The 61,659-nt window shown below is 43.2% G+C and overlaps 2 protein-coding genes across 5 annotated transcripts in view; one reads left to right on the top strand and one right to left on the bottom strand.

Moving 5' to 3' along the window:
- Positions 1–1,178: 1,178 nt before the first annotated feature.
- Positions 1,179–37,267, bottom strand: cerk (ceramide kinase). 2 transcript variants are annotated; one of them, XM_072673267.1, is made up of 13 exons: positions 36,885–37,267; positions 25,085–25,219; positions 24,721–24,843; positions 23,434–23,559; positions 18,929–18,995; positions 17,448–17,593; positions 14,161–14,235; positions 13,529–13,681; positions 13,307–13,412; positions 12,009–12,079; positions 10,104–10,309; positions 7,057–7,280; positions 1,179–4,522 (listed from the first exon to the last, which is right to left on the bottom strand). In XM_072673267.1, exons 1-13 carry the CDS (start codon positions 37,048–37,050, stop codon positions 4,432–4,434), a joined length of 1,689 nt encoding a protein of 562 aa, XP_072529368.1. In that variant the 5' UTR covers positions 37,051–37,267; the 3' UTR covers positions 1,179–4,431. The 2 variants fall into 2 exon arrangements, with proteins under 2 accessions (XP_072529368.1, XP_072529369.1); XM_072673268.1 differs by having other exon boundaries at positions 25,085–25,216.
- A 3,456-nt stretch (positions 37,268–40,723) lies between these two features.
- Positions 40,724–61,659, top strand: part of tbc1d22a (TBC1 domain family, member 22a) — a 189,697-nt gene continuing 168,761 nt past the window's right edge. For all 3 annotated transcript variants that reach the window (XR_011979058.1, XM_072674024.1, XM_072674025.1), the window contains exons 1-4: positions 40,724–40,919; positions 42,142–42,198; positions 45,370–45,791; positions 51,042–51,221. Coding sequence is in view for 2 of the 3 variants with exons in the window: in XM_072674024.1 (XP_072530125.1) it covers positions 40,858–40,919; positions 42,142–42,198; positions 45,370–45,791; positions 51,042–51,221 (721 nt within the window). In the remaining variant the exon portion in view is untranslated. The remainder of the gene's footprint in view (positions 40,920–42,141; positions 42,199–45,369; positions 45,792–51,041; positions 51,222–61,659) is intronic.

Here is a 61,659-nt window from a genome sequence, read left to right as displayed (position 1 = left end):
ACAGACGAGTAATTGTATATATAGATAGATAGATAGATAGACAGACAAGTAATTGGATATATAGATATATAGATAGACAGACAGACAGACGAGTAATTGGATATATAGATATATAGATAGATACATAGACAGACAAGTAATTGGATATATAGATAGATAGACAGACAGACAGACGAGTAATTGTATATATATATATATATATATATATATATATATAGATAGATAGACAGACAGACAGACAGACAAGTAATTGGATGGAGACAGACAGACAGAAGAGTAATTGGATATATAGATAGATAGATAGACAGACAGACAAACAGACAGATAGACAGACGGTAGGTAGATTGATGGACAGATAGACAGACGGTAGGTAGATTGATGGACAGATAGATTCACAGACAAATAAATATAAGATAAATAGATAAATAAACAGAGAGATAAATAGACAGACAGACAGACAGATAGATAGATAGATAAAAAGACAGACAGAGATAAATAGATAAATACACAGACAGACAGGTAAATAGGTACTTTATTGATTTGTATGGAAATTGTAGTGAAATCAGTGAACTGTCTTTAACACGCTTCAAGTGTCTGCATAAACTGAAGGGGTTTGTTTAGCATTAGAAACCCCCCAGACCCGCTAGCAGTGTAGCTCCACCTCTCGTTTACTTTTACAGGACGAACTGAAGGCCAAGCTCGAGCAGTCAGCCGGTCACCACTGAATCCTGAAAAAGCAAAAGTCCGACCTCACGGATGCCTCGGTTTATTTAGCCGACTGATTTTCTTACCAGACTATCAAGACGTTCCTCTACTGACCAGTCCAGTTTGTTTTCCAGGGCTGGAGTCTGGAGTAGAGCAGAAGTGTGCTGGTGCTCTGGACCAACTTGGGCTTAAATGCCAACCAACAGACAAGCTGCTCACTGCTGCTCCTTTTAGATGAAGGGCCTTGAACACACACGGAAGCCGTAATCAATCAATCCTGAAACTGTAAGAAAGACTTATAAACTTAAAAAATCTTCAGAATGTTCCTCTCAGAGAAGCCTGACCTCTCTCTGCAGCCATCAATCTTGCAACATCCCTAGGAGACACTGGTCATTAGGTAAGACCGACCGGTAAGACTGCTCTGAAGAAAAATAAATAAATAAATAAATAATCACATACAGCACACTGAAAACTGGTTTCATGAACTTTATTAAGGATTTTATTCTTTTTTTTCCTCTCTCTTTCTCTCAACACTCATCATCGGGTCATTCATCAGTTCAGGTCATCTCGAAGCCTGCAAGATGATCGCTTTCCTGAGCCGTTTTCAGTCAAGGCTGTGGCTTCACTAACAAGCAGCATATCTGAGGGAAGGTTGGTGGTGGTGGTGGTGGTGCTTACAATAATCACTACTGGGGTGGTGACTGCACTCGGCAGCTGCTGCGGTACCACATCATCCAGTGCTGTGCAAAAAAGTCTTGGGCCAACCAGGATTTTTAAAGTGCTTGTTGAATTATCGTCCAAATATCAGCTAACAGACACACTAGGAGTGACGTGGGGAGGTTGTGCCATCAACCCACCACTAAAAGAGAGCGAGGTCACGGTCCTGGTAACCTTATTAACTCTAATTTAATAATGTATTGTTATTAATGCTGTGATTACTGCATAACCTCCTCTGAATTATTTAGCATATCTCAGGAAGTCCCACAGGGTTCTATTGTAGGGCCTATAAAACTGCTGTCAATTATGAGGGCGAAGACCTGTAGAAGTGTAGGCCCATGTACAGGTTACATGCAGTTTTCCTTCTTGGCATTTTTGAGATATGAGGTTTTCAAAAACGTCATTATCATCATCCCTGATAGCCCAAGACTTTTCGCAGTGCTGGACAGCGAGCGGCCTTGTCAATCACCCGGCCTGGGCCGTAAGTTAGCAGCAACGGTGGCAGCAGCAGCAGCAGCCACTGCCGCCGCTGTGCTGGGAGCTGAAGAGCAGGCCTGGCAGTGATATTTACGAGGGGCTGAAGAGGATTTTGAATTACGCCCTGGTTCAGATGGAGTCGGCTGAGGGCTCTGCGTGCTGGAGCTGGAGGTTTGTTGTCACAGCGGTTGATGCATATGGGCATGTAAGTGTCTGATTGGCCCTGAACCAGGCTGCCAAACACAGCAGCTGTCAGATGGCGGGGATGAGGGCAATTCTATGCACACACACACAAGCCCACAAGATTTGCAGCCCATGACTGACTGCCCACATTAGTGACCACTACACCAGCTCCTTTTCACTTCAACTGCATGAGGCGTAGACTCCGGGATAATGATTTACCAGACCTACGTGTGGGATTAGGACAGCGAAAGTGCACCTCCAGTCCGTGTCTATGAACTCGATTGCCACTCCACCTCGGCTTCGCGAAAATCCACAAACGCCAGCAGATGTGCTACGGACAAGAGGCAATTTCACTAAATCACAGACTGCTCAAAGTCCCCTGACGCTGAACCAACAACACAAGCTTAGATTACACACATAAAACCTCCAGCAGAAGCCCTGGAAACAAGAAGCACCCCCCAGTCATTACAGAAATACAACAGAGAGAAATAAAACATTCAAGGTACAAAAGCAATAAAGGACAGCGGTCCTAAGAGGCTGAAGGAGACGGAGGCATAGTAGATTATCTACTACAGAGACTCGGGAGGGGGGTGGGGGGGTTCTGCAGTGTCATGCCCCAACATACTGGACTTTTATTAATGAACGCTCTGCACGCTAACAAAGCTAAAAACATCTCAAACATCTCCTGGTGCTACCTGATCTTCAGAATGAAGTTCGCCACAGTTCCCAAAGCATGATAGAACTCATGGTGGAGAGGAATGTCCAGGACATGATGCTTTAGGACATAAGGAATAGTTATAGGCTACATTGTGTCCCAGTGTTGGATTGGATTGCTACTCACTTCATGCTAACATATTAACAGCAATAAAAAATAAAAACAAACACAAACTTCAGCAGATAATAATGTAAGTATCTAAATATACTGCGGTAATATAGTAGAACTGTATGACTGGGGTAACCTTGAGTCCTGCACTTCTAACAAAGTCGAATAAAAACTGTAAAGAGCTGCATTTTCAAACGCTGGAATAGAACTAATGCTACGGTCAAAGACATCAAGACCAGCTTGACTCAAGAGAGAGACTGCTGAGCGCTGCTGGATGCAGCAGGAACAATGACTAGCAACTTGGTCACCCTCATAAATAAGAAATCCCTTAAGAACCCTCTTAAGAAGACCACAGAACAGCAATACTGATGCCTACGCTCTTCAAAATAAAGGTGCAGTAAATGCTTCCTATTTAATTCTTCATTTCTGATTTTAGCGCATTTTTCAACCCGATTTGGAAGGCCAATTACCCGATCCCCATTCAGGTCAAAACCCAGCCACCGCCTCTTTTCCAGCTGCTGCTGATGCAGCATCGCTCGGAGGAAAGCACGGCTCCTCCCCAACTCCCCGATGCGAACAGCTAACAGGCGCCGGTGCTGACATCACGCTAGGAGTGGCGGAAGTGCCATCAACCCACCCCTGAGAGAGCAAGGCCAGTTGTGCTCTCTCTGATTCCGGCTGCTGATGGCAGGCAGCATGACCCCGGATTCCAGCGTCTAGCGATCCTCAGAGCACTTTGAGTGAGGCCATAGCAGAGCCACGTTTGGTTCCTTAAACATATATTTGAGGTGTGAAGAACCTTTACATTAGCCTAGTTAGCAATTTGAAGGTTCTCGAATACAGACAATGGGTCTCATCAGAACCTTTTTTTTTATAGTGATGGATCCCACAGTCTTCCTAAACTGGACAAATCCTGTATATACACACCAAATCCAAATCTTAAAACTGAAAACTGCATGAAAGAGTTTTAGGTGGGTTTTAAGAAGAAATTTCTTCTTCCTGCGAATGGTTGGTAAAGGAGGTCCATACTTCCTTAAGGAACCATATTGGTTCTACTATGGAATCACTCTGGAAGCACCTTCATTGTCAAGACCGTAGCCCTCAGGTGCGTCTCATTCCGGCCACCTGTCTACTGCCTATCAGCATCAGCATCCGCAGTTCAATTGAGGAACCCTCAAGGAACCCTAGTGGTTCCACCATAGAATCACTCTGGAAGCACCTTTATTTTCAAGGCTGTAGGTGAAATCGTGTACGGTGTACGAGTGAAAGTGAAATGCACAGCAATCAGACACAGTAAATCAAGAGCTCTACGATAACGGCCTGAGCTGCTAGCAACTCCACTGTGGTGCAGATCAAGACCTAAAGAGGTTCCCTCCAGTCCTACACACACTACAAATGGACCCGACAGCATATGGAACAGCATCTTGTTAACTCCAACCCAGACCCGACCTCTTTTCAAAGGGTTGGGCGTCTCCACGGTCCAGTGAGAGCGGGTTTTTCTCTTCCAGTGATTTTGACAGGCAGATCTATATCGCACAGAGAGCGTAAGAAGGGTCCTCAAAGACGGACTGCTCTTCGATTCCTCTCGCAAACAGCTTGATCAACTGGCAGTGCACTCTGGAGAAAGAGAGAGAGAGAACAGGACTGTCAGTCAAGCCGAGCACTCAGCAACAGAGCATTTCATTTAAACACTGATTAAGTGAATAAATGAACAGATTAAGCTGAATCGAATGCCAGACACGGCTCTGAGTAGACCTCGTCTCAGTCCCTGCCACTTCTTCTAGGAGACCCTAATTTCCCCTTCTCCACTGAAGGAGGTGCATCTAGTGCTCAGGTGCGACTTATTCCGGCCACCCCTCCCTCTCTACTGGCTATCTTTTTAGCATCAGCGTGTGCACCAGCATCAGCCTCAGTATCAGTCTCAGCATCAGCCTCAGTGTGTGCATCAGCCTCAGCATCAGCCTCAGTGTGTGCATCAGCATTAGCGTGTGCATCAGCCTCAGCATCAGCCTCAGTGTGTGCATCAGCCTCAGCCTCAGTGTGTGCATCAGCCTCAGCATCAGCCTCAGTGTGTGCATCAGCCTCAGCCTCAGTGTGTGCATCAGCCTCAGCGTGTGCATCAGCATCAGCATCAGCGTGTGCATCAGCCTCAGTGTGTGCATCAGCCTCAGCCTCAGCATCAGCCTCAGTGTGTGCATCAGCCTCAGCGTGTGCATCAGCCTCAGCCTCAGCGTGTGCATCAGCCTCAGCCTCAGCATCAGCCTCAGCGTGTGCATCAGCCTCAGCCTCAGCATCAGCCTCAGTGTGTGCATCAGCCTCAGCATCAGCCTCAGTGTGTGCATCAGCCTCAGCATCAGCCTCAGTGTGTGCATCAGCCTCAGCCTCAGCCTCAGCATCAGCCTCAGCATCAGCCTCAGTGTGTGCATCAGCCTCAGTGTGTGCATCAGCCTCAGCCTCAGCATCAGCCTCAATCTCAGTCTCAGCATCAGCGTGTGCATCAGCCTCAGCCTCAGCATCAGCGTGTGCATCAGCCTCAGCGTGTGCATCAGCCTCAGCCTCAGCCTCCGTCTCTACGCTTCATTTGCTGACTCGCTGCAAGAGCAGCTACTGGGGAGGAAAATGCAGTAAATGAATGGACTTCTATTTTAATTAAAAGGGAGTAAGCTTTTAACAGAGGAAAGGCCATTAAATTAGAGGACATTAGGCAGCTATGCATCATTGACACTGGGAAGAATGGAGTGTGAAATAAACGATGCGTTCAGGAGAGCCGCCGTGCTACATAAAGATCTCCCCGCGATAAGGGAGGACACTGCTCCTCCTTGGCTCCTCGAACAGGAAGGGATTTTCCACACTGCTGCGGCCAAGCGTGCTATCTCTCAGCAGACAATCCCCTTTTTAATATTCTGGTGAAAGTGGTGAGCTCAGCTTAGAGAGAGAGTTACTTAACGAGCTACAGCCACGCGCTCGCTCAGGTAATTGGTATTTATTGTTACATTAAAATAAAAAAAATCAGAAGGAGGAAAAAAAATTGAAAATTAAAAATATTAAAAATCACTGCAGAAAAATACAAAACACTTCAACTGGGAGAACAATCTGTGAAATATGTATGAGGCAGATTAAAAATAATAAATAATTAATCACACTTTTTAAATCATGTCTTGCTTTTTGAAGTTCTGGAATTTTACAGATAATATGGTCACAGTCAAACAAAAATCTTGTATCTCCATTTTTTTATTTTTTACATTTTTCCCTTTTTTCCCCCATAAATGTGAATCTGGCAGTGGTTCTTTACATTATATTTAATGATGAATTGACCAATAGAAATGCAGAAGGTTTTTTCTGCCCCCTGTTTTAGGTTTTAAACAATTTTAAGATTTTTTGCGCGACAGTGAAGATTTGTATGTAATTATGGACAGGACACTGATATACAAAAAAAATAAAGAAATACTGTACGTCCTTTTTATATATTTAAATTAGTCTGGCAGTACCAAACTGGGAGAAAGAGTGAGGGGTAAGGACTTCACCCCTGCATTAGCCACTGCCTCTTTTCTACCAGCTGCTGATGTAGCATCACCGACCGGGCAGCCGACACACTCCCGAGGAAAGTGCCGGGTCTGCAGCTCCACCACACCAGCTCACAGATGTCTGTGCCAGCCAACATCGCTTAAGAGTGGTGTGGGGAGAGAGTGTGGCCAATTGTACTCTCTCAGACACTGCCTGCTGATGGTAAAATGGCATGGTCGGGGTTCGAACCCACAACCCCTGTGCAATATGTACATTTCTGCAGCTATGGTAAATGTGAGTGATTTTTATAATAGTTATAAAATGCAGTAATGAGGACTAAATATACCTGGATATCTACCTAGTAGTTCATGTATACTCATCTACAGTGCTGTCTGTCAAGGGTCCGGAGCTACATATTAGGCAGCGAGTGAACAGTGACCACTCAGTCACGGGCACCCAAGGCCCCACCTCACAACTTACAGGACAGCAGGGTGCCTTCAGAGGTCTTGTGGAGTCCAGACCTTGAATGGTCAGAGCCCTACTCAATATTACACTGCAGATGAAGATATTACCCATTTTCTCTTCACCTGTCAGTGGTGCTAATATTATGGCAGATCAGTGCCGGTCGGTGTCGGTGAGTTGGTTACCTGACTTGAATGGCTGCGTGTGGTAGGATTTCCCCATCGCAGTTCCAGCTGCTCTGTGTTGGGGTGCAACCACACGCTGGGTGCTCCCTGCATATCTGTGTGAAGAAGTGTTTACTGCTGCTGGCCCCCACCTCCCTCAGCTCCAGCTCAGAGTCGGCCTCCTGGTACCGGGGCGTGAAGCGGAACTGTCGCACCCGATACACCTCCACAAAGGGGTGGTCAAACTGCAACACACACACACACAATGTCATCAGGGTACATCAGTGATTTGGCACCACCCCTCTGCCCTGTGACGGCTCTTCATACAGAAGTAACCTAGTCTTCCCCTTTAACCCAAAGGTAGTTGATCATTACTGGGTCTACGAGCAGTGAGCTTTGGAAGCTTGTTAACAGACTTGCTTAAGTGAATTCTGACACCATGTGACCCAAAAACGTGAATTTTCACAATTGTCTCTAACTAGAAATTAAAACTTAAAATTAAAAGGGACCTAAATCATCAGTCTTGTAGTAGCTTTCTTGAAGAGCCTCTTAACCCTCTCGCTTAAGCTCAGGCCTGCTGGGATAGCAGTGAGGACTCCACAGCAGGTCCCACCTCCAGCCTCATCTCCTTATTTCAAACAGCTTTTGCCAATCAGCTCTTAAATTGAGGTTCACTTACTTTTTCTAGCCTGCACTTTTTGCTGACTACTTTTAACCTTCCTTGCTCATGCTCTTGGAGTTACAGCAGGTCACACTTACAGGTGTTATCTCCTTAAGTGCAGAGTCATTTACTTACTTTTTCTAGCCTGCACTTTGGACATGTACTCAATTCCCTCATTTAAAAGACATGAGCGGTACAATGGTGTGTGATATTAGCTTGGACAGTATTATTAGACCATGTTTGTCTATAATTATGGCTTTGATATTGATCAGACCACATTTTATTAGTAATCAATTGATATTGATACAAAAAAAATCATTCGACTTTTATTTAATGGAGCTAGATGTGTATGGACAAAAACTGTCAGAACACACTGAAATAAAGGTGTTTCCACACTTTGATAATTGAAAAGGTTAAACGAAGACATGCTATGCAAGTGTTTTTGCATCAAAATCTGATTACTCCTCAGTTTTGCTTCCTTTGCCATTTAGCTCCGAGAAGTTATTTACATAGAGGTTCACTTACTTTTTCTAGCCTGCACTTTGGATGTGTACTCAACTCCCTCAATTAAGGTGTCAATCAATGAGCGGTACAATGGTGTGTGATATTAGCTTGGACAGTTATTAGATTGTGTTCGTTTATAATTGTGGTTTTGATATTGATCAGACCACATTATATTAGTAATCAATTGATATTGATACAACAGTATCATCTTTTCAACTTTTCAACTAATCAACTATAATGGAGCTAGATGTGTATGGACAAAATGACCAAAACACCCTGAAATTAAGGTGTTTCCACACTTTTATAATTAAAGGTTAAAAGAAGACATGCTATGCAAGTGTTTTTGTATCAAAGTTTTGCTTCCTTTGCCATTTAGCTCTGAGAAGTTATTTACATAGAAGTTCACTTACTTTTTCTAGCCTGCACTTTGGACGTGTACTCAACTCCCTCAATTAAGGACATGAGTGGTACAATGGTGCGGGTCCTTAGGTTTTGGGTTTGGTTAGATTGAAATTGTCTGTAATTGTGACTTTAATAATCCACATTTAGATTAATCCACATAATAGACCACATTTTATCAGAAACGAATACAAAGAAAGCCTGGTACTTCAAAAGGGTTCAATGACTTTCATGGAGCTTTAAACGACAGGACATCAGATTTTTCAGAGTTTTCAGATTTCTATGATTGGAGGTTAAGAGAAGACCTGTTATGGATGCATTTTTGCTTGTCTTTCACCCTTTCCTGCTCTGATCTCAGTTTGTTTGAAGTGACACAGTGATCACACTGCCAGACCCACCTGAGCCAAACCGTCCCAACAATGACGTCCATCAAATAAAGCAGGGCCAGTAAGACTGACTGCATCACTTTCCAGACTCTGAGGGATACAATCTTCCATATCAAGCGGCACTCACACGCCCAGATTTGATTAGGCACTGTAATGATTAGCCCCGGTGATTAGCCTGTAGCTCAACAAACTGAACTAAAAGGATAAAGGCAGTGAGCCGTTCGTACCTCAGAGCCTACGGAGGCTGGGAGCTTCTCCCTAATGCAGATGGGAGCTTTGAGGAGCGTGGGAATGAATGCCACCACCATGAACTGGTATGAACTTGGCCAACAACTAGCTGTATCCAGCTACTGAGATCAGGTTTCTCTCTTTCTCTGGGTAAAGCGAGTGAGTCATGATGCACAACACCCAGGAGAAAGAGAGAGACCCCACTGATGAACAGGAAAGCAGGACTAGCCTCTAGACTCCTCACACAGGGCAGGGGAGGACAGTTTCCCTCCATTACCCCCAAGATAAATCTAATATTTCTGCTGTGTTGGTTTTATGGCTTATAAATCTAATGAAAAAACCCAGAACATTCATCTGCTCATATCTGAGGCTTACTGAACCTCAACTGATTTTGGGCCGTGAGAGACATTTCCTGGGTTTACGGTGGGGGTGATATACCGTGCAAAACAAAAGGCAATGCTGTATTGAGGAACTCCAGCTGTTTGACGTTCCAGAATGAATAAATGAGGAGGAGATGAAGGAGACTGTCTTTGGAGATTTGACAGCGAAACCCCAGACAGCATGTACATGTGGAGCTCACATGGGCGAAGTGGGTTCTAGGTTCGAGTGGGTTTGTACAGGTGTTGTTACTGAGCTTCCCAACAGTTTACAGCCCACCCTAATCTCACAAAGGTCCCATCTAGGAACCACGTGCAGCGTATAATGCAGATCTGCCCCAGTGCTGACTGGTTTCCAGTTGGGCTGCTCATACAGGCCCCATATGGGCATGTTATATGGGACCTTCCAAGTGTCCAAAAACATTTGTACAATATATGGACACTATATTGTGAATGGGTGTGTGATAACTGGCCTAAAAGGCTGAATTCAACCCACCATCTCAAGATACGTACCTGGTCGTCTTTGTTGGTGTGGCGCAGCAGGTGGCGGAGGAAGTCGATGCGTGAGCACTTGCGCACCAGGATGAGGTCAGCCGTGCCGTCAGCCAGGTGGGCGGAGGGCGACAGGCCTTTGGGGCTGCGTGGACAAGCACAGCTCATGCATGCAGCGTTGATGGCCAGGAACTTCCCCCGGATGACCTGCCACACGTCTTTTGTCTCTGTAATGCAGAACACAGTTTCTCACCATCGCAACCAAGCCTGACCACTACTCTCTTGTCTTTTTATTAAGCCCGAAGCGTCACGGACCATTTCAGGCTGGCCCCGCGGACCCGAAGCATTAACGCCTCTCTCTCCGTGATGCATCTCACACATTAAGTTGGACGCGTACGTCGTATGTGACCAAGCAAGAAATATCTTTTTAATGAACACCATTGAAAAAGACCGCTGTGTTGATCTGCAGTCATAAAATGCGTAATTAGGTCTCCCATTGTTCTGAGTCATAAACACAGGAGAGATTTGCCAACGTTAGCACGTCTCTGGAGACGGCAAAAGCCAATACGTTTTAATTGGAAATCACTGCGTAGACACTTAAATATACAAAATGACAAAAGAGACCTTTGGCTTGTGTTTATTTGCAGCCTTTCAAATGGCATATTTCCCTTCTCAGGAAGCTCATTAGCACAGAATCAGCACCTCTCCCCTGTGCCAAAGCAGTCGCCGCAGCCGCCGAGCTCCATTCTAAAAATATGAGCGAGACGACAGTAAAATGGAAAGAGGTTGCCATGTATGGCTCTGATACTAGATCACTAATTAACTCTTCCAACATTGACACACACACACTCACACCACCCTCCTTCCTTTCTATTGCGTCCGCCACCCAGCCTGACCGGGCTTGAGAAAATGCCCAGGAAATTATCACATCTAAACGCCAATTAGGGACCTGAAGGTCTCTGTAAACAGCACTTATCAGTGAGTCACCGTAAACAGACGGGTCAGCGTGGAAAGGAGGTGCCTGCTGCTCGGCGCCGAGAGCCGGAGTTAAGTGCGCTGCGCGAAGCGTGTGAATGCGTACACGGTATACACCAGCGCTCAGAGCAGGGTCGGGCTGAACTATACGGCCTGGTTTGAACAAACAGTGCAGCAGGAGAAGGGACAGATGGAGGGCGCTTGTGCATCATGTCTGGAGAACATGCCTAGTCGTCCACTGCAGGTGGAAAACAGGCCCATGTTAAAACGAAGGTTTGGCCGAAAATCAAAATCACAGAGCTTTACCTCTTACCTCAAATGTAGGATACGGGCCAGGGCCAGTGTTTCACACTGGAGCAACAAGCATACTGTAGCTAGCAAGTAATGGAAGCCTACAGTTGGTTCGGAGGCCATGGTCAATGACGCAATGACCCCTTGTTTCTTTGGATTTATTCAAGCTAGTGTGGTATAGTGCCCCCCTGAGGCAGTCAGGACAGCCTGTATTGTGTTAAGCAGCAGTGAAGTTAAGCATCTATTAAAAAAAAAAATAATAATAATAATAAAAAAGTAAAAAATAAAAAATAAAAAATAAAAATTTTTAAATATAAAATTAATTAATTAATTAAAAATAAATAACTACAAATAATACAGTGCTAAATAAATTGAATAAGCTGGATATATTATTATAATTATAATATTTTATAACTATTTAAAGAAACCCTCCCAAAGAAAAGATCTGAAAGAAGCAAGAGCAGGTCTTCTAGCTAAAAATGTGTCTAAACTTGTTGAATTTGTTTATTTATTTCCTTATATCCTTCATCTGTCGCACTGTCTGGGCTAATGGCACTACATCTGGAGTAAGGAAGAAACAGACCGAACTTTGAGGTTTTGGTCAGAACCCTGTTTCAGGCTTCAGGGCACAGAGTGTGTGTGTGCAGCGGCTTTCCTCACCAGGGTCAGAGATGCTGTCCTCGTCTTTGTAGGTCTGCTCATCCAACGAGGGCAGCTGGCAGATATTACACCTGAAAACAGAATGCAGTATCAATTAGATCTGGCATCAGGGACGGCAATGGGGACACTGCACACATCTGTAAAGAGAATATAATGCTTATAAAATAGTAGAGGGATAGAGCATGAGCCTCACAATGAGGACATTCAATCACACAAAACACATCATAAAACTCCCCCACTCCAATTTTACCATTATTAAATAATACTATAATTCACTTACTTAAAATAAATACATAATAAATGACCCCTGGTCCAAATTCACCATGATTAAATTATACTATTATTCATTAATAATAAAATAAAATACTAATTATACCATTTCCTCCTGTTCAAACTCACCATGATTAAATAATACCATTATATTGTAATAAATAAAAACCCTGATCCAAATTCGCCATTAAATAATACCATTATTTACTAATTATAAATAAAATATAATAATAATAATAATAATAATAATAAAAAAAAAGCCCTAATACAAATTCACCATTAAATAATACTATTATTTACTAATTATAAATAAAATATAATAATAATAAAAGCACTAATCCAAATTCACCATTAAATAATACTATTATTTACTAATTATAAATAAAATATAATAATAATAATAATAATAAAAGCCCTGATCCAAATTCACCATTAAATAATACTAGTATTTACGAATTATAAATAAAATATAATAATAATAATAATGATGATAAAAGCCCTAATCCAAATTCACCATGATGTCTTAATACTATTATTCACTAATTATAAATAAATAAATAAAATTCTCCTGATCCAAATTCACCATTATGTCATAATACTATCATTTACTAATGAAAAATAAAGAAATATATAATTATACAATTGCCTCCTGTCCAAACTCCCCTTTTTACTACTCACTAATGAAAAAAAAAAACACTATAATAATAATAATAATATATTGACTAATAAATAAATTAGTAATACAATTCCCCTGATCCAAATGCACCATGATTTAATAATAATTTTATTAATTACATAAAGAAATAAAAATTAATACATAATAAAATAATAATGATTAAAATTCATTATAATAATAACCATTATTATATCATTATAAAAATAATAATCAGTTCTGATACTCTATAATCAATGCAGCTGAATCATACCTCTCAGATCAATGTGTTTTAATACTCCTAATAGCCAATAGTACACGGTTGCATGCTGGAGCTGATGAACATGGTAACAAGGACAGAGGCTGTGGTTCTCACCCGGATCGACACTGAATCTTGTCCCTGGGAGTGCCGACGTTCCCATCAGCGGGGAGAAAGGAGATGGTCCCCTCGTAGCAGCGATGTGACAGAAATGTTTTAACACCTGCCACAAAACATCAGAGCTGCACTCAGAACCACAGCGAGGGACAGAACCAAGTATGACGACGCTCCTCCCCCTTCCCTCCGCTAGTCTGCTGGAATAGGGAAGGTCTTACTGACCTGAGATATCGTAGCGAGCAGGACCCATCCAGCGCTTCCTCTCGCTGTCAGTCAACATGTCTCCGTAGAAACCGTAACCAAGAAGCGAGACGGAGTATCGGAGGAAGGTGTCGTTGTGGTGGACGGAGCAGACGTCCATCGGCTGGGAATCACCTGTGCACGGGAAGAGAATTGACAGCATGTCCTGGGATTCGAACCAACGATAAAACCTTGTAGTAAAACTTCCGTATAGGAACTAATGAGTTAACGCTACTACCCAGTACACTGATGCTGGCTGCTGAGGGCTTGAGGGCTGGTTATTTTATACTCCTTCTGAACCAAACATCCACCATCGGCTAGAGTAGTTAACTCCAAAAATATGACAAAAGTTTTGGGACACCTCGCCTGACACCTCGCCTGACAGCGACGCTGAATCCCCGCCCCACAGCTACCGTAAGTGTGGGTATACAAGCACGGTATGTGGCGTAGTCCGGTTCTGCAGGCTACGCCTCGACTCGCTCAGACGCAGTCATGACAGGTGTTTGAGAGTATGCTCTAATGTTCCATTAATAGAGCAGGTAGAGTGATGAAGATGCGGGGTAGTTAACAAGGGAACAGGTTGATAGGATGTGGAAGGGATGGTCTGTACTCACCCACAACGATGTGCAGAGCCGACGTCACTGGGTCATTGGAGCCAACCGTAGCGTAGCATATGCAGTCAGTCGAACCTGTTCCAGAGACAGAGATCACAGATCAGGGCTTCATCTTTAAACCTGCAGCTCACTGAACACTTCTCCCTCAGCATAAAATCTGAGTTTCCTCATCCTCTCCCTCCTTTTCACCCAGTCACCCAACATCTAGCCAACCGTCGTCTGGAGCAGTAAACATCTAGCCAACCGTCGTCTGGAGCAGTAAACATCTAGCCAACCGTCGTCTGGAGCAGTAAACATCTAGCCAACCGTCGGCTGGAGCAGTAAACATCTAGCCAACCGTCGGCTGGAGCAGTAAACATCTAGCCTACCATCGACTGGAGCAGGAAGCATCTAGCCAACCGTCGGCTGGAGCAGGAAGCATCTAGCCAACCATCGACTGGAGCAGGAAGCATCTAGCCAACCATAGACTAGAGTAGGAAGCATCTAGCCAACCATCGACTGGAGCAGCAAACATCTAGCCAACCGTCAGCTAGAGCAGCAAACATCTAGCCAACCGTCAGCTGGAGCAGCAAACATCTAGTTAAACATCGGCTAGAGTATTAAACATCTAACTAATATCAGCTTACAACTCAAACTTACTCAGAAATAAGTTAAACGGTGGATTTTACAGCCGGTTAGAGAATAAAGTTTTGGCTATTTTCTAAACCTCCCCTCGCACTCCCCCCGCGCTCCCCCCCGCGCTCCCCCTCGCGTCATTGAGAAAGTGCGTCAGTCTAACCTCCAATCAAAACAAATTTCACCCAGACGTTAGGAGTGGACGGGCTCGTCTCGGAGCGTGGTCAGGCCTTTTTTGCGCTGACTCAGAGAGCACAGTGAGCCTCTGCCTTTTCCAGAGATGAGATTTCAGATGAGTTCCTCCCTCTCTCGCCCTGCTGTGCCTTGCTTGGTAATCAAATTCCTCTGCCTCAAATTGCCTATATAAAGCCCGGTGAGGCTCGGGGTGAGCACACAAGCCTCACACCATCTGTAGAGCCCACCCAGCCGGTTATTTCTGCACCCAGCTATCACACCTTTAAATAAAGAAAGAGGAATAAGAGGCATCTCATTTTATTTGAGTCATGGCCACAGTTGTTGCTGATAAACCCATCCACACGATCAATAACGACAGGTCTGATGATCTGAAGTTCTCCGCAACTATTTTCTCAGGATCTTCTGCACCTATTTTTTTTTAATTTAATAACGCAAACAGAAAAAGGAGCATGACGAGGAATAACCCTGGGAGTCATTGTTCACGTCGGCTCGTGGGTGTCTGCAGAAGAGCAGATAAGGGGCTAAGCAGGCAGAACTGTGCAGAACACGCTGATAAGGCTGATGATAAAAAGCCGACCCTTTAAAACCACTGGAAAAGGGTTTAGTGCAGCCTTGTTACCATTGTGAGGTAAGATCTTCATACACGACTGGATAAGCTGTGACCATTAACCCTTTAAAGCCTGTGTTTTATGTTATATGTTATGTTATGAAACCATTAAAATCATTAAAACAACATTAGAGAGCATTTTCATCTTAAAACAGCAGCTTCAGAATCATGGTGATGCTCCACCTCAGGGTGAACAGGGCTCGGCACCACGCTGACTGCACTATGGAACTCTGGTGAAGCGAGCAGGACCATATCTCTGTGCCGATGGGAGCGGTGGTCTCCAAATGAGGGGTGTCCAGGTTAGTCTCTGGAGTATTGCTGTGTATCTCAGCAATGGAAAAACACAGGAGGAGCTCCACTAGGCAGACGTTCGTCAACAGTCAGACGCTCGTTGCTTTCTAAGAAGTGAATTGTCAACACAGGCGCGTGCAGCCCGACGCTCGTACACCCCCCCCACACCCTTTACACCACTGAAATAGCAACCCGCCAGTCAGTCAGACCGCCCCTGGCTCTTAACGGGAACGGCGAGAGACACACTGAGTGGTTCATTACTGCACGTTACGCCCAAAACAAACACAACCATGATTAATTAAGAAACTCAGTACATGTCTTTTGAGCGTTTCGAGACGAGCAAGGCGAACTTTTCCAGTCGTTACCATAGCAACGACACACCGACACGCCCCCTAAATTAAGCTGCAGTTGGTGGCTCACCTAAAGATGGCTAAAATAAGGCCCTACATCCTGTATCACACTTCTTTACCCTTCAGTGACAGCTCTGTATCTCTCAGCTTGTCCAGAAATGCATGTGTAAAGTGTGCCCTTTAGTAACGTCTTATTGTCAATTCTACTTCCCTGCTGTAGGGGGAGCACAGGAGCGAGATATGCCAATTCCAGAGTCGAAAGAAATATAGTGAGGCCAGAAATCTTTGCTTTGGATTCTCTCTCTCTGCAACTGTCGACCCTGACCATTACCAGAGCCAACCAGCACAGACTCAGCACAGCCAGGCGGAGAATCGGGCACAGATAGCGTAGCGGGACCCCGGCTTTAGACGGCCGTGTTAGGCAGAGTGCACCCAGACAAATGCTTTTATTAGCTTTGTTGTTAAAAAGAGGGAAAAGGATGGTATTGGACTGGAACTGGAATTGGCAGAGACTCAAGATTGCTATAGTTCACATTTTATCGTAGAATTATTTAGGATAATTAAATAAGGGTATGATCACACACTCAACAGCTAAAATATGCATTAAATATGAATCACAGGTTGAATATGGTCATTTACTGTGGTCAAGATTCTCCTTTCCGTGGTGAACGGGGCACAATGCTTTCGTCTTGTGGTCATTAAGCTGTTTAACTTATCGCCACTAAAGACCACTAATCAGCCTCCCTAAAAATGAGGCGGCAGAAAAACAACCACCTGCCCTTTTCACCTCCTTGGAAGCCAAAAAAAACTGATACTCCATTGCTCAACATTTGGACGAGGTCAGGACTGTGAGTGTAGCCGAGTGTGTTTCTGTGTGTAGAGCATAGACAAGAGGCTGTTCTCCGGTGAGCCAAGCACAACTGTAATCTCCTCTGATCATTTGCCAGCATGCAGCCAGGCCCTGGCTGGGTAATGCACGTCACAGCTGTGGAATTTATGATGATTTGGAAAATGTCACACAGCATGTGGCCTGTAATGGAATCGCAAGTGATGGATACTCCGGGCCTCACAGGCGTGCTGTCAGAGGAGGTCCCTCTCTCTACTTGACTAACAGGAGGCACAAGAAAAAATGAAGGGAGCTGAGCTGTTATCTGCAGACACCCACCCACGACTCTTCCAACCCCCAAAATCTATAGCTGAAGCTATATCTGGAGATGCGGCGAGCTCACCGGCGGGGATGATGCCGATACGAAGTCCGCAAGGCATCAGCGCCTCGTCCGAGCGGCCCTGGTCCACGCCGGAGTCGCACTGCGTCCGGGAGATCAGGCCGTGCATGATTTCGCTGAACATGCCATCTCCGCCGACACAAACCACCCTGCAGATCAGAGAACGCTCATTACTTCACAGCAGGACAGGACAGGAATTTGTGAGTGAGGCCATCAAAGATTGTTCTGCATCTTCGGTTTTGGTGATTAAACACATTTGAAACGATGAAATAACTCATCAGATAGATCATCCAACTTTCCCAAGTTACCATCTTATCCATTTTGCACCTTTTTAAGCAGGAATTCCACCAATTTCCCCCAAATCCAGTCGTTAAGACTGAAGAGCCACTCCGTCTTTTGATGTAAAATAACGTACTGTATAGAAATCCAACAATTACACTATATGTCCAAAGGTTTGTGGACACCCCTACTAACAAATGCATTCAACAACTTTAAGTCACACCCATTGCTGACACAGATGTGCAAATGCACACACATACAGCTGGTCTAGTCCCTGTAGAGAAGTACTGCCAATAGAATAGGAGCAGATGAAGCTATGAGCACCATGCTGCCTAATAATGCCAGGCGTGGGCTAAAGGGGTATAAAGCCCCCCAGCATTGAGCTGTGGAGCAGTGGAAGAACTGTGTTCTCTGGAATGATGATGGAGGAGCTCCATCCAGTACTTTTCGGATGAGTTGGGGATGATGAGGAGGGATGGTGATCATCATCATCATCATCATCATTCAACATCCTGACTTCACTTAACACTCTAAAATCCTCACAGCAATGCTCCGTCCTCCAAAATCGTAGAGTAGAAAGTAGAAAGCCTTCTTCTCTGGACAGTAGAGACAGTTACTCCAACAAAAGCAGAACTTTTAATACCCTTAATTTCAGGTGTCCCAATACTTTTGCCCATCTTTTTTGCTTTTTCTTTCTACATTGACTTCCATTAAAAGTTGTGTTTTTTTCCTTCTCCTGTAAAGCTGTAATTTTGAAGATACAAGGGTTTTGTGTGAAAATGACCACAGCCCTTCAGGAGCTGACCAAAAATATTCCACATAATGGAGGGAGGGACCCTTATTTCTCGCCTTCATCCCAGTACATATCTGTGCTGATCCAGGGTCTGCTCTAGGACCAGTCTTCTCCTGGGAATTCCCTGCTGTCTCATGATCTGCCGAAATGAAAGCCCTGATCCAGAAGCAGCGGTTCCGATCGGAGCCACTTGGCCTCCGGTCTCGCTTTGATGCACGTTCCATGTGGTTGTCATCAAAGCTCATTTTCCTCTCCGCAGCAGTTACCATGCTGCCAACCAGCGCGGCGGTGCCAGCGGACTGCTGCACACTGAAATGTTAATCTAGTCTTTGCCGTGCAGGGGTGAATTCCTCGCTGAGCAAATTAAGGAGCAGCCCCGTGCCTACTGTGATCTCCGCTAACTCCAACTCACCCATCATACTTCTTCAGATCAGCCTCCGTCTTCAAGTGGTCCCTGGCATGATTTGCGCGCTCCGTCACTATGGAAACAAAGGCAAAGTCATGGTAACTGTGCATGCTGATGCGAGCTGGGAGGCTGATGGGAGGGAGAAAAACATCATTATCTTCATCTGCTAGTTAAATTGCAGTTTCGCTAGTGGCCTGATGGAGACAATCGATCATGCTACATCCGATGATAAAGTTCAACCCACAGCAAAACACATTCTCCAGCACATTTCATTACAAGGCCCGGCCTGTCAGGACTGACAAAGAGATTGTAACGTACAGGGGTGTCCTTGAAATGGATGGCTAGCAGAAGGCCGACAATGATGACAATGCACACCATAGGAAAAATATGGAGCTTATTAAAGTAGAGTCTGCCAGGCAAGCTTACTCGCTGTCTAACAATTCTGCTGTGGTATTTGTACAGGCATGCATGTGCTTTACCATTCCTAATAAATAAATAAATAAATAAATAAATAAAATGGCAGCATGGTAAAATACACCCTTTTTAAGCCCTACCTCTTAGTACTGTAATAGTACAGTTATTAAAGGATCACACAGGTGGAGGTTGGGGGTAAAGGGTTAATATGGTCACAGGAAGGTTAACAAAGAGGTGGCCATTGGGTTTAAAGAGTTAATAGAGTGACAAAGGTGAATAGGAAGGTTGAGGATGGGGTTAAAGAATTAATACAGTGTTATGAAGACTCATAAAGAGATGGAGGTTATGTTGCAAGGGTTAATACAGTAATAAGATAGTGAGTGGAGAGGTGGAGGTTGAGGTAAGATTTTAAAACAGTGGCATGAAAGGTATATAGAGAGGTGGAGCTTGGGGTTAAAGGGTTAATACAGAGATATGAACGTGAGCAGAGAGGTGATGGTCAGGTTTAAAGAGTTAATACAGTGTTTATAAAGGTAAATAGATGAGAGGTAGAGGTCATACAGTGATAAGTGGAATTAGATGGAGGAGAGGTTTAAAGGGTTAATATGGTGATATGAAGGTGAATCAAGTGAAGCTTGAATTTAAAGGGTTAAGGCAGTAATATAAAGGTGAGTAGAGAGGTGGAGTTCAGGGTTAAGGGGTTAATACAGTGTCAAATATAGATAAATAGGCGGAGGTTGGGTTTAACATGTTAATACAGTGTTAAAGTAAACAGAGGTGGAGGTCATGTTAAAAGTATTAATTCAACAATATAAAGGTAAACACAGAGGTGGAGGTCAGGTTTAAAGGGTTAATATAATAATATGAAGGTAATACAGAGGTGGGGGTCAGGTTTAAAGGGTTAATATAATAATATGAAGGTGAATAGAGGTGGGGGTCAGGTTTAAAGGGTTAATATAATAATATGAAGGTAATACAGGGTGGGGGTCAGGTTTAAAGGGTTAATATAATAATATGAAGGTGAATAGAGGTGGAGGTCAGGTTTAAAGGGTTAATATAATAATATGAAGGTAATACAGAGGTGGGGGTCAGGTTTCAAGGGTTAATATAATAATATGAAGGTAATACAGAGGTGGGGGTCAGGTTTCAAGGGTTAATATAATAATATGAAGGTGAATAGAGGTGGAGGTCAGGTTTAAAGGGTTAATATAATAATATGAAGGTAATACAGAGGTGGAGGTCAGGTTTAAAGGGTTAATATAATAATATGAAGGTAATACAGAGGTGGGGGTCAGGTTTAAAGGGTTAATATAATAATATGAAGGTAATACAGAGGTGGGGGTCAGGTTTAAAGGGTTAATATAATAATATGAAGGTAATACAGAGGTGGGGGTCAGGTTTAAAGGGTTAATATAATAATATGAAGGTGAATACAGAGGTAGGGGTCAGGTTTAAAGGGTTAATATAATAATATGAAGGTAATACAGAGGTGGGGGTCAGGTTTAAAGGGTTAATATAATAATATGAAGGTAATACAGAGGTGGAGGTCAGGTTTAAAGGGTTAATATAATAATATGAAGGTAATACAGAGGTGGGGGTCAGGTTTAAAGGGTTAATATAATAATATGAAGGTAATACAGAGGTGGGGGTCAGGTTTAAAGGGTGAATATAATAATATGAAGGTAATACAGAGGTGGGGGTCAGGTTTAAAGGGTTAATATAATAATATGAAGGTAATACAGAGGTGGGGGTCAGGTTTAAAGGGTTAATATAATAATATGAAGGTGAATAGAGGTGAAGATCAGGTTTAAAGGGTTAATATAATAATATGAAGGTAATACAGAGGTGGAGGTCATGTTTAAAGGGTTAATATAATAATATGAAAGTGATACAGAGGTGGGGGTCAGGTTTAAAGGGTTAATATAATAATATGAAGGTAATACAGAGGTGGAGGTCAGGTTTAAAGGGTTAATATAATAATATAAAGGTAATACAGAGGTGGGGGTCAGGTTTAAAGGGTTAATATAATAATATGAAGGTAATACAGAGGTGGGGGTCAGGTTTAAAGGGTTAATATAATAATATGAAGGTAATACAGAGGTGGGGGTCAGGTTTAAAGGGTTAATATAATAATATGAAGGTAATACAGAGGTGGGGGTCAGGTTTAAAGGGTGAATATAATAATATGAAGGTAATACAGAGGTGGGGGTCGGGTTTAAAGGGTTAATATAATAATATGAAGGTAATACAGAGGTGGGGGTCGGGTTTAAAGGGTTAATATAATAATATGAAGGTAATACAGAGGTGGAGGTCGGGTTTAAAGGGTGAATATAATAATATGAAGGTAATACAGAGGTGGGGGTCGGGTTTAAAGGGTTAATATAATAATATGAAGGTAATACAGAGGTGGGGGTCGGGTTTAAAGGGTTAATATAATAATATGAAGGTAATACAGAGGTGGAGGTCAGGTTTAAAGGGTTAATATAATAATATGAAGGTAATACAGAGGTGGAGGTCAGGTTTAAAGGGTTAATATAATAATATGAAGGTAATACAGAGGTGGGGGTCAGGTTTAAAGGGTGAATATAATAATATGAAGGTAATACAGAGGTGGGGGTCAGGTTTAAAGGGTTAATATAATAATATGAAGGTAATACAGAGGTGGGGGTCAGGTTTAAAGGGTTAATATAATAATATGAAGGTAATACAGAGGTGGGGGTCAGGTTTAAAGGGTTAATATAATAATATGAAGGTAATACAGAGGTGGGGGTCAGGTTTAAAGGGTTAATATAATAATATGAAGGTAATACAGAGGTGGGGGTCAGGTTTAAAGGGTTAATATAATAATATGAAGGTAATACAGAGGTGGGGGTCAGGTTTAAAGGGTTAATATAATAATATGAAGGTAATACAGAGGTGGGGGTCAGGTTTAAAGGGTTAATATAATAATATGAAGGTAATACAGAGGTGGGGGTCAGGTTTAAAGGGTTAATATAATAATATGAAGGGGAATACAGAGGTGGAGGTCAGGTTTAAAGGGTTAATATAATAATATGAAGGTAATACAGAGGTGGGGGTCAGGTTTAAAGGGTTAATATAATAATATGAAGGTGAATAGAGGTGGAGGTCAGGTTTAAAGGGTTAATATAATAATATGAAGGTAATACAGAGGTGGGGGTCAGGTTTAAAGGGTTAATATAATAATATGAAGGTGAATAGAGGTGGAGGTCAGGTTTAAAGGGTTAATATAATAATATGAAGGTAATACAGAGGTGGGGGTCAGGTTTAAAGGGTTAATATAATAATATGAAGGTGAATAGAGGTGGAGGTCAGGTTTAAAGGGTTAATATAATAATATGAAGGTAATACAGAGGTGGGGGTCAGGTTTAAAGGGTTAATATAATAATATGAAGGTAATACAGAGGTGGGGGTCAGGTTTAAAGGGTGAATATAATAATATGAAGGTAATACAGAGGTGGGGGTCAGGTTTAAAGGGTTAATATAATAATATGAAGGTAATACAGAGGTGGGGGGTCAGGTTTAAAGGGTTAATATAATAATATGAAGGTAATACAGAGGTGGGGGTCAGGTTTAAAGGGTTAATATAATAATATGAAGGTAATACAGAGGTGGGGGTCAGGTTTAAAGGGTTAATATAATAATATGAAGGTAATACAGAGGTGGGGGTCAGGTTTAAAGGGTTAATATAATAATATGAAGGTAATACAGAGGTGGGGGTCAGGTTTAAAGGGTTAATATAATAATATGAAGGGGATGATTCAGCAGTGGCTTAACCCTTTAAACCTGACCTCCACCCATCATGTCGTCACATATGACATATGATGTGTCGCTAATACTCCACTCTAGATCTACAACCCACCTCCACCACCGAAGCCCTGATGAATAAGCCTCCAATGTTTACAGACTATTAGAGCGGCCATTATCAGGAGCTTCGGTGACGTATAGACCTGTAAATAAAATCCACATCCTTGGGAGTATTTGGCAGGCAGAGCCATTTGCCAACCAAGATGAGTTTGCAGAGCATGAACACTCATTTTTTATTTAAATGTTAATGTAGGCGGCTGACGGGGACTCACCAATCACGTCGGTGGAAATGGAGGCGCGGGAAAAGATGGGGGCCACTTTCTGCTCGTAAATCCTCTTCCCGCGTTGTTTTCCTCCATAGGGATTTATGTAGACCAGCAAGCGCTTCGGTCGGGTGGCTGCAAATAGGAAGATGGGGGAGTCCGGGATGATCATTAACCAACAGGTTCCATTTGTTGAACAACAGAACCTCCAGCTTGACGTCAACAGCCGGAGGTTTTCATTAACAAACCCACTTCATCAAACCTCACGAGCTCGAGCAAATCTTCAAAAGTTGCCCCAGGACACCAGAGGACAGTTTTTCCAGACAGTGGCTAATGCAGCTTTTCTTAAAAAAGGGTCCTTGGGCCCCTCAACCCTTCTGAGAAATACACATTAGAGCAGGGGTGGGTGACGCCGGTCCACACCGACACATTCGGAGGGGCGCTAGCTCTCATCATTACAGGTGCAGCTAAACTGATTTTTTTTACCTCTAGGGGGTGCACTACCCAGGTTTGGAACAGCAAAAGGAATTTACCAGCATTCAACAGCTGGCTTTGTAGACCATCTTAATTACGTACGATAAAATTTTATTATTTTTTTGCTCCTGGGCTAGAGGTGTGGAGCGCAATTCACTTCAACTCCACTGCAGTAAATACAAATCACCCCCTTATAGAAAAACATGTTTCTCCAAAACACCAGCTTTACAAGTCAATGTAAAGGCTTCTATTCCAAACCATTTTAGGGCATTTCAATTGGTCCATTCATTATGAAATTCTGATACAGTATAAAGAACAACTGCCAGATTCACACAAAGGAGAAAAGTGAGAAATGGCAAAAATAAGACATGAGGTTTTTGCATGGCAATAAAACATTTTAAAACATATATAAAAATAAAAATGTCACATTATGCACATATTAAATCAGCTTAACCCTAAGCTAACCTCAGTAATCCCAACTACATTATATGGCCAAATGAGCAGGTGTCCCAATACTTTTGTCCATTTTTAAGGACTATACTTGGCCAAGGGATTTATATCCCTCTCTTGTAACTTTGGAAATTTGGTGCCCGGATCCTGGTGAGATCAGAGTTTCAGTCAGGCAGGTCTAGTTTCAATAAGCCAAACACTGAATAAAAGAACCAGAACAGGACACGCAGCGGGAAACGGATCCAGTCAGTGCAGGGGTATAATCATTACAGTCGTACAAGATCATACATCAATGGGTGTCTCTACAACAGCAACACTTATTATACTAGGTCAGTTCCAGAGGGGCGGGGGGGGATAAGTGTAAGGACATACTCAATAGTGCGAGCTGCTCCCTGATGGCTTGGACCCACTGCAGACACAGCTTCCTATCAGTGCAATGGAGGGTGACTTCACTGCACCGCCAGCGGTGCTTCAGAGTCCTCTCCACATAGGACACTACAGCGAGAAGAAGGTCAGAAAGTTAGAGTTACACTGAGACTGTGCAAACTGTTAGGAAAGAAACTGGGGGAAAGGTCATCCCCAGCTCATCTTCCAGCCAATCTGTACAATAATCTTCTTCATCTTCAGATAAAAGAGTGGACACCAGCACGTCTCTCACCAGTCAGGGTATATCCCATTATCAGGGAACAGCAGCAGCATGCCTGAAAGCCTGCTGAGAACATGCATGTCTGCATACCTGTGAAAGCATGCTGGTTGGAACCAGCTGGGGTTTGAGGAACCTTCTGCCATTTCCCTACATCGGTGCTCGGGCAGTCCTCCTCCGTCTCCTGGACGGATATGATCTCACACACCGGCACGCAGTGGATGCCTGCTGAAGAAGAAACAAAAGAGAACCAAAAATCACTAATGAGGACAGTTACAGTGCAGCTTCTACTCAGCTTTTAAAAGGCCATCAACCTCTTAAACTTCAATTATCCTAGAAATGCATAAACAGACGCTTCGTAACCGATGTCAATTGGGGCTGAAACAATTATTCGAGTAATTCAATTACAAAATAAGTTTGAATTTGCCTCAAGGCTTCATTTAATCCAGGTCAGCAAAGTCTTTTAGACTTTTAATGTCTCTACTATGGCCGATATAGCTCCCCGCATCAGATTCAACCCTTGACTCTGGCCTACAAAGCCAAGACTGGACCAGCCGGCCCCTCCGTACTTGATGGCGATGGTCAAAAGCTGATCTGCACCAAGAGCCCTTCCAGTTTCAAGTACGGCTCGGCTCGACCCGCCATCCTTTAAGATCCACGGAAGACGAGCGTCCAGACTTTTTACTGTCCTGCACCGAGGTGGTGGAACGAGCTTCCCCTGGGTGTCCGAACAGCAGAGTCCAACGCTCACTGTCCTCAAACCCAGACTGAAGACCCTCCTCTTCTAAGAGTACTCAGGTGAAAAGAGTACTATGGTCTTCATATTGACTTGTGTTTAGTAGAGTCTAAGATTAGAGGAGCTTTAAACTAGCTGAGGTTATTCTTCAGTAAATTATACACTCTGGAGAAGAGCGTCTGCTAAATGCTGTAAATGTAAATGCTTCTCTCCCGGCTGGTTTTACACAGACTCTTATAACCGCACCGCATTTCACAGATTTAAGGTGGAGATGTATTTTGCTCTCTATGGCGATGGTGGAAAATGAAGAGACCGGTGAGCGAGTGAGTGTGGGACGGTTTCACGCTGCGGACAGTGGCGGACAGTGGCGGACAGTGTAGTGCAGGGTATTCACTGTATAAACAGACCTGGCCTTAACACCATAACGGTACTTTGTCAGTGGTGAAGCACCTGAACCGAAAGCCTCCTAACGTGAACTGCACTTCTCCAAGTGCACTCGGAGCCTCTACAGCGTATGATTACTCTACAGCGTATAATTACTGTTGCTCAAAACACACATTTCCCCATACATAAGGTGGTAATAATAAATGCAACAGATGGACAAATTCATTAATGCCCACATCAATGACCGCATTCAATAGCATAAACATTTACTTTTAAAGAAGATTGGGAAATGATAGGGAAATATACTTATAGTTCTTTACTCTTTATTCTCAGAGGGACTAATCCTGTTTTTAAGAGAAAACTAAGGACAAATAGGCTAACCTATGATTTCATGATTTTTTCCATGTACATCAGAAAAGTCTCACAGAAAGGCCGAATAATAAATGGGCTTAGTCCTGGAGCCAATAAGCCAAAAGATTTTAAGCTTTGATCTAGTAAAAGTGTCAAGTTTAAATAAAAACCTTTTATGTGGAATAACAGCCAACTGCTTGTATGATTTATAGAGATACACTGATCCATCTTTTCGTGTTCCGATACAGATACCGATACATGAACTTTGAGTAACGGCCGATACCCGATACTGATCCGATACCATTGTCGAATTAATAAACCGTAAATCTCACCATGTGGGAGAGTTAAGGCATCAGGATTGACTTATAGTTTGCTTTAATGTTATGTTAGGTGGTATTAATGTTATGGCTGATCGGGTGTAATGTTGCTTGACTGGCCGTCACAGCCTTCTTGTTAACCTTGGCTAACACTGACCTTTTATCCTGCGTATTGCGCAACATTTCTCCAGAACTCCAGCAGTGTATAAACACTGCTCTGGCTTCCGTCCACAGCGACCGGTTTTGGAAACAGCCCTGGTCCTTATCTGCTGCTGCTGTCTGACACTGCCCAAGGTCACCCCGTCACAGCCCATACAGTTCCCATACTGTAGCCCTTCTCCCTCTCAGCACTCAAAGCTTTCCATCAGAGACTCTTAATACCAGCAGCCTGGACGGCGAGCTGAAGGAGTCAGAGTCCAGTCTGAAGAGAGCACGATTAAGACTGCAGTCTCAGTAACTGGATCACAGGACCTGGCTTTAATAGGGTTGAAGGACATAACGGAGACATCAGACTGATCCTGCGCAGACACCGTAAGGTCAAGTGTCTCATTCTACTGACGAACGACGAAGATGCCTGAAGCTTTAACGTCCACCTGGACGCTAATGACCACAGCCGTGGACCCTGGGCCCTTTCCCTCAGTCAGGAAACTCCTGGTCCAGGAAGTCAAGGTCCTGGACCTTGGTAGCACCCAGCGTTTCTTCACCCACAGTCATCAAGCCTGTTGAAACCCGGCGCTAGAAGTGTTCTTGAGGGTCCGAAATTGGGAGGGGTTTTGGTTGTACTGGGAGGGGTTTTGCACAAACTGGGAGGGGGTTAGGTTGTACTGGGAGTGTTTTTTGCGCAAACTGGGAGGGTTTGTTGAAACTGGGAGGGGTTTAGGTTGTACTGGAAAAGATTTTGGTTGTACTGGAAAGGGTTTAGGTTGTACTGGTAGGCATTTAGGTTGTACTGGAAAGGGTTTAGGTTGTACTGGTAGGCATTTAGGTTGTACTGGAAAGGGTTTAGGTTGTACTGGTAGGCGTTTAGGTTGAAACTGGGAAGGGTTTAGGCTGTACTGGGAAGGGTTTAGGCTGTACTGGGAAGGGTTTAGGCTGTACTGGGAAGGGTTTAGGCTGTACTGGTAGGCGTTTTGCTGAAACTGGGAAGGGTTTAGGCTGTACTGGTAGGCGTTTTGCTGAAACTGGGAAGGGTGTAGGCTGTACTGGTAGGCGTTTTGCTGAAACTGGGAAGGGTTTATGTTGTACTGGGAGGGGTTTCGGGTGGGGAATGTATCTTGGAGAGATGGAGGTGTTCACACTGCTATAACGAGGCTCAGGCGTGTTTGAGTGATGGGATCAGTATCTGGTTTAAGTGAGTCTTGGGTGAGTTTACATCTGCACTTTTATGACAAACCTGCCGGTCATCTGCGCTGGAGAGACCTCCGGACATTAACTGCCCTCCTGTTGGCTGTGCTGAAGCCCAATAAAGATTTCTGAGAAATGCTGAAGACCAGTGAGTGCTCTGTTAAACGGTGCAGGCCTCGACTCTGAGTTTACCTGAAGCTAGAACCGCTTTCTTACTGCTCTACACTCAGGGTTCTTTAAGCAATAGCACAGATTAAACTGCTGAAATTCTCTTTAATAAAAACGGTTCTTTATGAGCATCGTTCAAAGAACCTTTGAGTGTACGGAGGACGGGCCAGCCGCTGGGTCAGTGATGTACGGTCATAAAGAGTCTGTGAACTAGGCTAGTGGAAATACCACAAAACAATAGCTGACATTCCAACAGATCCCGGTTTCACAGAGTTCACTGAGGTCTGTTAACAAATCCAGTTCTGAGCATCGGTGGTGCAGCAATGGTCTTCAATAGAGGAAAAACATCTCCACAGGACATCCACCAGCCCTGTGTCCTGCTCCACAGCTCAATGCTGGGGGGGCTTTACACCCCTCTATAGCCCCCACCTGGCATTAGGCATGAGGAAGCCAGCCAGACATCTGCTCAAACAGCCATCAGTCCCATTAAATCAGCTCACAGACGCCAGAAAGTCCTGGGACACCGCTTAGACAGTTGCACCACTCAGGAGTCTGAGGCCCTGATTAGGCCTAATAAAGAACACTGGCAGACTGCAGGTTATGTGGTTATCAGAATAATGACAATGAGTAATATTAAACTTCCAGTATATCATTACGCAACAACCTCGTATCTCCATTTAGGACTTTTTATGACTTTAAATTTGGCAGTCGTCCTTTATGCTTATGGTCATTACACTGATGACTGCAATCCTGTAAAATTCAAAGCTTTTTATGTGATTTAGCTTGAAAGAATGAACACAAGCATACATGCATCAGCCATAACATTAAAACCACCTGCCTAATGTTGTGTAGGTCCTCCTTATACTGCCAAAACAGCTTGACACTCATTAAGTCCTGCAGGTTGTGAGGCAGGACCTCCATGAAAATCAACAAACAAATATTATCAATTTATTTATTCCTTTATTTTATTTATATTTTTATTTATTTTTCATCAAATTTTCAGCGAATGACTTGTTTTTTCATTATGGATTAATCCGCTGAGTATTTTCTCCACAAACTGACTGATCAAATGTTAGGAAAACTAAAAACTGCCAATTTTTCTGCATAATTAATAATTCCATTTGATAATATTGCATACTTTTCTGAATATAATTTGCGTACAATAAAATTTAGTTGCATGAACTGCCACCAATCTTTACATGCAACCTATTCATTAATAATCAATACTGTGTTTAAAAATCATATCAAATCATAATATACTAATATATCAATACTATCCTACACCACCACCTCACAAGTCCCACCACTCCAGTCCCTCCAATTCCCCTCAGAAACGCTGGGCACATGAAGCCAGGCGGTCACGCCATCTCGCTGGATGACGTCATTACCTGTGGTCATGAAAACTGCGGAAGAAGCTTGTGGCCTCGAAGACAACACCGCTGCGGGCCTTAAAATATTTAGTGTCAGGACAGACAGCGATGGTGGTGGTGGTGGTGGTGGTGGTTCGAGAACAGTGTGAACCAGGCCTGTGGGAGGTATAGGGAGGGAGGTATAAGCCCAGGCTTTGCAGGCAGCCCTCTCTGCGCATACACAAGCTGGAGCAGGCCCGTCAGCAGCGCTGTAATGCGGCAGGAGGGGTTTTTTTTTTAGGTCATTGCTGACGCTTATATAACATCTTCTCCAACCTTCTCTGCCGGCTCTCTGAGCAGCCGCCTGTCTGCCGTCCGGCCCAGGCTTGGATCTGGCCTTCGTTAAACATGGGTTTAGCGCGAAACACAAATATTCCAACCACAAATAATCTCTTTTGTGTCCCTTTCCCCACTCCACGCATGCAGGGAGGAGCTCGCCGGGCCAGGCGCTGGGTTAAATTACACAGAGGACGAGCTGGGTACACATTACGCCTGGGCTGTCAACACAGCCATGATTCAGCCTGGCACCGGCGAGCGGCCGGCATGCAGAGGGAGAAAATCGGGCTGAAGAAAGGAGCCATGGTTTAGGGAGGGCGGTCTGCCCACCGTCAGCGTATCTGATTACGTTAATGAAGTGGTATTTGTCCGTCAATGGGAACGTAAATAAACATCAGAGCCTGCAGAAAGGCATGCGGGGCATGAGCGGTATGGGGATAGGGTAAATGCTCAGGGTTATTACACCATAGAGCATTTACATACGTTACTGATCCACCCATTTCACCACGGAAAATTCTTATTTACGCAGAAACCACCCTTCATTCCTCTCATTTCCAGTCAGACCAAACAGAAAATTACATAAAATATCCCTCATAAGTCTCACAAACTAAATCTAATATCAGCTGATTCTGCGTTTCCATCCTTCCCTTCATTACAGCTTCCATTATTCGGCATTACTGTGCACCACACCAGCAGAGGCCCTTTACCCATGATCAGCCAGACCACTGGTTGCTCATCGTCTGTGGGCATTTCTAAACTAGGCAGACGATGATGATGATTGCTGGCGGCAATCAATCAATAAATCAATCAATTAATTAATTAATTACTAAGCCAAAGCAGTATGCCATACTCTACTGGCTATAGTTGCTGGGAGCCAGGGTTCAGGGCCTTGCTCAGAGGCCCAACAGTGGCAGCTTAGCAAACCCAGGTATCAAACCCACAACCCCGTCATAGAGTTTTTTATTATTAAGAATTACTGTCTCGGTATCAGCGCTGATACCGGCACTTACACACAGTATCAGTAATAGAGAGCACCAATTCAATGACGCTCACTGACGCCATGCTTTTTTTTTTTTATAAACATAGAGGATTTTGGTTTGCAGACTTTATGAAACCAAACATTTAAGCAACCAGTAACAGCCAGTCATAAATAGTTATTACTAGGGATGCACAGATATTGAATTTCTTGGGTCGTATGACAACCGATGATTAGCACATTGTTGTGGCCGAAATTAAAAAAACTTAACTTTTCAGTATTAAAAATAAATAAATAAATAAATCACATTCTAATCCATATATGAACTCCTTTTAAAAACCTTCAGTAATTCACTTTACACAGCAATAAACATACAAGCATACAAGCTTAAGCAGTCAACGAAATCCCTGGTCCAGGCTCAGGTCAATGCCTACACAAAAAGTCCTTGTATGGCGCTCCTCTCCACCGACAGCATGATCCCTTACCGAAACACAAAGGCATAGCCTTCATCTTACTGATATTACTGCCCTCCGTCCACCCTTTCATACCAACATCTCCAATGCGTTACAAAGAGCATCCTGTTTCAGCCCGGAGTTCACATTACCGTCTTTATTCATGTCCTAAAGTCAGGCCGCTTTTAATATCGTACACCAGAACTCGTTAACTTTTAACAGAGCTCTTCTACGTTTAAAAGGCAAAGTCTTCCATTACGGGACTTTGTAAGTTTCCAAGAAATTCAACAAAGTACAGGGCGTCTACAGTCTCTTCAGCAGGAAGGAAACCTAACTCCAGAGCTGTCCTGCCCTCGGGACAAGGTCTGCTCAGTCCTCAGAAAAAGGCCTGAATAGACCTCGGGCACGGGCTCACAGTCCCCATACTGGCGCATTCCTAGACAAAAGCAGTGCTGGCGGATCTACAGCTTACCCTGTTAAAGGAGGGTTCTTTCCAGGTCTCCAGGCCTTTATTTACTTATTTTTAAAAGGGAATTATTTAATTAATTAGTTTATTTTTTTAATACAAATATTTAATTAATTTGTTTTTTAAATTAATTATTTTTTTTTAATACTTAATAATACAGCATCTATCCATTTATAGAAGCTCTCTAGTATCTAGAATATCTGTGAGACTTAGAGCTGGGCGATATGGAAAACAAATTATATCACGATTATATCATATATAAATTATATCATCGCATTTTTTTACGATATTTATCGCAATATCTCATCATGTAAACAAAATCTTTATAATTTTATTTTTTTTAAAACTGCTGTCCAAATACTCTCCAATACAGAGTACCGTGATTTTTACTTAAAATATGCTGCCCTCTATTGAATTAAATAAGACTGATTACACATTAATTACAATGAAACATGCAGTTTTTAATAATAATAACTAATAAAAGCATGTTTTTGACCACAATAACAAAATTTATCATGATACGATAAAATATTGTCATATTGCCCAGCTCTAATAAGACTACCCATTCATCTACATACAGTATGAATCCATCCACAATTCCTAGATCTACATGATCTATAGATTTCTTCAGTATCTAACCAGTGTCTATTTATATATTGAGTTTTTCATCCATTTCTAGGACCAATCTACTGGTCCCAGAAATGAATTAATAATAATTCCAATAAATGATATTGTTGCGATCATTATTTGCCACTGATACAGTGATCATATAATATTATATAATATATAATAATGAATTTACACCATTTCAGACTATTCAAATAATTAATAATAACTGTCTGAACAAATAAATTACATTTAAATATCCTAAATTAATCAAATAAATAAAATAAACACACTGTATTTAAGCAGAGTGGACACACCGGCTCCTCCACTGTAATGAGCTCTCCTCACTAATTAAACACAACGGGCATTATCGAGGTCAGTAACATGACTGAGGTGATATATCGTACGATAAATACCAATTCTAACACCACAAATACAAAAACCAGCACAAGGGAGTTCTGTGTGTGAAGCCGGGACGAGGACAGCTGGAGCGTCCACCTGTCCTCGTGTCGGTCATGTGAAACCAGGCTGAGGGACTGCTCAACCGCACACGACTGGAATCCACCATCATGATGCATGACGGCGGTAAACATGCCGACAGCAGCAGCTCCACCGAGGCAGCGCTCAGGAAGGGGAAGTGAGCCTGAGACCAGACGTGCTCCGAGCTGCTGCTGTGTCAGACCCAGCTGAAGGAGGGTCATGTCTACAGGCCTTCTCGGGAACTGATTAACATCTCAGAAACTTTAATAAATTAATAAAAAAACCTGTAACCGTACTCTCACTTCAGCTCTGTTTACAGCACAGCCAGTAAATGATCCACGAGAACTCGCGACTCAGGTCAACCACTTTAGAGGACACTGAAATATTAACAGCTCAGTCCCTGATGATTAGCAGTCGGAGTACCTAAATCACAGTACATAACCATCTACAGAACCTAAATCACAGTACATAACCATCTACAGAACCTAAATCACAGTACATAACCATCTACAGAACCTAAATCACAGTACATAACCAACTACAGAACCTAAATCACAGTACATAACCAACTACAGAACCTAAATCACAGTACATAACCAACTACAGAACCTAAATCACAGTACATAACCAACTACAGAACCTAAATCACAGTACATAACCAACTATAGTACCTAAATCACAGTACATAACCAACTATAGTACCTAAATCACAGTACATAACCATCTACAGAACCTAAATCACAGTATATAACCATCTACAGAACCTAAATCACAGTACATAACATCTACAGAACCTAAATCACAGTACATAACCAACTATAGTACCTAAATCACAGTACATAACCATCTACAGAACCTAAATCACAGTATATAACCATCTACAGAACCTAAATCACAGTATATAACCATCTACAGAACCTAAATCACAGTACATAACATCTACAGAACCTAAATCACAGTACATAACCAACTATAGTACCTAAATCACAGTACATAACCAACTATAGTACCTAAATCACAGTACATAACCATCTACAGAACCTAAATCACAGTACATAACCATCTACAGAACCTAAATCACAGTACATAACCATCTACAGAACCTAAATCACAGTACATAACATCTACAGAACCCAATCACAGTACATAACATCTACAGAACCCAATCACAGTACATAACCATCTACAGAACCTAAATCACAGTACATAACATCTACAGAACCTAAATCAAAGTATATAACCAACTACAGAACCTAAATCACAGTACATAACCATCTACAGAACTTAATGACCGTATATAACCATCTACAGTACCTAGTCACAGTACATAACCATCTACAGTACCTAGTCACAGTACATAACCATCTACAGTACCCAATCACAGTATATAACCATCTACAGAACCCAATCACAGTATATAACCATATACAGTACCTAATCACAGTCCATAACCATCTACAGTACCTAATCACAGTCCATAACCATCTACAGTACCTAGTCACAGTACATAACCATCTACAGTACCCAATCACAGTATATAACCATCTACAGAACCCAATCACAGTATATAACCATATACAGTACCTAATCACAGTCCATAACCATCTACAGTACCTAATCACAGTCCATAACCATCTACAGAACTTAATGACCGTATATAACCATCTACAGTACCTAATCACAGTATATAACCATCTACAAAACCCAATCACAGTATATAACCATCTACAGAACCTAATCACAGTATATAACCATCTACAGTACCTAATCACAGTATATAACCATCTACAGTACCTAATCACAGTATATAACCATCTACAGTACCTAATCACAGTATATAACCATCTACAGAACCCAATCACAGTATATAACCATCTACAGAACCTAATCACAGTATATAACCATCTACAGAACCTAATCACAGTATATAACCATCTACAGTACCTAATCACAGTATATTACCAACTACAGAACCCAATCACAGTATATAACCATCTACAGTACCTAATCACAGTATATAACCATCTACAGAACTTAATGACCGTATATAACCATCTACAGTACCTAATCACAGTATATAACCATCTACAGAACCCAATCACAGTATATAACCATCTACAGTACCTAATCACAGTATATAACCATCTACAGAACTTAATGACCGTATATAACCATCTACAGTACCTAATCACAGTATATAACCATCTACAGTACCTAATCACAGTATATAACCATCTACAGTACCTAATCACAGTCCATAACCATCTACAGAACTTAATGATCGTATATAACCATCTACAGTACCTAATCACAGTATATAACCATCTACAGAACCCAATCACAGTATATAACCATCTACAGAACCCAATCACAGTATATAACCATCTACAGTACCTAATCACAGTATATAACCATCTACAGTACCTAATCACAGTCCATAACCATCTACAGAACCTAATCACAGTCCATAACCATCTACAGAACTTAATGACCGTATATAACCATCTACAGTACCTAATCACAGTATATAACCATCTACAGAACTTAATGACCGTATATAACCATCTACAGTACCTAATCACAGTATATAACCATCTACAGTACCTAATCACAGTATATAACCATCTACAGTACCTAATCACAGTATATAACCATCTACAGTACCTAATCACAGTATATAACCATCTACAGAACTTAATGACCGTATATAACCATCTACAGTACCTAATCACAGTATATAACCATCTACAGTACCTAATCACAGTATATAACCATCTACAGAACCCAATCACAGTATATAACCATCTACAGTGTGCGGTATGTCTATGTAGTATCCCATCTATATACAGTAAACATCTACTGTATCCATCTATATACAATATCTATCCAGCTACAGTTTATATTCAGTAGTGTTATACAGTAGATATATAGAGACAGTAGATCAGTATCAGAGGGATAGATACTGTCTGAACAGATATTGTGTGTGTATATATATATATATATATATAACATGTATATATACACACACACACATGTACATACACATATCAGTTCAGACAGTATCTATCCCTCTGATACTGATCTACTGTCTCTACACATGTATTTATTTATTTATTCAGTCTACGAGCGCAGTGCCTTTAGTCTTTAGTATCTTTATTTTACTTTACTTTTATTTTAGTGTTTTTTTCTTGTTGTAAACATTACATTATATTATTTTTATTTATTTATTTATTATAAAGTCTCGTCTGATCTATCTTTTAACTCTGTATTCTAACTGTTAGGATGAGTTTACAGCTTTAGTGAAGCTCTCTGAGCTGCAGGACCTGAACCAGACAGACAGGCAGGCAGACAGACAGGCAGGCAGACAGGCAGATAGACAGGCAGATAGACAGGCAGATAGACAGACAGGCACACAGACAGACAGGCAGATAGACAGGCAGATAGACAGACAGGCAGATAGACAGGCAGATAGACAGACAGGCAGACAGACAGGCAGACAGGCAGGCAGACAGACAGACAGGCAGACAGACAGGCAGACAGACAGGCAGATAGACAGACAGGCAGATAGACAGGCAGGCAGACAGACAGGCACACAGACAGACAGGCACACAGACAGACAGGCACACAGACAGACAGACAGGCAGACAGACAGCTGTGCTGCGCTCAGCACTACCGCAGCAGGCCTCGGTGCAGGGCCGGCCTGTCTCACCACCCTGAATCCAGCGGCCCTAAAAGGTCATGGCACTGAAATTTGGCTATTGTGCGCACACACACACAGACACACACACACACACACACACACACACACACACACACACAGACACACACAGACACACACACACACACACACACACACACACACACACACACAGCATTAGGCTCCCGAGTGGAGCGCAGGAGCCCTCGGCCATGCAGGCGTCTGTCTTACCGGCTTTGAGGGGGCCGTACACGCTGGCAGCGCCTCCGCGCCTCCTGCTGCTCCCCACCTCCTCCACCACCTCCCTCCACGACAGAAGGGCGCTGCTGAGAGACACCTCACACACTCGGCTCTCCACCCCGAGCTGAGCGCACAGCAGCCTGGGCTGCTTCTCCATTGTTCCGCGGGGGGAAGGACAGCAGCCACGGCCAGTTACAGCCGCGTTATCTGGAGCTCATCGCCGAGCCCCAGGGTTAAGGCTTCTCCCGGCCCTCTGCGGGGTCTCCTGCGGGTCTCCTGCGGGTCTCCTGCGGGTCTCCTGCGGGTCTCCTGCGGCTCTTCACGCAGCGGCTCTTCCTCCCTGATAACAAACAGCTCCGGCGCACTTGCGTCATCCTCCGCGTGAGCCTCCGGTGGGAGGGGCCAAACGCGGTCAACGGACAGCCCCCTTTCCAGGTCTGCGCTCGCGCGCTTACAGACGCAGTACAGACTTGAGGCTGCAGCCCCAGTCCACACGAGGCACCTCCCAGCTGCAGGGCGCGTCCCAAGTGCATAGGGACGAGCAAAGCTACCTAGTGTTTGAGCATGTAGTACATAGACTAGCTGAAAGAGTCAAGTTGAGTACACTCAAATGTCCACTAAGCACTATGTAGTGCACTACTTAGGGTACAGGCATCTAGGTAAGGGTGTCTGAACACATAGTCTAGATTTTTTAGTGCTCTCTAACAATCCCACAATGCACCACAATAAGTAGTCTACAAACAATATCTGTGCCCTACTCACTATATAGTGCACTACTTAGGGTACAGACCTTTTTGTGCACTACAATCCCATAATGCACCACAATAAGTAGTCTACAAACAATATCTGTGTCTAAAACGGTGCCCTACTCACTATATAGTGCACTACTTAGGGTGCAGACACCACTACCAAATTAAGGGTTCTACAATTTGGTAGTGGTGTCTGAAAACATAGTGTTGATTTTTTTAGTGCTCTCTAACAATCCCACAATGCACCACAATGAGTGATTTACAAACTATAGCTGTGTCTAAAACTGTGCCCTACTCACTATATAGTGCACTGCTCAGGGTACAGACACTACTGACACTACAGACACTGGTTGGAAGATCTGCAGGCAGCTTCTCAGAGGAAGGCCGATGTTCAGACTGTCGCACAGTAATGAGGTCACTCTCGTAACGAGGTGTCTGAAATCGTTCACTACCTTGTGGAATTCCGTTCCCTAGAATAGTGCCCTACCTAGTGGTCTGGATTTTCACACGTAGGGGACGTGAATACGTGAATAGGGTCCAGTTTCAGACACAGCTTTTGAGTGTGCTTGCCCACAATGCAATGAGAAATGAAAAGGGAGTAACAATACTGTCAAAGAACAAGCTGCACTATATGGACAAAAGTATTGGGACACCTACATATTCCACCTACAGGAGCTTTTATGATTCCCATTCTAAACCCATAGCCATTCATATGGAGCTGGTCCCCCTTTTCAGCTCTGACAGCAGCCGGTCTGGAGCTCTGCAGTTATACCATGTTGCAAATTTTTTATATAATTATCTTTTTCATGATGTACTTCCACTAAAATGTTTATTATTATTATTATTATTATTACTCTTATTATTATTATTATTACTCTTATTATTATTATTATCCTTATTATTTTTGTTATTATTATTATTATTATTATTGCAGTTATCATGTATGTGTTATTGTGTGATTATGGATATTTGAGGTATTTTTATTTTTATTTTTAGTAAACTTTGGTATTGGGTATCGTCTTATAAGTGTAGTCTGTAGTCTAGTCTAGTCTATAATAATAATTATTATACAATAATAATTCATGTTAATAAAAATAATAAGATGGATGTTGTTACAAATGTCTTTATTAACGGTACTTAAAAGAACATGGGTGAATTAGGCGGCTCAATAAAATCTCTGTATTAAGCCACAGATCAGACTGACCTGACCTCTGACCTGTGGGACAGACAAAACTCTCCTGCTGTACTCATTTTTTAATGTAATTAATATTTGAAAAATTTTAATATTAAAATACGTGGCTACGGCATATTTTCTGATGAAGATCACATGACAGGTCCTATTAATGCGTGATGGCAGTCAGGCCGCTCATAGAGAACACTGATAGTAATGAAGGTGATCACATGGGGGAAACGTGCGTGATCTGACCGTGAAGCTCATCACGCTGCGTTAATATTTAATAGATGATTTATTGTACAGTAATAGCGAGTAGGTGAGGAGGTAGAGCTCACACTGAAAGGTAAATACTGATGATGGTGTGACTTTATAATATTATGTTTGCAGTATTTGTCTGACGCTCTTCTCCAGAGCGACTTACAAAATCACTCGTACTACAGGGGCGGGCCAGGGTAGTGTTAGGAGTCTAACCCAAGGACTGTCCAAGTTGAGTACACTCAAATATCCACAAAACACTATATAGTGCACGACATAGGGTACAGACACCACTACCAAATGTAGGGTTCCACAATTTGGTAGAGGGTTCCACAATTAGGGTTCCACAATTTGGTAGTGGTGTATGAAAACATAGTGCTACATTTTTGTAGTGCACTGCAACAATCCCACAATGCACCACAATAAGTAGTCTACAAACAATATCTGTACCCTACTCACTATGTAGTGCACTACTTTGAGGATCAGTCATTTTCAGTGCACTCTCACAATCCCACAATGCAACACAATAAGTAGTCTACAAACAATAGCTGTGTCTGAAACTGTGCCCTACTCACTATGTAGTGCACTACTTTGGGGTTCAGTCATTTTTAGTGCACTACAACAATCCCACAATGCACCACAATAAGTAGTCTACAAACAATATCTGTACCCTACTCACTATGTAGTGCACTACTTTGAGGATCAGTCATTTTCAGTGCACTCTCACAATCCCACAATGCAACACAATAAGTAGTCTACAAACAATATCTGTGCCCTACTCACTATGTAGTGCACTACTTTGGGGTTCAGTCATTTTTAGTGCACTACAACAATCCCAGAATGCACCACAATAAGTAGTCTACAAACAATACCTGTGCCCTACTCACTATGTAGTGCACTACTTAGGGGTTCAGTCATTTTATTAGTGCACTGTAACAATCCCACAATGCACCACAATAAGTAGTCTACAAACAATACCTGTGCCCTACTCACTATGTAGTGCACTACTTAGGGGTTCAGTCATTTTTAGTGCACTACAACAATCCCAGAATGCACCACAATAAGTAGTCTACAAACAATATCTGTGCCCTACTCACTATGTAGTGCACTACTTAGGGGTGACGTCGTGTTAGGAGTCTTGCCCAAGGTCTCCTATGGGTGTAGGGCAGCATATGGTCACCCAGACCGGGAATTGAACCCCTTGGTGTTATCCGTTATCTGTTGTGCCACACCAACCTCCTAAAAATGAACTAAAATGACCTAAAATCCCATAATAACCACTTTTTGTTCCGTTTCTCAGCTTGACAAAATAAAATAAAAAATATATTAATATTTTTCTCTGACTTTTATTGAAAGTTAACAAGATTTTTTTCTTCTGTATAAAAAGTGAAAACAGGTCACCGGCATGGCGCGCACTCCGGCTGATTTCCGGTTCATTATTTATTTATTTAATTAATAATTATTTATTTATTACACATATTTGTAGGTTTTTAAATGTGATTAATATCAAAATTATTAATTGAATTATTTTGATCCAGTCCGAGTTTTTTAATGAAACAGCGAAACCTAAAGACTCCCAGCAGAACTTACTCCTGATTGGCTGCTCCGTCTCGCCCCGTCCAATCAGATCGCTGCTTGCTGGCGGTGGGCTGCGCCAACATGGCGGCTTTCTGAGTTTGCGAAGGAAGAGCTGCAGGTGTAAATAAACAGCGCAGGACTCGCCCGCTGGCCCCGCTCTCTAGCCCGTCTGCCGTGGAGCAGCTGCCGCTCGCACAGGGGGGCGAAGATGTCGAGTGACGGCGGTAAGAAGCAGTTCTGGAAGAGGAACACCGCCAAAGTGCCTGGCAGGTGAGTGACGTGTTCATGCTAGCTATAGCTAGCCCTGTAGCTCGGCTAGCTCTGCAGCCGGTTCTCCACAGGGCTCGGTCCAGTCCGGAGATCCTCCCCGGCCCAGCCTGCCTCCCTCCCGCACACTACCGGGCGATGGCGGTCGTCTGGGGTCGGCTCCGGCTCTCACTGCTCGGACAGACTCACACCCATACAGCTCTGCAGCTAGCCGGCAGCTAACCCGGCTAACCAGCCAGTGTCCAGCTCTGTCCAGATCACTGAGATACGCTATTATTATTATTAATATTATTAATATTATTATTAATATTATTAATATTGTTATTACATGTGTCTGTAAAGCTGTGTAGAGGTGGGAGTGTGCTTATGGACAGGGCCAGCTAGCTACTAGCTAGTTCCTGGTGGTGGCCAGCAGACCTGGAAGGCCTCAGCTCTGGAGCCCAGACTTCATTCCTCCTGGTGTGCAGTGGTCAGCACCTACCAAGAGACCAGGCTCACTGATGCTCATGGAGGTCTTGTGGAGTCCATGCTTCAGGACACCAGCCTTTCTGAGACCTCGTCCTAAACCCATAGGCTTTATTAATGTGGAGCTGGTCCTCCTCTGCTCCTCTAAGCTCTACCACCAGCACCACCACCAGCAGCAGCAGCACCACCACCAGCAGCAGCAGGTCTGGAGCTCAGGCTTTTCTGCACTCGGCCCTGACCCCGCTCTGTGCTTCACTATGGTGGTGGCTGAGCTGCTCTCTGTGAGCTGTTCCTCTAAACTCTTCCACTGTTCAATAATAATAATAATAACACCACTCACAGCTGATGGAGGAAGATCTAGGAGGAAGGTCTAAAGTTCACCAGCTGACTTGTTGCTGCTGCTGTTGTTGGTGCAGCGGTGCTGAGCTCCTATTACATACAGAACCACGCTGGAGCTCAGTGAGCTCTTCAGAACCTCCCGTTCTGTCACTGATGTGTGAAGGAAAGGCAGACTGCAGGGCTAGAGGCTGGAGTTTATATTTGTACAGCTGTGATGCAATGGGCCTGAATAAAACACCTGAATTCAGTGATTAAGAGGTGTGTCCCGATACTTTTGTCAATATAGTGTACTCGTTGTATTGTGCTGTGCTGGGTTTTCTGGATGTAATTAATGAACAGAATTAATGATTTAATGATTCTGACATGTCTGGTCGTTTTATTACTAAATATTCTGACCTTGTTGATCTTTTCTTCTTTGCAGTATACAGCATGTTTATGGAGCTCAGCATCCTCCATTCGACCCTCTTCTGCACGCTAAGTAAGTCCACATGCACTCAGAGGTCTTTATATATGCTTCTATAGGATTCCTACTCACTGTCTCTTAGCCCTCTGGGCTCTGGGTTTCTATTATTAATATTAATTAATTATATATTAATGTTATATATATATATTAATATACATTATAACATAATAATATATTAATAATATATAAAATGTGGAAATACGGTTTAACTGAATCTGTAGACTCCGCCCTCTCCGTTGCATCTCATTGCCAGATCGTACGTGACTCACATCCGGAGTTACAAGGCTGTGAAGACAGGTCGAGATACTCGTCTCCGCCTCTCACCCTGTCTGACTGGTAGACTCATTTGTCTGTCATCTGCCTCGCATCTGTAATTGGTGGATTTGTGTGTCCCTCTGTAGGTTTGTGTGAAACTGACCAGTGGACTCACAGAAACTCGTCTACTGCCTCTCTAGCTGTTTATGAATGACTATATTCATACATTCCACTGCTTTGAGGAAGCTAAGGCTCTGGTAGACCCATTTCAAACGCAAAATATAGATCACATGATCTGACCAGCTCTCAGGATTGGCTAAAATAATGGCCGATCACATATTTCCACTGAAAATCAGCTGATATGATATGTAGCCGATCGATCGTTCAGTCTCTCTCTCTCTCTTTCTCTCTCTCTCTCTCTGTCTATATATATATATATATATATATATATATATATATATATATATCTATAAATATATCTCTATCTATCTATCTCTCTCTCTCTCTCTCTCTCCCTCTCTCTCTCTCTCTTTCTCTCTCTCTCTCTCTGTCTATATATATATATATATATATATATATATCTATAAATATATCTCTATCTATCTATCTCTCTCTCTCTCTCTCTCTCCCTCTCTCTCTCTCTCTCTTTCTCTCTCTCTCTCTCTGTCTATATATATATATATATATATATATATATATCTATAAATATATCTCTATCTATCTATCTCTCTCTCTCTCTCTCTCTCCCTCTCTCTCTCTCTCTCTATATATATATATATATATAGATATTAGATAGATATTAGATAGATAGATAGATATAGATAGATAGATATGTATATATGTATGTATGTATACACACATTCCCCACATTCTCGATTCCCGGGCTCGGCAAGCTGCCACTGTTGGGCCCTTGAGCAAGGCCCTTTACCCTCTCTGCTCCCCAGGCGCTGGAGTTGGCTGCCCACCGCTCTGGGTGTGTGTGTACTCACTGCCCCTAACACACGTGTGTGTGAGTGTGTGTTCACTACCAGATGGGTTAAATGCGGAGGACACATTTCGCTGTGCGGTACCTTTTTACCTTTACCTTTATTTATATATATATATATATATATATATATATATATATATATATATATAGATAGATAGATAGATAGATATTCTGTGCAATACTCAAATTATACTGTTTATGTGCAAAATAACTCAAGAGGTGCAACAATTCGATCTGCCTTATGCAGTATGTTCCATATTATCACAATTACTGCCACTTTACCACTTTATTATATTTATATAATTTATATACATGTACATATTAATTTTTCTCCCTTTTTGTTTGATATTTAATTTTATATAGTGTTTATTTTTATGTGAACAGTTACAACTGTATTCTATCAGATTGTGAAATTGACATTTCGACATTGTGAGACACAGTATACTTTTATGAGCATATGGTCAATATTGTCTGTCAGTGTTTAGAGAGAACTGACCAACCGCCCGTATCATGACAATAAATAAAACCATATAGAAATCCCTGTATTTAATATGGGAGAGTATTTAGATAGGTGTCTGGATCTACACACCGGCTGGAGTAAACTTTAGGAGTTAAGTGAGTGCAGGTGTCTGATCAAGGCTGCAGTTTAAAAAAAAACTGATTGATTCTGTTGTGAAAACCAAGCTTGTGGTCAGAAATACCCAAATCCGTCCTTCTTTCTTTCTGCTGCTCAGCAGTCTTTAGAGACTTGCGTTCTTCATTTTCTGGTTCAGGTGCAGTTCTTTGCTGGTTGTAAGGGAAGGTGTTTGGGAGGATAACGAACATAATTAGAGGATTGTCATGTAAATGTGGCTCCTGAATGGAAGGAAGGAGGAACTGTTCGTCTGTTCCAAGCTCTTAATGAGATGTTGAGTGTGAAATTTGTGAGGATTGTTAAAAACCATTGTTTATTTTCCGTGCTCTGGGCCGAGGTTATGTATTCTTTTTTTGGGGACTTGGCCTAGTTGGTGCCTATTTTTACACAGTGTAACCTGGCAGAATAATTCATGTGAGGTGTTCATTTATTGGTTCAGGGTTCGACAATAGTTAAGGCAAGTAATAATAGTTAACAATAGTTAAGTTCAACACTGACTCTGCTACTAATTTAAAAAATAAGCCATCGGGGCCACGGGTGGTCCTGCGGACTAAGGCGATGTCACCATGATCAGAAGGTCGCTGGTTCGAATCCCAGTCATGCTGCTAGCCAGGGCAGCCGAGGCCCTGAGAGAGCACAGTTGGCTCTCCCCCCACATCGGCCAGCCGTCACTGCCATGTCCCTCCATGTCCTGGTTTAACCTGGAAGAATAATTAATGTGAGGTGTTTTTTGGCATTTATTGGTTCAGGGTTCGACAATAGTTAAGGCAAATCATGTGACCACCTGGATACGCCTAGAAAAAAAAGATGTGTAAATTCTCAAATTCAAATTCTCAAATTAAAATTCTCATATTAGATCAGTATTGTTCTCCAGGGGGTTTGGGGTGACTGCAGACCACAATATATACATGTTGCCCACAACATTAGCACCACTGATTATTAACATCCTCAGTGACATCATCTATCAAGGGGTGGATCTACATATCAGGTGGTGTTGGGGTTAAAAGCAGGAGAAATGGACAAGCGTAAGAATTCTTTTTATTGGGAATATAAAAAACGTATATATAAAATTTTAATTTGACTATATTGTTTTTTTTATGCCACTTTTCCTTCCTCAGGGTTAATTCTTCATTTCTGTTCTTATTGGTGGAAGTAGCAGTAGTAGCTCCCTTGATCTAATTTTTTGTCTGAACCTCTTCTCAGTCTTATTCCTGATGTAACTTGTGAGTCTTTGCCCCCCTGGGGTGAAAAGATGTTTCACTTGCCATCGACCAAATCATGTGACCGTCTCCCGCTTCCTCCCCCTCAGTTTGATCAAAGCCGGAAACAAGCCCCCCTCGACGAGCACGCCAGGCAAGCCGAAGAAAGCCACCACCTTCCAGGAGTTTGAGAGCATCACCAGCGATGCCTGGGACGTCGGAGACGACGACGACGAGCTCTTGGCCATGGCCGCCCAGAACCTGAACATCGAGGTCGTCATGGAGACAGCCAACAAAGTGATCGAGAACCACAGCAAGCTTCAGGAGCGAAGGCAGCAGCAGCAGGATGAGGTATTCGAGCCTGAGGAGAAAGAGGAAGAGGAGGGGCATGAGGACGACGAAGAGGAGCAGGAGGAAGAAGAGGAGGCGGCCGAGACGACAGCGGAACTGTCCTTCAGCTTGGAGCGCCTCCCCCACAGCGACAGTAGGCTGGTGAAGTCCCACAGCGAAGCACCCATCGGATCCCCGAAGGGTCAGTATCCATCTTTTATGCAGGAATGAGAGAATAGCAGCATATCGTCACGGTCACGCAAAAACCTTGTATCTCCATTTTTCTCTTTTTTCACTTTCTGCATTACCTGAATCTTGCAGCTGCTTTTTTATGCTGTATCAGAACTTGATCAATGGACCAATAGAAAGTAAAGTTACAGATGTGGAGATACAAGATTTTAGCAGGACAGCAATGTCATACAGTTACGTGCAAATGTTTGGGAACCCTTGGCTTAATGAACACTGACTCTGCTACTAATTAAAAAAATAAGTCATCGGGGCCCCGGGTGGTCCTGCGGACTAAGGCGGTGTCACCATAATCAGAGGGTCGCTGGTTCGAATCCCAGTCATGCAGCTAGCCATCTCAGGGCTGCACAATTGGCCTTGCTCTCTCTGCAGGGTGGGTAGGTGGCGCTCTCCCCCCACATCGGCCGGCTGTCACTGCCGTGTCCCTCCAGGCGCGTTGCTGGCTGCTTGACTGCGTAGGCGTTGAAGGGGGCGTGTGCTAGTCCACCTTTACTGGTGATGGAGACATTGTGGGCAATGGGGGGAGACTATGTACCGGTTGGGTAATTGGTGATTCAAATTTGGGTAAAATCGGGTAAAATGTATTTTAAAAATATATAAAAATAAGACCTCATATCTGCACTAAAGTTCTTATAGCATGGAATGCTTTGCAGAAGGCCTCTAGTTCTTCTGAAGATGCTTTGTGGATGGTCTTGCTGCACAGCTTGTTTAAGATCTATCCACAAGTGTTTCAGGATGTTTAGGTCAAGGTAGTGCTGGGCGATATGACCACATTAATACTGCGATTAATTCACCATTATACAAGCTGCTCCATGTTACTACCAAATTGCAGACAGTAGATGGACACACAGTGGGGAAAGTACTGACCGAATTGGAAAAATGTTAAAACAGGGTTTATATAAACAAAAGCAATGAGATTATGTAGATTAGAGCGTTTGAGTGTTAATTTTGATGAATTTCAGGTAATTACCAGCCTTTTCTATCCTCTTTCCTTCCTCCTTTCACTTGTGTCACTGGCAGCAACACACCCTCACACTTCACAGTTGGCAATGCAGTTTCTTTTTTCACTCCAAATAAATCTGCACTGACTTCATCAGTCACAGCACTTCCCCCAAACCTGGTCTGACTTTACTTGATGCACTATTTCATATTTCTGATGTTGAGGTTAGTGATCAAGGGTCTTATGGCTCCTTCATGAAGATTGTTTGACTGGTCACTGGATCCACACGGCTGCCAGGTGAGGCAATATCCCAGGCTGTACATATTTTACCCCAACAATAGGAGGGTGAGGTCTAGCACGTCCAGCCACCGCCTCTTCTCCAGCTGCCGGCTCACGAGTGCAGCATCTCGCTTTTCTGGAATGGAGTGTAGTCAACCTAGCGTCACCATTTCCCTGCCTTGTGTTCTAGTGTATGATCCTTTCCTTGAAGACGTTCTGCACGTTCGGTGGTTTTAATCGTCTGGTCTGTTCAGTTTTGACGTGGGAAAACTGGTCATTTCACATTTTTGCGACGCTGTGTGTAATTACATGCAGTACACCTGAGGGCAACAAGCTTGAGCTACAGTAACTCTCACATACAGTCGTTTTCATACGTGGTATGCTTTTGCAATACAGTAGAACAAAGCTCCACTCGCGTGACTTATTGCTTTGCCTTTCTTACCAGCATATGAGCATTGCAAATGAGCTAAGAGCTGAAGAGGTAGAGGTAGAGGAGCATACCCCGTGGATTTGTCCAGACCCAGGTTGCTGCACACTTTTCAACGAGTGTGTGTGTGTGTGTGTGTGTGTGTGTGTGTGTGTGTGTGAGTGAGAGAGTGTGTGAGATAATGGAGACAACAGCCAGTCTCTAGAAAGCGATGCTGTCTGAAGCTCAGACGCTTATCTGCCTGCAGTGGAGACCGGGGCAGTGATGCTGTCTGCTCCTGCTGATCCCCAAACCCCCCCCCCACCGTCTCGACCTGCGGCAGCTGATATCTGTGATTCGCAGCAGCCGGGCCCGTCGATCTCCTCTGTTTGGGGGCGGCTTGCTGTGATAATGGAGTCCCGTCTGTTAATGGAGTCTGTTCTGTCGTTGATCGGCGAGTGTGGAACCGCGAGACCGCCCCGTCAGAGTTTCCGGTCCTCGCTCAACAGAGATTGGCGTTGAAGACTCTCGCCACAGCAGCGCCCCCTTTAGGCGGGTTGTGTAATGATGTGCTAAAGCCGACGCCACAGAAATGTGAAGTATTCAGACCCGTTTTCCACATCAGAACTCGACACACCAGAAGATAAAACCACCAAATGTGCAGAACGTCTTCAAGGGAAGGGTTCTATTCCTATTCCCCACTAAACGGGTAAATGGTGACACCAGGCTGAGAACCTAAAATTCTGCCTTATCTGATCAGAGATAAGCTGATAACCCGAGGAGCCGCCAAGCAACTTTTTTTTGTGTAAAATACCTTTTCCTAAGGGTTCCTCAAAGCACATTCAGAGGTTCCTCCGCTGTTTCAAACTGAAGAACCTCTAAAGGTTCCTCAAGGATCCTCTACTTTTAACAGTGTAGAACATTCCCTAAAGGACCTTAAAGGTTCCTCCACAGTTTCCACAGAAAACCCCCTAAAAGTTCCTTGAGTAACTCCTACTTTTAACTGTGTAGAAGAAAAACAGTTCCTTGAAGGTTCCTCAAAAGAGGTTCCTCCACAGTTTCAGATGAAAGAACATTTGTTCAGGGAGCGTAAACTGATAACGGTGTACAGTACATACATTTTTTCCTCCTTATTTCAGACTGTCAGTTTTCTAAAAGTTGTTCGGGGGATTTAGGAGCACGTTCTAGATATGTCTGCGACCAAGTGAGATGGATTTCACTCTTAACATTTATTAAACGTGTGAAAGGTAGTGTATAAGAGCACAAGCAGGAGCGCTTTTTAGGTTGTGTGGTTACAGCGAAGCTGAACTGAATGCAATATTGAGCTAATTATTTATTTATTTATTTATTTATTTATTTATTATAAAAACACTCGTTTTTAAAGTGGCTTTTCAATGTGGCTCTTGAACGAAACATTCCCAGTTCATCAGAACACAGCAATATGCAATTTACTCATCCAAGCTCTGATGATCTGTTATCGAGGCCACTTCCACTGTTGGACTGGAAAGCGCGATTGATCTTTCATCAGCTTTCATCAGCTTTTACTCGAGAACTACAACTATTATTGTGTCTTTTTTTTTTTTTTTTTTTTTTTTTTTGAGTGTTTGGGGGGGGCATTCTGTTTCCAACCTGCAGCATCGTCACACCCCCTCTCTCTGTGCTGAAAGCAATGGCTTGACCAGGGTTCAGCACCTCTTCTGAAATGGAAAATGATAAAATGCAGGCAGTATTGTATGTAGCGTTTAAAGGAGGGAGGCAGGGAAGGGGTCATTCGTGTTGTCGGCCGGTGAAAGAGATTGAAAACGCTGGCCTGACCTTATCCCTCCAAAGCGGGTCAGAATAACAGCACGTCAGATTAAATAAGTTTAGTATGTGGACGCAGTGAGCTCGCCTGTGTGATTTATGCTGCTTCTAATGTTTCTGTGCTTATGACAGAACCAATAATAAGGTCCATGAGAGTCACGGCTGGTCTTTTACTGCATGCGCCCTCCCTCGCCAGAGCCTACCCTGTGATCTTGACCCCTAGACACGCTCTTTATACCTTCATAAGAATACTTTTTTCCCTTTGATTTCTTTTAAGATGAAAAATAAATATGGACAAAAGTATTGAGACACCTGCTCATTCATTGCTTCTTCTGAAATCAAGGTAAGTAGTATTAAGAGTTTCTCCTGCTTTTGTTGGAGTAACTGTCTCTACTGTCCAGAGAAGAAGACGACTTTCTTCTAGATTTTGAAGCAGAGCATTGCTGTGAGAATTTGATTGCATTCAGCGACAAGAGTGTGGTAGTCTCCCAACTCCCAAACACTGAACCCCAAAAGTACTGGATGGAGCTCCACCACCATCGTTCCAGAGGACACAGCTCTTCCACTGCTCCACAGCTCAGTGCTGGGGGGCTTAATACCCCTTTATAGCCCACGCCTGGCATTAGGCAGTATGGTTCATATAGGTTAGCCAATAGGTTCATGATTACTATCTGTTCCAGAGAGTTCCTATTCTACTGGCAGCGTTTCTCTACAGGTACTAGACAAGCTGTGTGTGTGTGTGTGTGTGTGTGTGTGTGTGTGTGTGTGTGTGTGCATTTGCACATCTGTCAGCAATAAGTGCAGCTTAAAGTAGCCGAATAATTCATTCTAAAGGGTGTCCGCAAACATTTGGACGTGTTGTTGTGTATCTCTCCTTATTGATGTGGGTTTCATTGCTGCAGTCTCTCAAGTGATCGCCGCTGACCTTGGTGGCACTCAGGAGGTCCTATATTCTGCCTCACTATTTAGCGCCTGTCCGCCGCAGAGTGGCCAGGAAGGTGCCAGTGCTTCATGCGTGGTCATTATCCCCTGAGTGTAGAGTAATGATTGCTGTTTTGCTACACATGCAGTTAGCATTACATAATTATATGTTATTACATCATTATAATTTTTAACTAGGAGTGTAGAGTATGGCTACCCTAATTAGCCATAACATTAAAAACACTGACATGAGAAGTGAATACCATTGATTATCTGGGATCTACATATCAGGCAGCGAGTGAACAGTCAGTTCTTGAATGGACAAGCGTAAGAATCTGAGACACTTGGACAAGAAGAACCAAACTGTGATGTTCTAGACAGTGACTGGGTCATCAGAACATCTCCAAAACATCAGGAGCAGGTCTTGTGGGGTGTTTACCTGTCAGTACCAACCACAGGTGCTCCACTATGGCTTGTTCAGTATCCACTATGAAGTATTTAGAATCTACTGTGAATTACTCCGTGCAGTGGGGCAAGCCTGATCCAGAGGGTAGGCAAGCACTTCAGACCACAAATGGACTGACTGAGCAGACAGCAGGGGACAGCTCAGCACATGGGGGAGGGAGAGGGGAGAAGGAATACAGAAAATAAATAAACTGATCCAGGACCATGACTAGACTGGTGTACGGCCTGTAAATTAGATAGACGGTAGTAATAGTAGATTAGAAAGAGCAGTAAGGATCAGAAACCTGTCTGATGTTTGTTTGTTTGTAAGTAGTTTGGGTATCGGCCCACACACAGGCCTTTCGGGTTCAAAGGTTAACGTTGTAGTGGTGATGTTTTTTTTCTTCCTGCAGAGATGATTGGAGAACGTTCAGCACTACACAGGCAACAGTCGCTCCCTCACCGGCCGGTCATTCCGCTGGTGGCCCGCATGGCAGATCAGAACACGTCCGGCACCCCGGCCATGACTGAGAGAGAGGCTTCCAGACTGGACAAGTTCAGGCAGCTGCTGGCGGGGCCTAACACAGATCTCGGTAAGGTGCTGCCGTACACACATGGACTTTCCTGAGGGAACAGCTTTAGCTAGATGAGACCTTCAGTTCAAGCACATTAGTAAGCTGGTTTAATGCACCATAGATTTCAACACACACACACACACACACGTACGTCACCTCGCCTAAGAGAGCATCATTATGGGAGCACTTCATTGAGAAGTTTGACAATGAGACTTGAGCCCATTTCACACCAGATAAGCATCATATGCAGTGAAAGTAAGAAATACTTACTTTCAACTCCAAAAAAGCTGTTTTTCAGTGTTTAATGACCTGATATTGTACATTTTTCAAGATTACTACATATATAATACTTTATATGATACTGCATTTGTACTGATTATAGATGGAAACCACTACCACTCGTTTAGCCAGTGTGAAAGGCTACATCAGTTGGTATAGGAGTGTATTGGCACAGACCCTGAAGCTGAAAATGGGCTTGACCACTTATAATCTTTATGCTCTGTACGTAAGCTCTCATTTGTACACTGTTAGAATCGACCTCACTTTCAAAGAACCTGGAAATAGAGTTCTGTGGCACTTCTGGTGCACAAAATCTTCATTTACTAATTCAAAAAAATCTAAATTAATTAATCTAGGGGTTATATAGTGTTAAATATAGTTAGGATATAGTGTTAACACATGATCCTTATTCTCAAGTACTGTAGTATCAAGTAAATTATGAAACACTTAATATGGAATAGGGATGCACCGATCCGATACTAGGATCAGATATTGGTCCAGAAATTAGCTGGATCTGGTATTGGATAATTAGTCTGATTTAAAGGGCTGATTCATTCACGGAACCAGATTCTCACACTGACGGTATTTTAGGCTTCATAACCCTGGATCAGAATAACCAACAGACATCATACACAGATCTTAGCGAACAGCAAGACTCCCCCTGTCTAACCAGCAGGACACCCTCGACCTGCCATCAACTATCAGCAAGGAATCTAGATTCCAGTCTTCCATATGAGGAGGCCTGAGAAAGGGAGGGGCTGCTCGCTCCTCTTTAGTCTCACAGACTTCCAATTTCAGAATAAAAGTCCTGAGCCCAGACAGCACTGTGCCGAGGTCCAGCACAGTTATTAATTTAGTGATCAATAAACAGAAATTGGGTTTATTTGTTAGTAAAGTTATGATTACGTCAATCCGGATGCCTTAAGTCTCTCCCAGATGGTAAGGAATATGGTATCGGATCGATATCGGGTATCGGCCAATGCGCAAAGTTCATATATCGGTATCTGAATCAGAACAGGAGAAATTGAATCGGTGCATCCCTGATATGTGAGAGAGCTATTCCGGCCAAAATATGCAATTAAGCTATAATTATTCCTAACATTTTCAAATTGATTCAGTTAAATGAGCTCCTTTAGACTAACACCTCTTGACTCATTTGAGCATTTTTCCACCTCTGCTTAATGAACGTACGACTCAGTGACGCTTTATAAGATGTCAGGAATACCCAGGTAGATGAAACCATGACCTCTACAGGCTATATGGGAATGAACTGGAGCAGTGCCATGGCCTGGCTGGACCTCATCCTGGAGGGTGCTTCAAATAAAAGTCCATCACTTTGTCCTATTGAAATATCCATCAAATAACCGCAGAGATCTGATGAGGGGAGAGGAGTGCTGTTAATCAAGCCTTTTAAAGCCAGGCGTGCTGGATGAAGCCAGTCTGACGCCACTCACTTCTAAGCAGGGTGACCACATTAACGCTGCGTTCACACCGCAAGCGGCACAATCGCCCAGCGCCAGATGAATCGCTGGCCGTAAGACCACCGCATAAACAAACAGAGCCTGTGTAGGCTTTATTTATTCACTGAATGTTCACAGCCTTCATCCAAAACACTGCTACATGCTAATTTACTCAATCTGCTGATGTTTAAAGAAAATGGTAGCATTCTTTAGCAAAACATTTGGAGGTTACTTGTCCTGCAGCAATGCTGAACCCTTCTCCAGCATATTATTCCTCTGTGAATACGGGAGTGATTGGCTCGCTGACTGCTGAAGCCCATTGCCTCTGTTTGGCAAAAGGAACAAATCTTCAGTAGGATTCAAAACGGTTTTCAGGGACAGTGAGAACCTGAAGTGTTCTGATTGGTAGTTGCCGCTAAATTCGCTCTCTTCACGTCACTGAACACCGCTGAGTGTCGCTGACTCTCATTGAATAGAAATGACTGGTCAGACACATCTGACACTCGTTATTGACTGGCCAAAACTGTCCCCCTACGCAGGACTAATTGTAACAGACTAAGGGGCGAGCTGTAACCGCTGAAACTGCTGGCAAGGGGGCGCAATCCAGTTAACTATGCAGTTTGAACCTGATGAGCCTTCCAGCATTAACATACGGGCACCACATTAAGCATGAAACTACAAAACCGAGCCTGAAGTAAACAGCAGCCATTCAAAATCAGTTCATTTCTATAAATGAAATGTACTTATTTATTCATGTTTATTATAATGAATTATTTTCTTTTATATATATAGTTAATAAATAAGTGTGTTTTATTTGTAGAAATTAGTTTTGAATATATAAGGGTGGTGGTGGGGGGGTATGAATCTCTGTTGTCTCTGTTGTAGGAGACTATCACCTGTGGTTGTATTAAGCTAACCTTACTGTTATGAACACACAGCATAGCAACACACAGCTCCTGGTGAATAAGATACCTTCATGACTCTACATGATGTCTTTAGGATGAATTTCGAGAATGATATATTTGAATACGGCCCAAATTTGAGATTAGATCTCTATAGGATTGTAAGTAAAGCACATTTTACGTGAAGAATTGCACCATGCTGGGGGACCATGCTGCATTTTATTCAGTGGTAATTTTAATATTATAAAGTTATTATAAGGCTAAATATATATTTTACTTAAGTGCTGCCATTGCAAAGGCATGGGGAACCTCATAGCTGTCATGAGGTGAAATCAAGTAAACACACAGCAGTACCACAACTACCCAAACCAAACATACACTGATCAGCCATAACATTAGTACCACTGACCGGTGAAGTGAGAAACACTGATGATCTTTATCTACAGTGGGATCCTCATCTGTCTAGGGTTGGATCTACATATCAGGCAGCAGGTGAACAGTGATCAGTTCTTGAAGGTGATGTTGGTGTTAAAAGCAGGAGAAGTGGACGAATGTAAGAATCTGAGACATCTCCAGAACATCTCCAGAACATCAAGCTTTTGTGGTATGCAGTGGTCACTAATAGAGCACTGTGCGCTATATGGCAATATTTCATCATATTGTGATCAATTTTATTATCAATCTGCTTTTATGAGTGTATCAGGGATATCGTTAGTGCTTAAAGAGCACTGATTATCTGCCCGTTTCATTACAAAGAGTGTAATCAGTCTTTTTTTGATATTTGATTCAATGGAGTGCAGCATATTTTACGTAAAAATCACAGTACAGTAGTTTTTTTACGCTGTTGGTAAATGTTATCTACATGACACAATATTGCAATAAATATTTAATCAAAATTTTTTTTTATAAAATCATAAAAAAGTCTTTAAATATCATTATATACAATTGTTCCAGATCGCAGATCTAGTCAGTACCTACCAAAAGTCGTCTATGACTAACCTTAACTAACCCCAACCAGCGACAGGGTCATGGGCATCTAAGGCTCACTGATGCTCATGGAGGTCCCATCTCACAAACTTATAGGACTGCTGTAAAAGATCTGCTGCTGATGTTAGTCTTGGTCCCTGCTACCACAGCAGGACGCCTTCAGGGGGTTTTGTAGAGTCCATGCCCCAAATGGTCAGATACTGTTATGACGGCACAAGGGGGACCTACTCAGTATTAGGCGTGTGGTGTTAATGTTATGGCTGCTTGGTGTTGAAGCCAAACGTACATACTTAAATAGATCTTTGCTTGATTAAATGATTCATTTTATACAAAGGAAAACCTCTTATAGAATATATATATTTTTATGGATTATTAAATATGCTTCTACAGAGCATCTTAAAGGTTTCCACTCCAATAATAATAAGAACCCTTCTAGTGCTTCTAGTGTATAATGCACATAGTAAAATACAAAATGTTTGAAATGTTATTTTTTCTCAGTTTTCTTATCATGTGCCTTAATTATTTTTATATTTTTAACATTCTGAAAAACATTAGCTACAACTCTTGTTTGATCAGTTTTTGTTTTGGCTCCAAGCGCTGCATCAGATCTGCATGATTACAGGTGAGTTGAGATAATGAGTCTCAAACAGCAGACACACAAAAAAACAACAACCCACAGGCCTAACGCGATTGTGGCTGGAGTGTTGGTTCGGAGCTTTATGTACATAAGCATCTGTAGCTCTGTAGAGATCAATGCACAATTACACCAGTCTCATCCTACATCAGAAACTTTGGCACTTCATAAAAGTTTCAAGGACTCCAGCTTTGCTCGTCCCATCTCCTGCGGTAGCTGTCAGTTTTGCAGGGATAAAAGCTCGTAGGCAGACTGATAATGAATGGAGTTTCAGGTGTAAAGACAGAGCTGGTGTGTGTGTTCTGAATAGCTAGCTAATAATCTCTTTTTGAGTTTCTATCCTCCTTATTCCCCTGCTGAATTATTTTTTTTACGCTATTTTATTATTAATTACATTCATGGCACTGGAGTTCTGCAGCAGTTCTCTCAGCACTGAGCTCAGACTATGGGATATTTCCTGATTTTTTAACAAGTTTTCAAAACCACTCTGAAATTCACTGCTCAGGGCCTCTAACGGGTCTGATGGTCGATACCGATTACTTTGAGGTTTGAGACCTTTCACCAGTCATTCTTCCATTTTGCGATCAGCTCGCAGACAGTTCAGAAGGCTATCTGATATACTTTTTTTTTTTTTTTTAAAGAGATGGTCAGATTTAGTTCATCAGAGGACATGGGGCACTCTCTTTTTTTCAAGCAAAAGCTTCTGTTGGTGATGGGATACTGTTCAGGGTTTTAAATTGAGTGCAGTTAAGTCCAACTCAACCCAAATCATAGCACCTAGTTTTGAATTCATTCATGACTGTTGCCCAACATTATTTTGCCTGAACTGAACTAAAATCCAACTGCAGCCTACCAGAGTATAGAAAGTAAAAGAGAATTCTGCTGATATTTTGAAATCTTTCAGAGCTGAATCTTTAAGATTTTAAAGGAATGTCATGGTTGGGGATAAATGTGGCAGATGGCTGACCTGTTATAACGGTAAAGTCACTTAGCTGGCTGAGGTTGAGTCACTCTGGTAATCGGCCTGGGAAACATCCGAGCCACTATGTAGTTACCTTGGTGGTGAACCTGGGAGAACATCCAAACCACTGCGTAGAGTAACTGTGGTGACAGCCATGGGGACCATATAAGCTGCAATGTAGAGGAACCTAAGGAAACATCCAGGCCGCTGTGTAGAATTGATGGTGATAGACCTGGGAAACCTCCAGGCCGCTGTGTACAATTGCTGGTGATAGACCTGGGAAACCTCCAGGCCGCTGTGTACAATTGCTGGTGATAGACCTGGGAAACCTCCAGGCCGCTGTGTACAATTGCTGGTGATAGACCTGAGAAACCTCCAGGCCGCTGTGTAGAATTGATGGTGATAGACCTGGGAAACCTCCAGGCCGCTGTGTAGAATTGATGGTGATAGACCTGGGAAACCTCCAGGCCGCTGTGTAGAATTGATGGTGATAGACCTGGGAAACCTCCAGGCCACTGTGTAGAATTGATGGTGATAGACCTGGGAAACCTCCAGGCCACTATGTAGTCACTTGGGTGGTAAATCTAGGGAAACATCCAAGCCACTATGTGAAATAACTCCGGCTGACCTCCTTTAAAAGCAGATGGTAAACGCAGGGAGGAAGAATAAAGCAGAGAGGAAAACTAAAGAAGGGTAAATACAGGCTGAAATCTGGGCTGTGAGAAATACAAATGCAACCCAGGCCGCACAGATATTTAAGAAATGACGTCTGAACCCGACTGAACCCAGCGTATATTGTCAGGTCCCTCAGGTCCACACACTTTTTTGCTTGTTTTCTTTTACCTCCTGTAGCCTAGCAGAAGATCTAGAACTGCAGTAATCAATGAGGAGAAACGGCCGTAATGGAAGGTTAAGTACATCTCATGCATGAAGTCTCCTGAGCTGACAGTCTTTTTTTAATCATTGAATGCTCTGTGAGTTTTTCTCTAAGCTCTGAAAGATTTCAGGCCTTCAGCGGTGAGTATTGGACGTTGTGCTTTTTTCCTGTGCAGCAGATGACTAAGGCTTTATTCTGTCTCCAAGGCTGTTTGCTCTGAGAGTTGGGTATGTTTGATCGATTGTGAAAGCTGTTTTCTGTCTTGTGTGCTGTCCAAAAAAAGCTGTCTTTGGTTTACCTGAAAACTGTGCTGAAAAGTTATTAAAACCAGTGACTGCAGAAAACATGGCCAGTGCAATGTCTTTCAACAGTCAAGCAGACACAGGTCTGACGCCTCTGCTGGCTGGTTGCAGTATGATGTGTACCCCTGCCCATTCGCAGATGTTTCAGAGATCAAACTCCGCCCATTTTCCTCTAAAAATCAGTTTTTAACCCTTACTCTGCTCTATCGTAAGAAGGCGGGGCTACGCTTAGGAATGAAGTGATTGACAGACAGACAGACAGCCTTGGCTGGAAGAAAGAGTAGAGGAACTTACATGAGCTGCACTTTTACTGTTGGAGCTGTTGTCCACTTACTGGACAGACTGGGAGTCCAGGGGGAAATCCCCTCTCTGCTTTTGGACTGGAAGCTCAGTGAAGACGGTCTGAGACACTGAGGCTTGGTCTGGGAGAAGGGGGTGGGTCTACCAAATGAGTACGGCAGGCTGGCGCCTGTATTTTGACTGGGTCGAAAGATGTCCACTGTATGGACAAAAGTATTGGGACACCTTCTCATTCATTGCATTTTCTGAAATTTACCATAGTAAGAAGAGTTTCTCCTGCTTTTGTTGGAGTGATTATCTCTACTAGATTTTAGGGGAGCATTGCTATGAGGATTTGATTGCTTTCAGTAACAACAGCATCTCTAACTCCCCAACCCATCCCAAAAGTACTGGATGAAGCTCCACCATCCATCCATATTCCAGAGAACACAGTTCTTCCACAGCTCCTCAATGCTGGGGGTCTTTATACCCCTCTGTAGCCCACGCCTGGCATTAGGCAGCATGGAGCCAATAGGGTCATGATGTTGATCTGCTCCAGAGAGTCCTATTCTATTGGCTGTAGTACTTCTCTACAGGGGCTAAACAAGCTCTATCTTGCACATCTTAAAGTAGCTGAATGAATTGATTAAAATGGGTGTCCACAAACATTTGGACATATAGTGTTTGTTAATTGCACTTTTTGCTTTGATTGATTTCCCTTGCAGTGATGTTGGACTGTGGGAGACACCCATAGAGCCGTGGGCAGAATGCACCGTACACTGGCGTAATCTTGACGACAGGTTGCATCCATCAGCAGACAGCCCCACAGGGGGATCACTAAAGCTGGAGGGAGGAATCTGGAGGTCCTTGAGGGTTGGCAGGGTCTCGTTTTTTATTTTTCCCACTTTGCTCTGCCTAAGCCGTCAGGGTTCCTGTCTTAATTTGGTTGTTGTTGCCTTATTAGATATCCAAACTGACGAGCCAGTCGCGGGGTGCCAGGATGAAATATGAACTTAATTCCCAGATACGTAATTACGATAAGGCGTGTGTGTGTGTGTGTGTGTGTGTGTGTGTGTGTGTGTGTTGGGGGAGAAAACATTGACAGAGATGAATCAGCCCGTTGTCCTTTCTGGGAGGTCGATGTCCTCGTCTCCCCTCCGTGACACGGCATCTGCAGCCGAGCAGCACATTGATCACCTTTTCCCTCCCTCTCCGTCTCGCCCACCAGCACACAGTTCCATTGCTTGGTCCCTCCATAGGGGGAGACATTGCCCTCTACTGTGGAGATCACAGTGCTGCTGTGAGGTAGGGAATAGCAGGAGATGGGGAGAGAGAAGCAGGCCTTAAAAGGAGAGGGAATTCCTACACCTGTAAAGCCTATATATTGATGTATAAACAACATGCCTGACTGACAGCCCTCCTTGACTGGCCCCAAAACGTGTCTGTACGTTTCCATGGCAACACACAGATCTTAAGGGTTGACTGAGGTTCTGATATCCGTAACGAGTTATCAGCCCAGATATACAGACAAGCTCGAGCTGCCCCGTGACCGCTTCGACAGTCTGCTACGCGCTGGTGCTTTGTTGGGACCTCCCGTCCGTTCTGTCCACCCCGTCACACGGCTGCTAAATTCCACAGTGAAGCGGAGAGGCGACGGGCGCTGGACGTTTTGCGGGACGATGGGGCGGATGGGGTGGAGGTTTAATGAAGTGGCTGGTTGGTGTAGAGGCAGGGTCAGGAGGCTTTGTGAAATAATGAAAGGCTTGTGTGTGAACCAGAAGCTTTATTGTGGCAAAGAGGGTCTGATGGATTACTTCCACGTGTGTGTGTGTGTGTGTGTGTGTGTGTGTGTGTGTGTGTGTGTGTGTGTGTGTGTGTGTTTATCAACCTTTAATCTCCTAGTCTTTGACCTTTCAGAGGTGACCCCAGCACGGACAGTGAAAGGCTATTTGTCATATGTGGCCTTCCTGAGTGAGGAGGAGGAGGAGGAGGAAGATGATGATGATGAGGAGGAGGAGGAGGATGGTGGCAGGGTGTTTTCCAGCTGGAAGGGTGTGTTGTGGTGTGTCTGATCCGTTCCAGAAGCAGTCAGGTCTCCTCTCTCTCTCTCGCTCTCGCTCTTCCTCAGTTCTGGTTTTAATGAGTGTGTCGCTCAGTGGCGGCGGGAGTTTTGGGATTTGGAGTGGGATCCAGTCGGAGGGTCAGTTTTACCTTCTTCTTTTCTTTTTTTGTACTTTCTCTTTCAGCGAGTGAAATTCAGAATCACACGAAGCAATTACTCCGTCGTGGTGTCTGCCGTTGCCATGGCGATGCACTGTCGTCCACTGGGGGTTTTGGACCCTGCTCGTGTCTTTCGAATCTCTCTCTCTCTCTCTCGCTCTCTCTCTCCCCCTTTGGAGCGCTCTCTCTCGCTCTTTCGCTCTCTCTCTCGCTCGCTCTCTTTTGAGCTCTCTCTCCCTCTCTCTGTTTTGTGCTCTCTTGCGTGTATTCTATCTCTTGTCACATGTTTTCTCTTTTTTTTCCTCATTCTTTCGCACGCTCTTTTTTTATTTTTTTTGGTACTCTCTCATGTGAGCTCTCTCATGCGCTCCTATCTGTTGTGCATGCTCTCTCTCTCTCTCTCTCTCTCTCTCTCTCTCTCTCTCTCTCTCTCTCTCTCTCTCTCTCTCTCTCTCTGCTGAAGTCATCTTTCCCCCCCTGCTTCTGCTGCACTACTGGCAATCCTGTTACACAGCAATTCAGTGTATTATAAGCTTACCATGCCTGCGATTTCACTGTTAATAGACGGCATCAAAGCATCGTGAGTGACAGCCTGATTAAATTTGATGCAGTTCAGCAGCGTTTGAGGGAACGGTATCGCAGCCGTGCACAGGGCGCTTTGTTTTGCGTGGAATTCGCCGGACGAGCGTTCCTGCTTTCCTGGAAAGAGCTGCACCAGCCTGCCTAGGACTCCTAGGGCTGCCCGTTGCCATATTTCCACTCCGACTAATGTTATTAAAGCACCTCAAAAATATATATATCAGGATACATCTGTAGGACAGTCTCACAGCACTGAACTCCAGGCCTCTGATTTTGAAATGTATAGAAAAGGCCTGTATGTATAGATATAGGCCTAGCTGCACATCACAGCTGATATGATACAGTACTTTACACTGTAGAAACCCTGGTGAAGCTTTGATCTGAGGTATTTCGGTGTGAATTAGTCATCAGGGCTGTGGATTCATGTGGATGTCCAGATTCTACAACAGGACCTCACCTGGAACATCTCAAGGTGCTCAGAACAACCTTCTGCGATATCAGAACGATGGCTACTGATGTTTAAACATGGGCCTGCTTTCCAAAATAATGGAAACACCAATTGTGTAGCTCTGATTGGTCAGGATATACAGTATATAAGCTAAATTAATTTGTTGGCCAAATGAATATCAAAGGATTGGTTAAAGAAGGAAGCTTCAACTGTACAACCTTGTTACTTGTTAGCTAGAGTTCATGGGTACATGGGTGGAGGTGTGTAGATGGTGCAGGAAAAGGCTAGTTTGAGTCATGTATAAAAGGCTAATTTTATGTTTCAGTGCCTAAACTCCGCCCATTTTCCTTCTCATTTTCCTCCTCTAAACTCTCTCTCCATCTCCAGTGTCTCCAAACTCCAGCAGTGAGTCTCCCTGTGCTGATATCGGCCTATGTTTTAGTCCCCCCCAGAAATCAGTTATTAACCCATACTCTTCTCTATTGTAAGAAGGCGGGGCTACACTTAGGAATGAAGTGATTGACAGAC

Source organism: Salminus brasiliensis, chromosome 2 (genome assembly GCF_030463535.1).
Source record: "Salminus brasiliensis chromosome 2, fSalBra1.hap2, whole genome shotgun sequence".
In the NCBI taxonomy this organism is placed as follows: Eukaryota; Metazoa; Chordata; class Actinopteri; order Characiformes; family Bryconidae; genus Salminus; species Salminus brasiliensis.
This window is presented reverse-complemented; position numbering and strand designations above follow the sequence as displayed.

What these genes read in the sequence shown, in the direction of transcription:
- cerk (XM_072673267.1), bottom strand. Translation starts at nt 37,050, where the DNA reads ATGGAGAAGCAGCCCAGGCTGCTGTGCGCTCAGCTCGGGGTGGAGAGC. An exon ending in GTACGGCCCCCTCAAAGCCG is followed by an intron (nt 25,220 to 36,884) that starts GTAAGACAGACG and finishes TTTCTTCTTCAG; the next exon opens with CAGGCATCCACTGCGTGCCG. An exon ending in AAGATTCAGTGTCGATCCGG is followed by an intron (nt 12,080 to 13,306) that starts GTGAGAACCACA and finishes TTCTGTTTTCAG; the next exon opens with GTGTAATATCTGCCAGCTGC.